General features: G+C 37.3%; 4 protein-coding genes across 4 annotated transcripts; 2 read left to right on the forward strand and 2 right to left on the reverse strand.

Moving 5' to 3' along the window:
• Positions 1-5,198: 5,198 nt before the first annotated feature.
• Positions 5,199-6,134, forward strand: LOC123461581 (olfactory receptor 6C6-like). Its single transcript, XM_045152611.1, has one exon. It carries the CDS (start codon positions 5,199-5,201, stop codon positions 6,132-6,134), a length of 936 nt encoding a protein of 311 aa, XP_045008546.1.
• Positions 6,135-34,530: 28,396 nt separating this feature from the next.
• On the forward strand, positions 34,531-35,490 carry LOC101614248 (olfactory receptor 6C6-like). Its single transcript, XM_004649938.2, has one exon. The coding sequence runs from the start codon at positions 34,531-34,533 to the stop codon at positions 35,488-35,490; it is 960 nt and encodes a 319-aa protein (XP_004649995.2).
• Positions 35,491-54,761: 19,271 nt separating this feature from the next.
• Positions 54,762-55,721, reverse strand: LOC101601373 (olfactory receptor 6C76). Its single transcript, XM_004650478.2, has one exon. The coding sequence runs from the start codon at positions 55,707-55,709 to the stop codon at positions 54,762-54,764; it is 948 nt and encodes a 315-aa protein (XP_004650535.1). The 5' UTR covers positions 55,710-55,721.
• Positions 55,722-69,718: 13,997 nt separating this feature from the next.
• On the reverse strand, positions 69,719-70,654 carry LOC101614535 (olfactory receptor 6C65). Its single transcript, XM_004649939.1, has one exon. It carries the CDS (start codon positions 70,652-70,654, stop codon positions 69,719-69,721), a length of 936 nt encoding a protein of 311 aa, XP_004649996.1.
• Between the last annotated feature and the right edge of the window lie 1,435 nt (positions 70,655-72,089).

Here is a 72,089-nt window from a genome sequence, read left to right on the forward strand (position 1 = left end):
AAAGAAGTGACTGGAGTACTGAGTAACATCTCGATCACACCTTCCAAGGTTCAGGGTCTAATGCAGAAGAGGTGGCAGAAAGAATGTAAGAGCCAAAGGAAGGGTAGGACTCCTTACAATGTGCTCCCTCCAGACATAAAATGGCCTGGATATCCATGACCTCATAGTGCCTGACACTACCTACACGAGACCATCATAAGAGGAAGAAAAGATCATGACATCAAAGTAAAAGAGAGACTGATTGAGATGGGGAGGGGATATGATGGAGAATGGAATTTCAAAGGGGAAAGTGGGGGGGGGGGAGGGAGGGTATTACCATGGAATATTTTTTATAATCATGGAAAATGTTAATATAAATTGAGAAAAAATAAAATTAAAATTAGAGCTGGAAAAAAAGAAAATATTATGAATTTCTTCTTTACATAACTACAAGGAAAGGATTTCTAGCTACTTACTCAAATTTCAAGATAGTACTTGGAAAAAAGAAAACTGACACCTCTGGCCACATAAAATGAGGTTTATTTTATTTCAGAGACACAAGGAAATGCTTGTCACATATTTTCCTGATGTAAAGTTGGCATTACATCATGCATTAAAATATTCAAACAAATAGAGAAAATGTGATAGAAAAAAATAAGCAAGAGATATGTGTAAATAAGTATATGCCTGAAACAGCCTTTTCAATTTATTAAAGGATAGTCAACCCATATATAATTAGAAAAATGGAAAATACAATGATTCTGTTGCCATTGTGATAGGTAACATTTTTAATACATAAAAATCCACCCTGCTGAGAAACAACAACTATCATGCCTTGTTCTTGGGAATTTACTAGATCCATAATGAAAAAAGTAGCAATGGCCCAAAATACCCCACAATATATATATATATATATATATATATATGGTTTAGTTTTGATTCAGTAAGTCCAAATTTAGGAATTTAATCCAAAAGTATAAGTTGATGACTTAGTATTATGATAATCATGTAATACAGGGGTGATTTTATTCAATGATATATTCTTTATAATTGTTAAATTGAAAGACAATAAGAGAATGATTAAGTAAACTGCAATATATCTTCACAAAGAAGGATTACACAGTTAAAACTGAATCTGAAATATCTCCATGAGTTGATGAGGTTTATATGACACACAATATTTGCTATACTGGTAAGAAAATAAAAAACAAAGAAAAAAGGAAATTGTGGTAAGCACATCCCTCTAGCCATCTGTTGTGCTACAATAGCCTATCTTTTTATATCATATATTCTACTTTTCATGTCCACTTACAATATTTCCCCTTTTCTCTGATTATAAACCTAGAATTATGTAAGTGTAGATAAGCCATATGGAAATCAAATATTCTAGTATTTTAGAATAAATTCTCTGCAAACATAGTTAAAGTAGCAAAAGAAGTGTGTGTGTGTGTGTGTGTGTGTGTATTTATTTCTATAAAAAAACACTTCTGCATGATATCCCTTAGGAAATGATGTTTTTAGATATTAGTTACCCTGAGAATTCTCTGTTCTTGTTAGATTTTCCTTTAAAAAATAAGGACATAAGTCCTCCATGGTCTCACTAGATGGTTAAATTTTATGTTGCATTGTATGTGACATTAACCAAATTTTAAAAGCTTGAGATAAGTGAATTATAGTAAATTGGAAAATGGAGAAAAAATTTATGGTTTTATAAAAACATGTAATGAATCAGTTTAAAATAATATTTCCAGGAGAACATGTAAACCAATTATATGTTTTTGGGTACAGAAGGTTGCAAAGAGAGAAGAATGGATCATTGGAGCCCATACATCACCAGGAGGATGAGTTAAGTTGAACTGCAGAGGGTTTCCCCACATCTATGCATATAACTTGGCTAGAAAGTTGCTAAACTATCAAAGGGTTAGTGTTATTATTTCTTTTAAATTTGTTTGCAACAGTTAAATCTTAGTAGTAATATATAATCATGAACTAAAACAAAAAGCCTTTTTAGTCTTTAATATTTTGTAACATTCATATTATCTAACAAAACCCAATGTAATTGCATTTTTTGCCTCATATTCTTTTGTTTTGGCTTTTATTCTGAGTACATATTTATTTTTTGAAAGTGTATTTTCTGTGTACCTGGTCAGTGTGATTGTTGATGTAGGACAAATCAAAGACCTGATGGGGTGAACTTCTATTGTACAATAGTCTACATATATCAGTGTTATGTAAATGCAAACATTTAATAAGATAATGATTTATAGTCATCTAACGTGCTAAACCAATGCACGCCAGGAAGTGAGGTACTGTTCTAATAATTTGGTAAATTTATCATATATAAAGGAGTGAGAGAAATCTGATTATTATTTTGGATCAAAACATGAGTGAGTTATTGCTATTCTTTGTTATGCAGCCCTGTCTGCCTAGAATATTGTCTTTGTCTTCTTTTAGAACCATCTGATAGGACCTTCTGTCAGTTATTACACATAATATTAGAAGATTTCTCATTTTTAATTAGATTCCTGTTATTTATATTTTCATCTTTTCTGCCTTTAAATAATTGTTTGGGTTCTAGAGGTTGAAACTATTTCTGTGAATATCCTCATTGCAGATGACATTATCTTACATAGTGTCCATTTAAAAATTGTTTCACTATTTAATTGTGATGACAAAACACACAAGAATTTTCTCTAGGCTATTCAATAATATTTTTCACAAGAAGAGGTTATAAATTGGCTTCTATTAAAAACCTGGGAGAAAACCTATAACAATATTCATATTGCTTTGTGACTTCCAAAAACAGTCTCTCATTTTGATTCAATTAATAAAATGTAAGCCTGAATACATTTTTGTTGTTGTTGTTTGAGGTATGGCTTCACTCTAGCCCAGGATGACCTGCATTCTCAGGGTGGCCTCAAATTCACGGTGATCCTCTTACCTCTCCCTCCAGAGTGCTGGAATTAAAGATATGTGCCACCACATATACAGCTCCTGCATACATTTTTATATTTAAAGTCAAAATATTACTATATATATATATATATATATATATATATATTAATAAAAATTATGTTGCCTACATAATTTGTGAGAAATAAGGAATTTTTACATATATAATTACTAACTTCTCTGATATTTTGATAGTGATATTTATATATTAAATTTTATTGAAACATCAGTTTCATCATTTATCATGAATCTGAAATTTATCACATATGTTATTTTTTTCTTATACTGTGGAACAGGCTGCTTTAAAAGATATTCATGTTCTTACCATGTATGAAATAAGCAATGAGATTTAATAATAGAAGCATGCTCTATATTTAAAGTTCATTCCTATTGTTTTATTTATGTACTTGCTCATATATATTTGATCATCAGTGTTCCACAATATCAATTATCCTAATTGAGAAAAGTATGTCATCTACCATTGGGCTTTTGTAACTTTATTTAACTGTAACTTCACCTACTTATGCCCTATTCTAAAGGATTATATATTTATCTTCCTTCTCAAATATTTTTCATACCACTCTACTAGAGTCTATATGTTTTTAAATCATAAATATTAAATATGTCTTCTGATGTATACCATAATTTAAAAATAATTCATATTGAGATTTCCTTGAAAGGAAATAATGTATAGCCAAAATGTCATCAGAGTGAGACTGAAAATCTTCGCAAGAAAATAAAATAAAATTACTCCCTATGTGTTATTCTGAAATATTTGAAAAATCAGTGTCATTAACAATATAAGAAATTGTGACCTGAGAGTGCAGCTCTGAAGCCTATCTCTTGGTTATAGTGCACCATAAGAAAAAAAAAAAAAAACCTCAGCTCGTGACTATTTGGAGATTTATTCATTGAATAAAACAGAACAGGTGAATACATTAATCTAATTGACTAAGATTGACTTTGGTTTGTAGGTGTATGTGTTTTAAATGGCCAATGTAGGTTGTAGTAAATGTTTAATTTGGTTCTATTTTTTTTTGAATCATAATGTCATTTTTATTTGAATTTTCTTGATGAATAAGGATGTTGAACACTTTAAAAAATATTTGTTTGCCAATATTTGTATTTTTCCTTTTAATGTATAATTTTATTATTGACAACTTCTATACTTACAGACATTAAAACATGATACTTCCCTCCTTTCCCTCACTTTCCCCTTCATAGCTCCACTCTCCATTATATTCCAGCCTTCTCTCCATTAATCTCTCTTTTGATTTTGTTATTTTTAAAATATCTAAAACTCAACAACAAATGATGGGCTCTCTGAACTGTAGCACTTTTTGCTGTAATAAACTACATTGCCCATCTTTTAGGTGTTTCCTAAATTGTCACATAAAAATAAATTCACACAGACATGGGATGATAATATTAGAATATTAAAAATAAAACTGTTTAGGAAAACATTGTTAAAAAATATTTTATTGTAATAAAGTAAGAAGTTTCATATCTGTATATGAAAAATGACTTTTCTAAAGCAACATAAGCTGTATTTATCAGTTACATTTTTACTAACTGATAATTTTCTCCAATTCAGAACTGATTTGAAGCATCAATTAGAAATCATGTAAGAGGAGCAATGTGTAATGCAGCAGGTGTAACTGATAACCTGCCTTCTACTCTTTTGTTATCTTCTTGCCTTAGTTTATTTTTTCTAAACACCATTTCACTTTTGTTTTACCACACTGACTATAGTAGATGCTTATTTTCCAAGAACATGTGTATAGTTTGTTCTCTATAATTAATTATTCCTACCAGGAATTTCCCTATTCTGTTACATGAATAGTTATGTTGCTAGTTACCTTGGCCACCGGAATAAACTGAGTCAATCAAGTGACAAATAACAAGATACTGGTGAAATTAAAAATATTAAACTCTTAAACAGTCTATCTTAGCTAATTATTTTAAATACTGGCCACAGATAAATGCTAATGAAAATGTGCCACTATATTTCAAAAACCTGACATTCCTCCTGCATTTGGCAAATAAGCTGGACTCAACTGGGAACTAGAGAAGAATCTGAGTTCTGACAAACCTACTCTGAAAAAGACACTAGGATCAATCAGATGGACTCTGAGCTTATTATCAAAAATACCTGCACATTGGATACACTGGAATATATGGAATATTTGATAGGTAAAAAGAAAGAAAAGGGTCTTCCTTTTGTGTAATATTGTTTTATTCTATAGGTTTCATAAAACAAAGGAGAAATGAAGAATCACTCAGAGGAGATAGAGTTCATTTTGCTGGGACTGACAGATGACCCTCAGCTACAAATTGTGATCTTCCTCTTTCTGCTTGTGAATTACATCTTGAGCCTGACAGGGAACTTAGTCATCATCATCCTCACACTGCTAGATCCCCGCCTCAAGACTCCAATGTATTTCTTCCTCAGAAATTTCTCTTTCTTAGAAATTTCATTCACAACAGTCAGCATCCCACGGTTCCTGATAAGCATTCTTACTGGGGACAAGACAATTTCCTACAGTAATTGTATCACTCAATTATTCTTTCATATTCTATTTGGAGCCACAGAGTTTTACCTCCTGGCTGCCATGTCCTATGACCGCTATGTGGCCATCTGCAAACCCCTGCACTACCCAGTCATCATGAACAGCAGGGTGTGCTACCAACTTGTCCTCAGCTCCTGGATAACTGGATTCATAGTCATCTTCCTTCCTCTGTTTTTGATACTCAAGCTGGAGTTCTGTGCTGCCAAAAAAATAGAGCACTTCCTGTGTGATTTGTCTCCTGTCCTACAAATCGCTTGCACAGACACACACTTAATAGAATGGTTGGCTTTTCTCTTAGCTGTGATGACACTTGCCATCACGTTGTTCTTAGTGATCCTCTCCTATGCTTTCATCATCAAAACCATCCTAAAATTCCATTCTGCTCAGCAGCAAACTAAGGCCTTTTCCACCTGCTCCTCACACATGGTTGTTGTCTCTATCACTTATGGGAGCTGCATCTTCATGTACATGAGAACATCAGCAAAACAATCGATGACTCTAACTAAAGGTGTAGCTATGCTGAATACTTCTGTGGCCCCGGTACTAAACCCTTTCATTTACAGCCTCAGGAACCAGCAGGTAAAAGAAGCTTTCAGGCATATGCTTCACAGATGTTCATTTCCAAACAATTAGATAGGATTCAGACATAAATAATATGTTGCTGAAACAGGAATGAGAAAATTGAACATAACTGTCATTTCTCTCAGTTGTGATCTCTATTATTTCTGTCCTTGAGTATTTAAATCACAAGGGTTTGCCAGATCTTTTTAGAACTGAAATATTTCTTTAAGATATCATCATAATTGCTGGGAAAATGATTTTAAAAATCCAGAATATTAAATTATATCTTTAATTAAAATTCTCTTCCAACAATTCTTCTATATTGAATTAAATGAATGACATATATATGTGTATATATATATATATATATATGTATATATATATATATATATATATACATTTTATTTTTACTCATAAATTTTTCAGAGACATAAAACATGGTAATTATTATAAAGAATAATCTGGATTGCAATAGAAAACTATCAAATTTAGTATTGAAAAAATGTCATGTTCTAAGAGAATGTATAACTTATGGTGAAATCTGAAAATTGAATAAGGAAAATAAAAGTTCAATGCTACTGTGATTAGAAGTGTGACCTATCCAAGGGAACTGAGATTCTACTTGAAGATGATCCTCTATACAGCTATAGTAATGGATTATATGTCATTTGCAGTAAAATTAATTCAACCTTAAGCTTTGCTGCTAATAATTTCTACTGCTCTACATTTTATGATTGCTAAAAATCATAGTACCTCAAGCCAAAATTCCATATATTTTTAACTTGTACTTGGTTTTAAGAAATTTCTGTATATTTAGTATAATTCTTAAATTAGAATTTCACATTATTTCACTTTATTCCATTTTGCCTAATCAATTATGTTTATTTTTCATGCAATATCATATTATCATTTTGCCCAATGCATTGGACAAGTATGCACTGCAGTGTTTTCATAGTGAACTATTAGTTTTGTCTCTTCCAGTCACTCATGTCATCACTTCATCCCTGTCTCATTGTCTTCAGTCCTCATTAAGTCAGTGTTGCTCCTTATGGAAGTTCACCTGCCAGGACTAATACAACTTGTCTGTCTTCTCTTGTTCAATGGTTTTTGGAGTCATCCTTGCTAATCCAGCACCTAGAGTGAAGTTATTAAGCAGCAAGTCTACTATGCTGTTGCCATAGCCAACTTGCTTTCCCTTATTTCAATATTTTAGTCATTTTATTTCCTAAGGAATCAGTCCACAAAAAATGAATCATTTTCTTTGATCAGGTTGAAGAGTGAATGCATTGAAAGGCCCATTACTGGAAGCCTCTATCCTTTCCCTATGGCCTTATGGAAAAAATAACAATGCACCTGCAGGAAAAAAAGTCAGAAGCATTTATACCCCTATATCTTGATGATTCTATTCATCCCTTCTCATTCTCCTAGGAGATAAAGTTATGAAAATTTCTTTAGTGGGGGGACATATTCTGTCACTCCTTTTAGGAGCCATTGCAACTGAAAATTACAATTCATTATACTCTGTTTTTCAGACAGCAGGCCACAACATTCCGCTTCACTTTGAATAGCAGAGGAAGCAAAAATCTGAGAGTTGCTGGTAGATCATTTATTTACAAAACTAATATTCTTTCTGTCATCTTTCTAGCTTTTGATTCTTTATTCATTTTCCCCACCTGTACACATAGAGTAAATTATTACATACTAGGATGTACATGTGAAAAACCATTCACTTTTAGTTTCATGATTTTGGATCACCCACTAAATATAATTCTTTCTAGTTATACACATTTTCATGAAATTTTCCTAATATTACTTTTTCCTTTAAAGCTGAGAAACTTTTCACTGTGTATATGAGCTATAGTTTTATTATTAATTCTATTTCTACAAAGTCTTCTGAGTGGAAAACTGTAAATTAGAAACACAAATAGAAGTAAACTTGGAAATGGACCCCCAGATTTTCTTCTGCTTTTTATGCACAACTAAGAAGGTCATATTTGGACTGGAGGGATGTTTTAGCAGTTCCGGCATTTGTGTGCAAAACTAAAGGACCCATGTATGATTCCTCAGGACCCACATAAGCCAGATGAACAAGGTGGCTCATGTGTCTGGAGTTCGTTTGCAGTGGCTGAATACCCTGGCGTGCCCATTCTCTCCCTTTCCCTCCCTCCCTCTTTCTCATAAACACATTAAAATAAAACAAATTCTTTCCTTTAAATAAAGAAAATAAAAGAAGGTCATATTTGATGTTCACCTGGAAATCATCCACTTCAATGCAGATTCTTGGAAAACAATCAGAGCCCTGGTTAGAAATAGGGCAGATCATTTCTTATGTCACTGATTTAACTCACAGAGTGATATCAGTGTGGGAGACAAATTAGGACAATTATGATGCAGTGCCTATCATCTTGTTCAACTCGCCCATGTTTTATAGGACAATTTGAAATTCCTAGCAATTACATAAGCTTAAATCCATGGCATCCACTGTGTGATTGAATATCCCTCTGAGATTCTGGGTCAAAAGCACAGTTCCAACAGGCATAGTCTATAATTCCTACAGAAAGATGTAGGAAAAAAGAGCATCAAAGACAGGTCAGTATGTTACCATTTAAGGAATCGTGTTTTTGCTAAACTAAACCATATCTACAACTGAAGATCTATTTAGGTCCCATGTAGAATCTGATCCCTACAAGACACTCCTCTGTGACAAATTTGTTTCACTCAGTAAATCACTGACCTTGAAAATAAAACTGTTCATATATTCTTGTGTTCTTTCATCATCATTACCTCCTAAAACAGAGTTCTTTGAACATTCATTTCTTGAAGATGGCAAAATACCAGACCTGTTCCTGGAAAGCAGACATATTTTCATTGATTACAGAGTTAAGCCTATACATAATGGTAATACAACAAATATATTTGGATATTAAATAATATTGGCAATTCTGAATATTTAGAGGGTCTCATGTTTGGGTTGCTTTGTTTTTCATTGTTTTGAACTTGCTTTACTTTCTTTACATAAGTCCAGTCAGACAACAATAATACATTAACCATAGCAACTAACGATTCTTTGTCTAGTTTACTTATTGAGGTAATATCTATACTACATTCACAGTACTATTTACTAAAGCTGAATAGGGTTTTATATTCTGATCAAAATAGTTGATAAATTTTGTATTTAGAATTAGAGTGATGCTAACTTCTTAAAAAGAGTTTGGAAGTTTTCTCTGTATAGCTAATACATTTTCAAACATTTACATATTTCTGTTATGCATATGGCCACCTTTGTTCTTACCAGATTTCAGTGATTTGGAATACTCTGCTACACAAGTCATCTTTCCCAACCTCATGTTGTATCCTGGGTTAGTTCCTGAGTCCTCACCCAAACAAATACTTTATGTCCTTATGTATCTAGTGGTGATACCACTAACTGATGTCAATTAAATGGTTAGCATATTTAAAAAACATATATTCCACTGAACTAGAAAATTTAGAAGAAATGGACAAATTTTATGACACATGAATCTACCAAAGTTAAACTAGTGGAGCTAAGTAGTTTAGATAGAGCCATAACAAATAATATGATTGAATTGCTATTTAAAAATCTTCCAGGCAAAAAAGAAATTCTAGGCCCAGACATGCTCACTATAGAATTCTACCAGATATTTATATAACATCTGAAGTTGATTCTTCTCAAGTTATTTCATAAAATTAAAAAGGAGGGAATTATCCCTAAGTTATTCAGTTAATACAGGATGAAACTAATAGCAAAGTCAGAGACTCAACAAATATAACTATCAACCAATACTGATCTGCAAATCATATTCAAGAAAATATTAAAAATAGTAGCCACTTCAATCAAGTATGTTTTATTTCAGGGATGCATATTGTGGTTTGAAATATGGAAATCAACAAATGTAATACATCATATAAATAGGACCATCTTCATAGATATAGCAAAAGGTCTTTGACACAGTGAATGCCTTCATGACAAAAATTTTGGAGAGACTAAGAATGGAGTCTGGTGGTTTGAATGTGAAATGTCCCCAGTAGCATCATGTATTTGTGATTAAGCCCCATAAGATGGCTTTTGGAAGGTGGAGTCTTTCTACAGGTGTGTCACTAGGAGTGTGTCTGGGGGTATTATAGCCCCTTTACAAGAAAGAGCCAGCTCACTCTCATGTTGCTTCCTAACAGCTACTATGGTAAGATGTGAAGCTCCGGCTCTGCTCTATCATCTCATGATGACATTTTTCCTGGAGACTAAGATGAAATAAACCCTTTCCTTCCATATGCTGCTTTGAGCTAGATATTTTGTCCCAGCAACAAAAGGTAAATGCAGCCAGGCATGGTGGCATAAACCCTTAATCCCAGCACTGAGGAAGCAGTGGTAGAAAGATTGCTGTGAGTTTAAGGCCACACTCAGACTACACAGTGAATTCCAGGTAAGCTTGGGCTACAGCATGACCATACCTTAAAAAAAAAAAAAGTATGTCATATGTGAACATGGGGAATGAGTAGGCCAGATCTCCCTGTCTCCCTTCCCCATCCTAGTTCCCTGGTCCTGGTAGGCTCCCCTGCTGCTGACTTGGGGCTTCCTGGACCCTGAAAGCTTGCTGCTGAATCAGGTCTCTTGTTCTACCTACCTGATTGAAGGGTCTCTGGGTCCCCAATTCTTGGATTCAATGCTCTGGAGTGTATGCACTCCCTGTTCCTTCTTGTGGTGGTTTGATTCAGGTGTCCCCCAAAAATTAGGTGTTCTGAATGCTAGGTTCCCACCTGATAGAGAATTGGGAATTAAAACCTCCTGAAGGCAGTGTATTGTTGGGGACGGGCTTATGGGTATTATAGCCAGTTTCCCTTTGCCAGTATTTGGCACACTCTTCTATTCCTATTGTCCACCTGATGTTGGCCAGGGGGTGATGTCCACCTTCTGCTCATGCTATAGTTTTTCCCTGCCATCATGGAGCTTCCCCTTGAGTGTAAACCAAAATAAACCTTTCCCCTGCCCCCAAATCTGCTCTTGGTCAGGTGATTTCTGCCAGCAATGGGAACCTGATTGTAACAACTCCCCTGCCTCCAAGTCCTCTGGTCCCAGTCAGTTCCTGTGCTGAAGGATTGGGGCTGCCTGAACCCGGAGAGATTGTTTTGGAAGCAGGCCCTTCCTGATTGAATTGCCCATGGGTCCCCAACTTCCAGATCCTGTACTCTGGAGGATGTGCATGCATAGGAGTAGGTCAGAGCTCCTGGTTGGTTCCCAATCTCCCAGTACCCTGGTCCCAGTACCCCTACCTTTTGCTCTGGTTTTCTGATTAACTGGTGGTGTGTGCTGAATAGTATGTAAAAGTAGAGTGAGTAAGCCAGAGTCCCCAATTCCCCACCTCCCAGTTCCCCAGGTACCTTTCATGTACTTGCAATCTCCACAGTCTGTGAATCCACAGTTATTACCCCCATCATACATCAATCTGGTTCACATTTAAAACAGAACACCCTTTAAAGATCCAAACAAGGACAAATACTTGCATCCCCTTCAACAGAATAAAACGTTTCCTCAAGATGGGTAGACCACAATACAAAAAATAAAATAATAGTAATAAAGTCAGAAAACTGAGAGATCTTCACCAAGAATGCTTCATCTCACAACAGTGAAATCACAGAAAAACCAACAGAAATTCATTCTCAAAATGAAAACACAACAACTAATGTGACCCTGATCAAAAGAATTTCTGCACTGGATGCAAACTATCAAAAGGCCAACAATTATATCAATGAAATTGAGCATTATCTTCTCAGAGTACTCAGCTTTTGACAGTAGGCTAAACTTAATTGAAGAAAATGTTAGTAACCAAAAAAGAGATATGAATGAATTGAAGATGAGTCAACAAATGGAAGATCTCAATAACCAATTAATTAAATTAATTAAGTTTAATGAGGAGTTGATCAAATGCAAGAATGAATTCCAGGAAACATCAAGAAAATCAGAACATGGACTGAAATTATACCTCAAAAAAGGAATGGACACAGGGCATAAAACACAGAAGAAAACAAAAATTGAATAGAGCTTTTAAAAAACTCTCTAGAACCCCTCACTAACAGAGTCACTCATGTTGAAGGCAGAACCTCTAACCTGGAAGGCAAAACAGAAGAAATTGATTGAGAAGCCAAAAACTTCACTATGTTCAAAACAATCATGTGAGCAGAATATGAGGGAACTGTGGGATACCCTAAAATGATCAAACATCTGGACCATGGGTATACCAGAAAGAGAGGAAATTCAGGCCATAGGCATAAAGAACATATTAAACAAAATTATTGAAGAAAAATTTCCTAATCTGAAAGAAAGACCCTTCCAGATCAAAGAAGGCCATAGAATGCCAACCAGACAGGCCCAAAGAAGAAGCACATCACAGTTAAAACTCTTAACAATGAAAACAAAGACAGACTGTGCTAAAAGCAACAAGAAAGAAGCAGCTCACTACATACAAAGACAATCTCATCAGAATTACCTCAGATTTCTTAGTGGAAGCTCTGAAACCCAGAAGGGCCTAGAATGGGTAATGTCAAAATTTAAAAGGCTATGGCTTCCAACCCAAGCTACTGTACCCAGTGAAAGTACCCCCCATAATAGATAGTGAAAGGAAAACTTTCCATGAAATAAGTCAACTCTATGATTATGTGACCACAAAGTCAAACCTAAAGAAAATATTTCAGGGAATACTGTACATAGAAGAGTCAACCAACCAATCTCAAGAGCCAACAAGAAGAGGATCACAATAACCAAAACTAGACCAGACTCAAGAAAGTACAAAACACAAAAAGCACCAAATTCCATAAAGCACCCATCATGACAGGGATTAAATCAAGCCTCACACTTGTAACCTTAAATACTAATGGTCTTAACTCACCCATCAAAAGACACAGGTTAAGGGGATGGATCAAAAATTTGGATCCTTCTATCTTCTGTATTCAACAAACCCACCTGACCACTAAAGACAGACATGTCCTCAGAGTGAAAGAATGGAAAATGATATTACAAGCAAATGAATTAAGAAACAAGCAGGTGTTGTTATAATAATATCTGATGAAATAGACTTCAAACTAAAAATAATCAAAAAGGACAAAGAAGGCCATTTCTTAATCATCAAGGGAATGATCCAACATTAAAAATATCACCATCATAAACCTGTATGTTCCAAACACAGGTGTACAACGTTTATAAAATAAAACTTACTTGGCAACAAAACAGAAATAAATACCAACACCATCACAGTCAGAGACTTTAATACTCCACTATCATCAGTAGTCAGATCATCCAAGCAGAAAATCAACAGGGAAATAATAGAGCTCAACAACACCATAGATCAACTAGAACTAATGGACATCTACCATATATTAGGTCATAAATCATGCCTCCATACATTTAGGAAAAATGAAGTAACCTCATGTATCATATCAGATCACAATGCTTTAAAACTATAAGTTAATAACAAGAGATACAACTGGAACTCCACCAGCTCCTGGAGACTAAACAACACACTTTTAAACAATGAATGGGTTGTGGAAGAAAACCAAAACTATATTGTAAAATTCCTAAAATTGAATGATAATAAAAACACAACTTACCAAAACTTATGGGACAATGAAGGCAGTCTTAAGGAGAAAATTCATAGCTCTAAATGCCTTCATAGCAAAGACAGAGAGATTCCAAATTCATTACTTAATCATGCACCTAAGGGCATTGGTAAAATAATAAGAATCCAACCCTAATAGCTCCAGATGGAAAGAAATAATCAAGACCAGAGCAGAAATTAATAAATTGGAAACTAATAAAACAATTAAAAATTATGAAATGAAGAACTGGATTTTTGAAAAACCAAGATTGATCAACCCCTGAACAATTTGACCAAGCAAAAAAAAAAAAGAGAGAGAAGTATCAAATTAACATAAGCAGAAATGAAAAAGGAGAGGTCACAGTCACAGCATACATCAATGCAATTGGAAGAGCTAGTCATACATCCAAACCCTCTAGTCCACAAAATTGGATAATTTGGAAGAAATGAGGAATTCCTAGAAACATTACACCTGCCAAAACTAAAATCAGAGCAGATTAATCTTGTAAACAAACCTATCACATCAATCAGAAACCTCTCTAAAAAAGCAAAGTTCAGGACCGGATGGCTTCTAAGCCAAATACTATCAAGCCTTCATTGAAGAACTAATGCCTTTTTTTTTTTCAAAATGTTTTACAAGGGAATCCTCCAAAATTCCTTTTATGAAGCTAGCATCACCCTAATACCAAAACCAGACAGAGATGCAACAAGAACAAAAAAAAAAACTATAGGCTGATATCCTCAATGAACTTAGATGCAAAGATCCTGAATAAAATCCTTGCAAACCAAATTAAAGAACACATGAAAAGCATTACCCACCTTGATCAAGTAGACTTCATCCCAGGGATTCAGGACTGGTTCAATGTATGGAACTAAGTCAATGTAATACACCATATAAGAACCACATGATAATATCAATTGATGCAGAAAAGGGCTTTGACAAAATACAATACCACTTCATGATCAAAACACAGGAAAGAATAGGCATGGAGGGTTTATATCCCAACACAATAAAGGCTATATAAGCCTTTTTATATAAAGCCCAGAAAATATTTAATGGTGAACTACTAAAGAGTTCCCATTGAGATAAGGAACAAGACAGGGGTGCACATTCTCACCACTGCTCTTCAACATAGTACTAGAAGTACTAGCCCAAGCAATAAGAAATGAGAAAGAAATAAGAAGGGATTCAAATTGGAAGGGAAAAAGTCAAGTTAGGCCTATATGCAGATGACATGATCCTATACTTAAATGACCTGAAAGTCATCATATCAAAACTTCTAATATAAGACCTGAAACTCTTCTCTTACTGAAAGAAACATTAGGAGGAAATCTCCATGATATAGAAGTGGAGAAAGACTTCCTGAACAAAACCCCAGAAGCCCAGGAAATTAAACAATTACTCAACCCATGGGATCTCATGAAGCTTAAAAGATTTTGCACAGACAAATATACCATAAACAGAGCTAAGAGATTCTCCACTGACTGTGAAAAGATATTCATCAGCTATACTACTGACAGAAGCCTAATATCTAGAAACTACAAAGAACTCAAAGATCTAAACAATAAAAAATCAAACAGCCCACTTCAAAAGTACAGCAGAGAACTGAATAAGGAGTTCTCAGAGGAAGAAATACAAATGGCTAACACACATTTGAGAAAATGTTCAACATCCCTAATCATTAGGTAAATGCAAATTTAAACAACCATGACATTCCACCTTACTCCAGTAAGGATGGTGATCATTAAAAAAATTGAACAGTGACAATTTTGGTGAGTATGTGGGGAAAGAGGAACACTTTGTGGGAATGTAAACTTATACAACCACTATGGAAATCAATACAGAGATTCCTGAAAAGGATGAACATAGAGCTATCAACAGACTGTCATTCCATTACTGGGCATTTATCCTTAATGCTCTATGCATCAATACAGAGATAGTTGCTCAACCATGTTTTTAGTGGCTCAATGCATTATAACTAAACCTGGAATTAACCCAGATGCCCATAATTGGATGAATGTGGTACATTTACACAATGGAATTCTACTCAGAGTAAGAGAATATGATACAATGAAATTTGTAGAAAAACGGACAGACTTAGAACAGACCATACTCTATGGATTCACACAATCACAGAAAGAGAAAGATTCATGGTCTTGCTTATCTGCAGTTCCTAATCTGTACCTGCTCAGCTCAAGATGCTGGCATACCTGATTGGCAACTCAAGGCCTAGACAACAGAGATGGGGGGTTTGGGGGAGGGGAATGGAAAGGGGAAGTGAAGGAGATAAACAAACAGGAAACTAAATCCAAAATGAACTGATACCATAGAAACATTTATCCTTTGAGATAGCCTAAAAGATACAACCCTCAAAAGGAGTAACAGGAGCACCTGAAAAGTAGGACTCTGGTGAGGGTGGGATGAAGTCTAAGCTTAAAACAAAATATTTTCTGTCTCTAGCTTGTGACTCCAGTACCCACATTGAACTGAGGCAAAAGGTAAGACCCTATTGCTGAAGATACCATATGCAACCAACACAGAGCATGGAGAGACCAGGCTGGAATTCAGAAGAAAGCCAGTCCCCAGACAGCCTGTTTAGTGATGGAAAGCACTAAATGAGCTGCTGAGGGAAAGTGGCCATCAATGGTCAAAGTTAATCAGAAGCACACACCCTTACAGGATGTGAAAGCCAGTGAAATAGTGGCACACAACCTTGGTGGGTAACCAATAGCTTTCTGATTAGCTAAGAGATATGCTCAGTGTAAAGGAACTCATATCTGGAATTAGGAATCCTATGGAGACAAAGATTATGCTCTCCAGTGTCTAGCTCTCATTGGTCTTTGGTAAAAGTGGGGTTACCACAGCAAATTCTCCCTAACTTAATAATGCTTAACCTATTTACACTATACTGACTTCACTCTCTGTTGGAGAATCTGTTCTTTTTCAGAACACCTTTCAGCCAAGCTATAGATGAAACCACAGAGGAATTGGGGAGATAAGCATGAGTGCTGCTTCCATGCTGAACCTGATCATCAGCAACAGGGTGCAGGAGACAGACAATGAGGATACTGAACACCTACCAAAGCAGAGATCCAGAGGCTCCTAAGAGTTTCTCCCCCACCCCAACAGTTCAGAAAATTTTGCAGAAGAGGGGGCAGAAAGATTGTAAGACCGATAGGTTGAGACATCATACCCAAAGGCATTCCTTTCCCCTAAAATTGATTGACTGCTGCTTCCCACAACATAAAATCTACAACCTCATAAGGAATACCTACAACCTCACTGAGGAGGTCCCACAATGGAATGGGGGGGCAGGGATGAGGGGAAAGAGGGTACTAACACATGTATCCATATTAAATATGTTGTTAATAATTAATAATAATAATAATAAAAGCTAAAATGAGAAAAAAAAAACAAAGAAAAGGTAATTGCATCAGGAGAGAAATGAAGTTTTCCTGCTACGATCCTGAGTATATGGGGTTTAGTCTTTTGGAACTGATTTTTAGGAAGGACCTTGAAAGATTCAGAACATTTTACTAGAGATACATTGTAATGCTATAAGCAGAACTTGACAGGATATTCTAGTGAGAGCTGTAAAAAGATAATAAAAATAGAAGTGTGGAAAGCATAGTATTAGGAGGTTTCAGAGGGGAAAAGGACTTTGCCAGAAAATGAGCTGGAAGTTACATTCTACTTGTGTCCTGAGAACTTGAACCAAGTAGAATTTAAAAGCAATGAACTGATGTGCTTGACTGAGGACAAACATGGAACACAAAGATTTAAAGTATGGCATTGTAAGAAATAAAATCTAGTTGAAAATCTTGGGTCTTGGTTTTTGGAGACTACATTTCAACCACAATTATATAAGAAATCACCACCTTTGAGTTGGACTAGTTGTTCTGCATTGAAACAATAGGGGAACTGCTGACACTTGAAATGAGAGGGCCTGAAGGAAAAAATGCTGAAGAAATTTCTTACTCTTCAAAATCAGCTCTCGTCCCTGATGAATCACCAAGTTGGTAGCCCAGCTAGTTTTGGGAGTATCAGAAATGCAGGGAATAGGCTGCAACCATGGAGATTGGCAAGGCAGAGTTGTAGCCCTTGCATGAGGCTCTGAAACATCATGTCACAGAGCTATGAAAACGAACTGTGGGTTGCAGTTGAAGCCCCATGAAAGCTTTTCAATCTGGCTTGGGTTGATCTGACTGAAAATCAGGCAGTCAAAAACTAACACAACCAAGTGCCAGTTGCCTTTTTACATAACAATGAAAATCATACTGAGAAATTAATTAGGGAAACAGTCCCATTCATAATTACTGTTCAAAAAATTAAATATCTCATGATATGCCTACTCAAGGAAGTGAAATACTTTTACAATGACAATTTTTCTAAAAAAATCATTTTCCTTTTCTGCTAAATAGGACAACATTGTGTTCATGTACCATATATTCATTGACCATTCATCACAATGGATATCTAGGAAGATTTCATTTCCTACTCTTTGCAAATAGAGCAGTAACAAATATGGTTGACCAAGTATCTCTATAGTAATGTATTGAGTCTTCAGGGTATACAACCAGAAGTGGAATAGTTGGGTCTGAAGGACTCAGGAACCAGATGGATGCCATGACAGGCTTCATAATCACCAGTAGGTCTAAGTTTCTGTTTCCTGGCATGGTTTAAGTAAGAGTTACTGGGAAAAAAAAAAAAAAAAAACCACAAACTGCTAATGCCATACATTCCTATGGTCATAAGATAAGTTGATTATAGTGCTACTTAAGTTCCTCAAACACATATAGCCAACCACAATAAAGGTTACCTAATCTACCTGGCATTCCCTTAGCCTCTGCCCACTAATTTTTCCCTCCAATACCCTAAGCCAATCAGGAGAGTACAAGTGCAGTTACTGTTTAAAACAACCAATCATGCAACCATCCCCTACTTCTATGTTCAAAGCCCTATGAAAACCCTGTTCTGCTGCCACTTGGGACTCTTGTATGGATCCACTGAGCTGGTGAAGTCAAGAGTCCGAGCTTAAGCCCAAAATAAAGCTCTTTGCCTTTGCATACGTGTCTGGTGCTCCTTGGTGGTCACTGGGGGTGCCAAGAACTGGGCATAACAGGTCATCTGGGTCAAACTACTCTGAATTTACATTTAATTGATGGCTAAGGATGTCAAAAATAATGTTTCTTTATACTTTGTATTTTTGGGGGTTTTTGTTTGTTTGTTTGTTTTTCAATATAGGATCTCACTGTAGCCCAGGTTGACCTGGAATCTCAAGATGGCCTGGAACTCATGGTTATCCTCTTACCTCTGCCTCCTTGGTCCTGTTTTAAGCACTCTCTTCTCACTTCCATGAACTATTTTTAATTGAGTTTCTTCCTTTTTTTTCAGCACTTTTATTTTTGAGTTTGGGTGTATCATATGTATGAATTGTCTGTTAGATGTATATTTGGCAAAAATCTCCCATTCTGTAGGTTATCTTTGAACTTGGTTAATGATTTCCTTAACTGTGATATATCTTTTTATTTTCATGAAACTGCATTTGTTTATTTTTTTGTCTTATTCTCTGGGCTACTAGTGTCTTATTAAGATAGTATTCCATATATTTAATTATATGACAGATAATTGGGAGTGGAATGGCCTAAGTGAGGTCAGGGGAAGAAATTGAGTAAAAGAAAGGTGGGATAAAGGTTAAACAAAATTAAAGAAGCTATGTGTAAGCCATATTTAAACCTGCTGTTTCAGATAATGGCACACCCAAAAGCCATAGACTGCTACTAGAAAAATTTCAGTGACAGGGATGGGATACCTTCCAGTGAATTGTTGGATAAGGACTACCCTGATGCCCTCAAAACATTATAGGACATTGCCAAGGCTTTTTGTTTCCCACTAGAAATAGATGTTATGACCCTATTGGTGAAGACTCCATATGTTTTGGCTGCAAAGTCGCTGAGAAATCAACTTCTCTGTAGACCATACACAAGACATAAAAGGGAAAAGAGAAGGGAGAGAGATACACAAAACTAATTATGGTATAAATAAGCACTATAGGAACATACTTATTCACTAACTATTCAAAAGATAAAATTTTCTTTAAGGAAACAGATACCTTGGGGGGAGGGGAACAGCAAAAGGAAACAAAACAAAACAAAAAAACCTTCAAAGATGGATGGGGTGGCTCACACATTTAATCCCAGCACTTGAGAGGCAATGGTAAAATGATTATCAGTAAGTATGAGGACGGCCTGGGATGATAGAGTGAGATCCTACCTGGAAAACAACAACAAAAGCATTCTAAATTGTGGGTTCCTATGTTCTTCTCTGAGGCTAGCCACAGTCCCCCAAAGATGCCCAGGCAACCCGGGTGGGTGAGTGCATGAAAGTAAGAGACTTTCAGGAGGAGTTTTGGTGAACATCTCTGTCAGTTTATTGTCAGTGAAATGGGTTTATAAGCATCTGAGTGTGGGAGGAGAACCCTAAGGGGATGGAGTATCAAGTTCATTTCTGATGCCTCATTAGCCTATGGGGACATAGCAGTAGGCAATGGCAGAGTGGGTCAGGTGGTCTAGGATCTCAGGGAATGGGCTGTGTGTGAAGGCTGATAAGGAGTTTCCTAGGCAACTGGCCAAAGGTTACAGGGCTATGGGCAGAGCCTAAGTTCAAGAGTGTTGAGCTTGGAGAGGGAGTGGCTTCCTATAGCCCGGGGGCTCTTTAACCCTGCCTGGAAGCTTAGGCCACTCTCCTGAAGGCTCCATCCTGTACTTGGCAGTGCCCCAAAACTCCCCCTTTGTTTTTATAATGGAGCAGTCTCATCCTGAATGAGTTTTTTTTTTTTTTAATATATAATTTACCATAGATCCAGATAGAGTTAGGTGGTATACAAGGACCTGATTAATAGCAGCCTTTGCAATTTTAGTTATTTGTTATTTGAGAAATTTGATGAAATAGGGGCCTACAAACAATAGGGTTACTATAGTAAGAAAGGGGCTAAGGAGAAGCCAAGTAACTAAAGGGTTAGAGAACCAGATAGTTGGGTCTTCAGGCTTGTAGCAGGCCAGCAGCTTAACATTTGATTCCTTAACAAAGAAAACAATATTCTTGTCCCAAGACCATACATGTCCCCCAAGTTCAGCAGTAATGAAATCTAAGGCTAGACCATTTTGAAGTACCATACCTGCGAGAAAGTTCAGTTGTCTCTGGAGAGATCAGAGGCTGTTGGTCACCAGAAGCACCCAGAGACAGTGCCATGCCAAGGTCCACCAGCAGAGGGCCGAAGATCTCTCACAGTTGGTGCTGGCAGAGTTTGTAGATTCTTTTTTTTTTTTTTTTTTTTTTTTTTGGTAGAGATATACCTGTGAAGCAATCAAGACTGGAGAACAATTAAATGGGAGATGAAATATTTATGTATGGGGTGGTTACTCCTTTTGCACCAGAGAAGAGCCAGTGTCTTGACACAATTGGTCCTGATTATGGAAACATTGAGCAGGCATTCAGATCTGGTTGACTTAGCACTGGACAGGCAGAGAGACATAACTTGACCGGCATCAAAGAGGGCGAGGCCTGTCCTTTGCAGAGCCAGAGACTCAGAGCACACATGGAAAAACAGTTCTTTGGAACTGGGCAAGAGATAAGAAAATTTTTCTTGTCCTTTTTTTTTACCTTCAGGGGTCCAGTTACCCTAATTCTATCCCCCTTTATTTCTCCCTCTCATGAGAAGACACTCTAATTGCTTTTAGGGGAAAAGGGACAAAGACATCAGATCGCTTACTATTTCCTGCTGAATGGGACATGAAGTTGTGGCAGTTAGAGAGTCTCTCCCACAGAGGGGAAATAATCTAGTGGACCCCAGAGTGTAGGAAGATAGTCTTAGAAGACAACATTGGGGAGAAAGAATAAAAGTAAGGAGTTAATGAGAAGTGAGCAAACTGTTACTTTTTGAGGTTGAGGGAATCCAGGTAGACAGGCTTGGATTGTCTCAGGACCATCTGAGGATGAGCAGGCTGAGATTTTCTTCCAGAAAATGGCACAATAGTATTAGACATAGCTTGTAAAACAGATGGGAGATAATAGCAGAGTTATCAGACACATATACACAACATTTAACCTTGATAATAGAGAGCCATTGGGTGTCATTAAAGGCTGTAGAAATATATTTTCTTGGTCTCAGAACTTACTTATATATTCAAGATTTGAAAATAACCCTTTTGATATCTACAGTTTTTTATTATTATTATAGAATTAGAACTATGGGGAAAAGATGTCTTAATGTTTGTTTGTTTCCCCTCTTGGAAAGCTCTTCTTATATTACTTAATAGACCATTCATATATTTAAGATATTTTTTAATTTTTATTTTTTTATTAACAACTTCCATGATTATAAACAATATCCCATGGTAATGCCCTCCCTCCCCTCACTTTCCCCTTTGAAACTCCACTCTCCATCATATCCCCTCCTCCTCTCAATCAGTCTCTCTTTTATTTTGATGTCATCATCTTTTCCTCCTATTATGATGGTTTTGTGTAGGTAGTGTCAGCCACTTTGAGGTCGTGGATATCCAGGCCATTTTGTGTCTGGAGAGGCACGTTGTAAGGAGTCCTACCCTTCCTTTGGCTCTTAAATTCTTTCTCCCACCTCTTCTGCAATGGACCCTGAGCCTTGGAAGGTGTGATAGAGATATTGCAGTGCTGAGAAATCCTCTATCATTTCTTCCCAGCACCATGATGCCTTCTGAATCATCCCAAGGTCACTGCCATCTGAAAAAAGAAGCTTCTCCATCAAAAAATGAGAGTAGCATTAATATATAAGTATGAAAATTAAGAGAAGTGCTTACTGGGCAGTTTGATGAGCATGGTATATACATTTAGCCAGAGAGAAGCAGACATTACACCCCCTAGGGCTCATGACTACCCCTGTTTTACGTTTTCAGTATCAGGGATATATTCCCTCCCATGGAGCAGGCCTCCAGTCCAATTAGAGGGCAGTTGGTTTCCACCATGACAGATGTGCCACTATTGCAGTGGTTGGCTCATTTGGCCTGGCTGACCAAATATAAGTCTTGCAATGTCCACTGGTGAGTATCTTCACTGGTGATTTGTCTCTCTCCCATTGAACTGCATGCAGAATGGCTTCTTTCAGCTTTTTGTGAGCTGGTCTAAATGGAGTGAGGGGAAATTTCCTGCACTTTTCATTTCCTAGCCAGATAAGCTATGCGGGTCCACGTGTCTGGGCCACATGGATGTTCAGAAATCCAGGGGGCAACCTGGAGGACTTCCCAAAGGAGCTGGCCTCCCTCTGGGAGAGCTTAACTCCCTTAACTTTCAGAAGAGCCTATAATCTACAAATCTGTGATTCCTTTTGCTGGGAGACAATATTAAAGTAAAAGAGGAAAAAGAAAAATAGCTTCCATCCGATGGAGGAAAGAGAAATAGAGGGTTTTTGCCAACACCCAATGGCCTGTCAGGGTCCAGGCAGAGGACAGCTGGCCTTCAAAGAGTAGCCTGGGCCAAGAGACTTCAGTTTTAAGATCGTCATGTGTGGTCCCTTGCCATGGCATGAATCAAAAATAAAGGTGGAAAAAGAGAAACCTGCCAGCCCTCAAAAAAGTGGAGGCCAGGCCACATAGGCTGATGTCTCCTAGTCCCTCTGGGAGAGCACTCACCTACCCTGTCTGTCTCATAGGGTCCCTGTTCAGGTGCCGGCTGTGGGTTCCTGGGTTCTTGCTCTGGAGCTGGCTGCGGTCCCCCGAAGATGCCCAGGCAACCAAGGTGGGTGAGCACCTGAAAGTAAGACTTTCAGGAGGAGTATCAGTGAACACCTCTCTCAGTTTATTATCAGTGAAATGGGTTTATAAACATCTGAGGGTGGGGGGAGGACTCTAAGGGGATTGGACATATCAGGTTCATTTCTTATGCCTAATTTGTTTATGGGAACATTCGTTCTAACACTAAGCAATGGCAGAGTGGGTCAGGTGATCTAGGATCTCTGGGGGATGGGCTGTGTGAAGTCTGATGAGTTTCCTAGGCAACTGGCTAAAAGTTACAGAGCTATGGGCAGAGCCTAAATTCAGGTGTGCTGGGCTTAGAGAGGGAGTGGCCTCCTGTAGTCCAGGGGTCCTTAGCCATGCTGGGAAGCTCAGGTCCTTCACCTGAAGGCTCCAGCCTGTGCCTGGAAGTACCTAACACTAAATGTATATGATTGTGTCTTTTGATTATTACTCTTCTCCCATTTGGATACAGCACCTTCTCTTCTTTTTTCCCAGCTTATAAGGTTCCTTTAAAAGGAAATAAAACGCATGGCTATTCATCTTTTATTGTTACATAGCTTAATTATGGAAGAAAATATTTACACTAGTTGTTAGGATTCTAAATATTGTATTTTCCCCCTCCAGTGTGGTCCTTCAGCATCCATCAATGCTTTTTAAACATGTTGGGGAATATTGGGCATACTATGACTCACTAAAATGACAAGAGGAACATAAAGTCCAGTGCTTAGCACTGAATGAGTCATCTTTATCACAGCCACCACACCCACCAGTGCTCAGGAAACATTGCATAGGAAGTGGCAGAAGTAATATGAAAGCTGCTCTCACTGCTAACAAGAGAAGCTTATCTGTAGAGATAGATGGGTGGGAGACACTGAGGACACTCAAAAGTTATCAAAACTGAAAATGAAAGCCTTTTGAGAGCACAACAGTAAAGGGGGTATCTATCATTTCCTGAAAAACTCAGGGAATGTTGTGGAAGAGCGGGTAAAAAAAAAAAAATACAAGACCCACAGTGTGGGAAGGAGTGTATTGGAGCAATTTTCTTTGGATATAAACTAATCCATTCATGACCTCACAATTACATCATAACCCCCACATGACCTTCACAACATTAAACTCAGCAACATTTTGACATTAAGGAAGAAGGCAAACAAAACAGCAAAACAGAAGGCCTACTTGGGAAGACAAGAGCACTCCTTGGAATAAGGTTGGGGGAGGGAAGGAAAAGGAAGTAATGAAAGGAGATTTTGACAAAATTAAGTACATTTATGTATTAAAAAATTCAAGATTAAAAAAATGAAAAAATGACAGATCAAATAGATCCTTCTCTTTCTCCATGCATAAGAATTAAGTCCAAATGGATCAAAGACCTTAACATCAGACCTGAAACTCTGAAGCTTCTAGAGGAAAAAGTAAGGGAGGGCCTTCAACATATTGGTCTTGGCAAAGACTTTCTGAATATAACCCCAATTACTCTGGCACTAAGGCCACAATTTAACTGCTAGGACCTCATGAAATTAGAAAGCTTTTGTACTGCAAAGGACACTGTGGATAGAGCAAAAAGACAACCTACAGAATGGGAGAAAATCTTTGACAGCTGTACATCTAATAGAGGATTCATATCTAGGATATACAAAGAACTCAAAAAATTAAACAATAAGAAATCAAACAACCCAACTAAAAAATGGGCTATGGAACTAAATAAAGAGTTCTCAAAAGAAGAAATACAATGGCATATCTAAAAAATGTTCTACATACCTAGACATCAGGAAAATGCAAATTAAAACTATGTTGAGATTTCATCTCGCTCCTGTCAGATTGACTACCATCATGAAAACAAATGACATAAATGCTTGTGATGATGTGGAAAAAGAAGAACCTTTCTACACTGTTGGAGGGAAAGCAATCTGGTCCAGCCACTGTGGAAATCAGTGTGGAGGCTCCTGAGACAGCTAAAAATAGATCTACCATATGATCCAGCTATAGCACTCCTAGGCATATAGTCTAAGGACCCATCTCATTACCTTAGAGATACTTACTCAACCATGTTCATTGCCACTCTATTCACAATAGCTAGGAAATTGAACCAGCCTAGATGTCCCTCAATTGATGTGTGGATAATGAAGATGTGGCACATTTACACAATGGAATTCTACACAGTGGTAAAGAAAAATGAAGTTATGAAATTTGCAGGAAAATTGATGGATCTGGAAATGATTATACTAAGTGTTGTAACCCAGGCCCAGAAAGCCAAACATTACATGTTCTTTCTCATGTGTAGATCCTAGATATAGATAATTGGACTTCTGTGTGAGTAGGAAGAAAGTAGCAGAGGCTCGTAAGCTAGAAAGGGGATATAAAGAGGATAGAAGGGAAGGGAGAGGGGGGACTTAATAGGAGTACTGTATATATGTAAGTAGAAGAATAGATTAATGGGGGTGAAAAGCCTTAGTGAGGTCAAGGGAAGAGACTGAGTAAAGGAAAGGTGGAGGAAGGCTAATCAAAATCTAAGAGGATATAAATAAATCATATGGAAGCCTACTTTTATGGACAATGGAATACACAGGAGCCATAGATTGTTAGTATAAACATTTCAGTGCCGGAAATGGGATAGCTTCCAGTGAGTTGTTGGCCAGGAAGGTCCCTGATGCTCCCAAAACATTACAGGCCATGGCCAAGGCCCTTAGTTTCCCACCAGGAAGAGATGGTAAGACCCTATTGCTAAAGATTGCACATACTTTGGGCTGTAAGATCACTGAGAAATTCTGTTGGAACTGAGCTGATAACCTCCTCCATGTAGACCAGCTGTTAGAAATCTGGAAAAAGCCACACTGCATGCAGCTCAATGGGAGAGAGAGAAATCACCAGTGAAGATACTCCACAGTGGACACTGCAAGCCTTCTATTTGGCCAAACAGGCCAAATGAGCCAACCACTGCCATAGTGGCATGTCTTTTGGGGGGGAAACCAATTGCTCTCTAATTTGACTGGAGGCCTGCTCCATGGGAGAAAATATAATCCTGGTACTTAAAATCTACAACAGGGGTAGTCACGAGCCCTAGGGCTGTAAAGTCTGCTGCTGTCTGGCTAAATGTATATACCATGCTCATCAAACTGCCCAGTAAACACTTTTCTTAATGTTCATGCCCATATATTAATGTTTGCTTTTTCATTGGAGAACTTTCTCTCCTCAGATGGCGGTGACCTTGGGATGACTCAGAATGCATCACATGCTGAGAAGTGATAGATAGAATTACCATGGGATATTGTTTACAATCATGGAAGTTGTTAATTATAAAAAAGAATTTTAAAAACCTGTGATCTTGGAGGATGAGGAGATATGTTTATAACTTTTGTCTTTAAGAATAGCATAAAGGCATCTTCCAAAAGTAAACTTCCTAGGAACATCCTCTAAATTGCCCAAGACTCTTAACTTTATCTGATTTCTGTGTCTTACATCCTCCACCAGAACATTCTCTCTGAATAATAGAGTCAAAAGGTTTCACATCAGCCTGACTCCCCATTCATCCACAACAAAATACCTCAAACATCCTCTCAACCTTATACTCAAACTGGCAATAGTGCATAACTAATTGCCTGAAAAGGGGGATTCTATCAACTTCATACCAAATGATCATGAAAAATATTTCCTTTATGCATTTGATAATGACAATGATGAAAGTTCCTAGAAAAAAAATTCCTATGGGTACCAGTACATCTAATACTAGATCTCCAATTTTATAGCTATGTAAATCTAATCTATTTTATTTCATGCTTTAACTATCTCAATATACACATTTACCTCCTGTGGTGGTTTGATTCAGGTGTCCCGCATAAACTTGGATGCTCTGAAGGCTAGATTCCCAGCTGATGGAGATTTGGAAATTAACACCTCCTGGAGGGAGTGTATTTGGGATGGGCTTATGGGTGTTATAGCCAGCCTCCCCTTGCCAGTGTTTGGCATACTCTCCTATTGCTATTGTCCACCTGATGTTGGCCAGGGGATGATGTTTACCCTTTGCTCATGCCATCATTTTCCCTGCCATCATGGAGCTTCCCACTTGAGCCTGTAAGCCAAAATAAACCTCTTTTTCCTCACAAGCTGCTCTGGGTTGGGTGATTTCTGCGAGTAACATGAAACTGACTGCAAAGGTACAGTGATACCAAGGAGTGGGATTGCTGCTATATACCTGATTGTGTGGCTTTGGCCTTTTGGACCTGATTTTCAAGAGGAATGTTGAAGGATTTGAAACCTTGGCCTAAGAGATGCCTTGCATTGCTGAAAGTACAGCTTGATTCTGGTCAGACTTAAAAGACCTGAATGCAGTAAGAACTATGGACTGTGACATTTGGCCTATGAGGGTGAGAAAGAGCTGTGCTTGAACAGGGCTAGCCACCTGTGTGAGAAGCTTGCTCTTATGCCCGTGTCCTGAGAGGTTGTGCAGGGTTGCTTTGCATAGAAAAGAACTGGTGTGAGCAGAGGGATATGGCACAGAAAAAAATGAAATCTTTGGGCCTAAACTTCTGCCCATTCACCTGCAACTTGTTTGAGAGATTACAACCATTGAGATTGGGCCAGCTGACCTGCACTGGGGCAACATGAAGAATGTAGACTCTTTTGGAGGGGCCTGAGTGCTCAAGGAGTGTCCTGTTCTTCAAAGTCTTTATTCCCCCCTGGATCAACAAATTGGCACCTACCTGGTATTGTGGAGTATGAGAAATGCAGCAAAGAGAAGGTCATTGAGTTTGCAACACGGTCTTGTGTTTTGGAAATGGCCATGGGCAGTGTGAAGCAGGTTTGCTGGAGTATGCATGGAGACCCCATGGGGCCATGAGGATGAACTCTGGATTGTAGTAGAGAACCAGAGGGACCATGAGATGGCTGCTAAGGGAAGCTGCCGGCCCCAATGAAGTTTCCTAGGACTGTGAGTAGCCTAGCTAGAGGGGTGGAAGTGGAATGCCAGAGTCTTATTGCTGGTTAGAATTATCAGACTTGGAGATTTGTCACCGAGTTTTTGGACTCGAAGCTACAGAGTTTGATGTTTTCCCTGGTTGCTTTAAATCTTGTATTGGCTGAATATTTCTTTGCTATGCCCAATGCCACCTTTTGCAGTGTGAATGTTTATTCTGTGCCATTATGGGGTTTGGGGGACTTTGTGGTATTATGGCTCATACATAAACATGAACATCATTGGAATTGATAACAACTATGGGGACTTTTAAAGTTGGACTGAATGCACTGTATTTTACATCATGTATGGATATCATTTTATGGGAGCAAGGGACATAATGTGGTGGTTTGATTCAGATGTCCCCCATAAAGTTAGTTGTTCTGAAGGCTAGATTCCTAGCTAATGAAGATTTGGGAAAAAATGCCTCCTGGAGGGAGTGTATTGTTGGGGGCAGGCTGATGGGTGTTATAGCTGATTTCCCCTTGCCAGTGTTTGGCACACTCCCCTGCTGCTACTGTCCATCATATGTTGGCCAGAGGGTGGTGTCCACCCTCTGCTCATGCCATCATTTTCCCTGCCATCATGGAGCTTCCCCCTCGAGCCTATAAGCTGACATAAACCTCTTTTTTTCCCACAGGCTGTTCTTAGTTGGATAATTTCTACCAGCAATACCAACCTGAATGCAACACCTCCCTATTGTTATCCTCTCTCAGGGTACGTACACACACACACACATACACACACACAGGCTCTTTGGGAGGCATATAACTCAGGATGTTATATGCATGCTAGGCAAACACTAATACTAAATTATAACCAGTTCCTTATTGCCTCTTTAAGTACACATTACCCAGACATTTTAATATTTTTATATTATATAAATGCATGATACCTTTAATGTATGTCACTTTATTTGGTGATACATAATGCTTTGCTCTGGAGTGTGGCAACAGAAATAACACAGTGAGGTCTGGAGGGATGGCTTAGCAGTTAAGGCATTTGCTTGCAAAGCCAAAGGACCCAGGTTTGATTCTCCAGGACCCATGTTAGCCAGATGCACAAGGAGGAGCATGCATCTAGAGTTTGTTTGCAGTGGCTAGAGGCACTGGCATGCCCATTCTCTCTCTTTTTCTCTTCCTCTCTCTCTCTCTCCCTCTTTCTCTGTCAAATAAAATGAAATATTTTTAAAAAAGAAATAACACAATGAGGGCAAAACACAACATACTGAAATGAGCTCAGGATAGGACTAAAGCAAATTCTTTTAAAAGAAAAATGTCAGAAGACTAGTAGTCTGCTTCCCAAGATCTACATATGCAGGCTGTTACAGCCACATGCCATGCACACCAAACTTTATTCTGACCTGGCACCAGAATTTGGCAGCACAGCCCAAGTAGTACTGGTTTTGGAAGAAATTAAAGGACAAGATTATTGAAGTCAGAGAGTATTTCCTCATGGCTCCAGAAAGCCACTGAGCTAAGCAATGTGAGGCATATTCAAAGTGCCTGCCAGGATGCCTGGTGAGGCCATTGCACAAGGCTGTGAAGGTGAACAGTAAGTTGCAATGGGCACTTCAGGATATTAGAGACAGCAGGAGCCCAGGACATCTGCCCCTCTACTACAATTTTCCCTGAGCCTCAAGGGCATATTATATATCTCCTTTAGTGTTGATCTGTCTGCAGCCTCTAATTTTCTGCTTTGAAGAATTTTGAGTCTCCTCATTATCTACAGCCATCTCCCTGGAGGAAGTTCTGAGGTTATCAATGAGAGAAGCACTTATGTTAAATTGTCACTTCCTCTGTAATGTCTCCTAGTCCCTGAAGATTTGCTAAATATGATTCATCTTGTGTGTTTTCTTTTCTTGTTATACTTATAGATCTTGAGTCTCCCTGGTATGTGCTGCCATCTATGAAAAACAGATTCTCTTAATAAAAGTGATACTAGCATAGATCAAAGGGATTAAGCATAGTCATTTAAAAGCTTCTGATGGACATACCCTCTCTTCTTAGCCAAAGAGCAGTGGGATCTTCCCTCTAGAGTCCATGACCTTCCTAGCCGTATTTTTTGGACTTGATTCTCAGTACCAGGTATCAATGCTCTCCTGCTGAGCCGGCCTCATAGCCAATGTGAGTGCAGTTGTGTGCCACTATTGCCTAAGTGTGGACATCATTCTCAGCTGCTTGATTTTGTAGCTTGAAGGACCTCCTCCTTTTCATGCTGTTGGTGACCAATATACTCCAGCAGCTTGCATAGCACCTTCCAGCCCTATAAGGTCTAGCCAGCAGGGAAATGGCTTCCTTATCAGTTTCAGCATTATCTCTCAATGTCCTGTAACCACAGCTTCTGGTGGCTTCTGCAATAGGGTCTTACCATTTAGATCTAGTTGGCAACCAATTGCCTTGGCAATGCCTGCTTTGTTTGTAGGGACTCATGGTCCTCCTTGACCAACAGCTCACTGTGGGAGGTCACCCAGTTCTAGCATTAGGATTTCTCTGTCCCCTGTAGGATGCTTCTGCCTGAACTATTACCGCCCCACTTATTAAGTGTTATATCTTTTAATTCGATAACCAGGAAGAACGTGTATATGGTACTGATTCATGTTTTCATTAGTTTTGTGTATTCTCTCCCTCCCACACTTGCTTACCCTAGGCTCCCCCAAATCCTTCTACTTCTCTACTTACCTGTACCAAGTACTCCTCTTTCATCCCTCCTTGTTTCTCCTATCTCCTAATCTTATTCTAGTTTCTTGCCAGTACTACTAATGATAACTACAACTGATAAATCAAAGTGTTTCATAGTGGGAACTGCTCATAAGACAGATCATGCTATGTTTGTCTTTCAGAGCATATGTAACCTTGCTTAGTATAAAATTTTCCAATCTAGCCATGAAATTTTCGTGATTTCATTTTCCTTATTGGTGAGTAGAATTCCATTTTGTATATGTACCACGTCTTCATTATCTTTTATCTTTTCATCAGTTGGTTGGCATCTATGCTAATTCCAGTTCCTAGCTATTGTGAATAGAGCAACCACAAACATGTGAAAGATAGTGTGTGATACATAAAATCCCTCTCTGTTGAGAAACAGATACTCAAATGTCTTGTTTTTGGGAACTGACTGAACCATACAGTGAAAAAAAATAGTTATAGCCCCCCAAATAAGGGTTTACTATTGATTCAGCAAGTTCAGCTTTAGGAACTTAACCTAAAGGTTTAACATGATAATCTTCAACATTATTAAAATTATGTTGTGTGAAATTACAAATATGTGCTTATATTCATTGATATGTTCTCTCTAATTGTTAAATTGAAACACTGTATGGACTGACCTATAAGAGAGTAAATAAATAAACTGTGATATAGCTTCACAAGGAAGGATGACACAGCTCAAACCAAAGTTGAAATGTCTCCATGAATTGAGTGTGGCATACTTGACATGCAATATTTGCTATACTGTTAAGCCAATAAATTAATGAACTTCTTGTAGTATAAAGCATTCCTTTAGTAATTGATTAGTCTACAGTGACATTCCTTTTTTCATTATATATCCTCACTTTTTATATCCACTTAAAATGTTCTTCTCCCATCTCTTATTCTAAGCCTAGAATTCCATAATTAGTTTCAAAAGATAGATGTGTCATAGGAAATCAAATATTATAGCAAGTTAGGATGAATTCTCTGTAAACATGCTTAAAAGAAGCAAAAGAAATGTGTGTGTAGAGGCATGTTTGTTTCTGTTAGAAGCACTTCTGTATGATGTAATTGCCAATCCCGTGGGAATTACTGTTCTTGGATCACAATCAGCTAGAGAATTCTTGTTCTTGTTAGATTCCCCTTTAAGACATAAATCCTGGTCCATAATATGGTTAATGTTTACTTGCATTGCATGTCATTTAACAAGGTTTATAATACTGGAGATAAGTGTATTGTAGTAAACTAGAGAAGGAAAAGAAATCTGATTGACTTTCATAAAAACTTGCAATGGGTTAGTGTGAAATAATATATTTAAGAAACGTGTAAATCAATCATATGTTGTAGGGAAGGATGAAGTGAACAAGGAGAAGAATGGACCATCTCTGTTCACCAGGAGGATGACTTAAGTGGTGAAGTGCAGACATATTTCCAACTCTGTGCATATAAGATATTTTAAAGGTGGCAAAGCTATCAAAGGGTTAGTGCTGTTACTGCTTTTAAAATTTGTCTTGTAATGTGAAATATTAGCCACAGAGGTACCCATAGACTAAAACCAAAGTACATTCTAAACTTTAATACATTTGACATTTATAATACCCAACAAAACTGAATTTAGCTGCATCCATTCACTTGCTTTATGTTATTATTTTATTCTGAGATATGTTTTGATTTGGGGGGTAGAGGTTTCGAGGTAGGGTCTCACAGTGGTCCAGGCTGACCTGGAATTAACCATGTACTCTCAGAATGGCCTCAAACTCATGCCAATCCTCCTACCTCTGCCTTTCAAGTGCTGATTTCTTCTTTGATGAGTTTTGAGTGACCATAGTATATGTAGCCATCTCACGAGAGCTGGTTGTCTGGCGAACAGTGCAAGCAGTATCATGCGTGTTTATTGTCACTGGGTAGATTTATACAAATATGAATATTTTCTAAGATAATGCTTCACAACTATGTGGTGTGTGTGTGTGTGTGTGTGTGTGTGTGTGTGTGTGTTAGAAGTTGAACTGTGGTGCATTGGGTGGCCTGTGCATGTGTATGTGTAGATGTTCTTACAATGAGCATGTGGAGGGCAGAAAAAACTTTGGATGCTCTTTTCTTGCTCATTGTTGTATTTGAGAAAGGGCCTCTTCTCAACCTGGAGCTTCCCCTTTATTCAGTATCCAAAAGGATTCTCCTATCTTCCTCCTCTTCCTGACACACATTGCTCAGATGACAGATATGCATCCCAACTTTTTATGTGGCATCTGAGGAGTTGAATTTGTGTGGTACCAGGTCTTCCCAACCTTTAAGCTTAAACAGAAAGTGCCCTCATTGCTGAGACATCTCTGTATGCCCGAAGAACCTTTTTTATATATAAACTCGGTTGCCTCGTGTATGATATATTTAGATTATTAATAATCATAATTTTTACAAACATAATTCTCAGAAAACAAGAATTATTTTTATTAATAATTCACTAGTATGTCTGACATTTGTCATTATTATGTATACACTCAAAGTTTATTAGAGTATCAGTTCCATAACCTATTGTGAGTTTGCAATTTATCACATATACTTATTAAAATCACTACACCATGGTGCCTTACAATGTGTTCACATTCATATTACAAAATTTAGGAAATGAGCAATGAGGTATGTATTAGTAATGGAAGTATGCTACATATTTAAGGTTTTTACCTTATTATTCATATATTAACTTGTATTTTTTTAATTTTTATTCATTTATTTAATTAGTTAGTTATTTGCAAACAGAGAATGAGGGAGAGGGAATGAGAATGAATAGACACACCAGCACCTACAGGTACTACAAATAACCTCTAGATACAGGTCCTACCTTGGGCATCTGGCTCTGAGGATTCTAGGGAATTGAACCTTGATCACTAGGCTTTGCAGACAAAGACCTTAGCTGCCAAGCCATCTCCCCATCCTACTTTGATTATTTTGATATCTTATGTTTCATATTATCTATTGCTCTAATTTATAAAAGTGTATCATTTATTATTGATCTTCCATAAATGTTTCTTTTTCTCTTTTGCTATCTCATATCTTATACATATTATTAAGTTTTTAGTTATACTTATCACTAAGAATAAATGTCAGTCACTTGAATGACAAATAAGATACTGGTGAAAGTAAAAATATTCAACATTTGAACAAGCAAATTTAATAAAGCATTTGAAAGAATAAATACTAAGCAAATTGAGATTGCATTTCATATAACTGGTATGCCTCATAACTGAGAAGGAAAACTAACTCTGTACAAGATAAGAAGCTAAGTTCTTACAAATATACTATGAAAAGGAGTATATAACTAGTCAGGTGAACTTTGAGATTACCTTTAAAAATTATACACTTGATAAATGTAAAATATGGAACACTGAATAGCTGAAAGAAAGAAACATATTTTTCTTTTTCTCTTTTTTCCCCTTCAGGTTTGGTAGGACAAAGGCGAAATGAAGAACAACTCAGCAGAAATAGAGTTCATTTTGCTGGGACTGACAGATGATCCTCAACTACAAATTGTGATCTTCCTGTTTCTACTTTCTAACTACATCTTCAGCCTGATGGGAAACTTAGTCATTATATTCCTCACACTGCTGGATCCCAGACTCAAGACACCAATGTACTTCTTCCTCCAAAATTTCTCCTTCTTAGAAATTTCATTCACAACAGTGAGTATCCCACGGTTCCTGACAAGCATTCTCACTGGTGACAAAACAATTTCCTACAATAATTGTCTTGCTCAATTATTCTTCCATATTCTATTTGGAGCTACAGAGTTTTACCTCCTGGCTGCCATGTCCTATGACCGCTATGTGGCCATCTGCAAACCCCTGCACTATCCAGTCATCATGAACAGCAGGGTGTGCTACCAACTTGCGCTCAGCTCCTGGGTAATTGGATTCTTAGTCATCTTCCCCCCTTTGCTCTTGGGACTCAGGCTGGAGTTCTGTGCTTCCAAAGCAATAGATCACTTCCTGTGTGATTCTTCTCCTGTCCTACAGATCTCTTGCACAGACACACGCTTCATAGAATGGATGGCTTTTCTCTTAGCTGTGATGACACTTGCCATCACGTTGTTCTTAGTGATCCTCTCCTATGCTTTCATCATCAAAACCATCCTAAAATTCCCTTCTGCTCAGCAGCGAACTAAGGCCTTTTCCACCTGCTCCTCACACATGGTTGTTGTCTCTATCACTTATGGAAGCTGCATCTTCATGTATATGAGAACATCAGCAAGGGACAGGGTGAGTCTCAACAAAGGTGTGTCTGTGCTTAACACTTCTGTGGCCCCTGTTCTAAACCCTTTCATCTACACCCTAAGGAACCAGCAGGTAAAAGAAGCATTCAGGTATATGACTCACAGATGTCATTCTTTTCCAACAAATGTGCAAAGATTTAGACATAAATAACATGCTGCTGGAACAGCAATGAGAAAATTGAATACAATAATCATTTCTCTTAGTTGTATTCTGTGTCATTTCTCTCTCTCTGAGTATTTAAACCACCTCAGGTTTGCTAAGTTTCTCTATAATCATATCTGCTCTGCTTTCTAATGTGTCTTCATAATTGCTAAGAAAAATCTATTTCTGAAATACATAATATCAAATTATAAACATCAAAATCAAAAGATTTTGTTCTTAATGCTTAATACATATAAATCTTTCTACATATGTTGTTGCTTTGCCTTGTAAAATTTGGTATAAATTGCAAGGAACATGCTAATTATTATGTAGGATAATGGGATTGTCAAAGGAAGCTAGAAAATTGATATCTGAAAATGATAGCCACTGTACAGTACAGTTATACTAACTGATTTCATGTCATTTGCAGTAAAATATATGTGACTGACAACTTTTGCACCACCTTATGCCCTTCCCATTCTTTTCATTTCTGAAGATTCATTTAAAAGGAACACACAGTTTGAGCAGTATATCTACCATCTCATGTTCAACATGCTTTGAGTTCTCCCTTGCTATTAATGTATCTCAACTGATTTTATTTAGTAGCAAGTCTACTGTACTTTTTTCTTAGCCAACTTTAAGATTTGGTCAATATCAATATTATTAATATTAACATTAATAATATTAGCCAATTTTAATATTTTGGTCATTTTATTCTTTGAGGAATCAATCCACAAGAATTAGTCATTTGCTGTGATCAGTGAGTACATTTAAAGGCTATTTCTCTAAAGCCTCTATCCTTCAAATATGTATTGTAGGAAAAATAAAAGTAAAACTGCTTGCTAAATAGAAATTAGTCAGGAATAGTTATCCCATTATATCCTGAGGATTCTACTTCTCAGTTCTCATTCTTCCAGCAGAGAAACATTTGAAATTTTCACTAGTGAATCATCAGAAACCTGTAGAGGACACATTTCATATTCATTTCAGCTAAAAATCATAGCCCTTTTGCTCTGTGTGCACTTTTTCATGACGCCCTCTCTGGCATTCAGCTACCTTTATAGAGCAGAAAGAGCCAAGTCCAAGTCCAACAGTGGCTGGTAGAACTTTACAAAGCTAATACTGTCCTAGTCACCTCCCTTTTTTTATGCCTTACCTGTGTTTGCCCTCACCTGTAATATTAATACAAGCTGTGATCTCAGAGTGAGCAATACATGCATTTTTTAGTTTGTGTCACCTCAACAAATATAATTCATTCCAGATCTATCTGATTTTCAGCAAATTCCATTTGTCTTTACTGGTAACAGTCAATTGTATGTATATACTACAGTTTTGTTACTTATTCAATTGATATAAAATCATGTCCTTGACAAGTTGTAAATTTCAATCATAAGGAGAAGGAAATTCTGGAAGATTCAGGTTTTCTTGTGCTTTTCTTGCACACCTAGGAAGATGCTATTTGATATTGATAGTCAGTGTTCATTCCTATGCAGATTCTTGTAAAACAGCCAAAGCTCTGAAAGAGATATAGCAAGTTGTTGCTCCTAGGACTGGTTGAACTCACAGAGTGATGTCAGTGCTGGGGGCAGATTGGGGCAATTAAGATGCACTTTCCATTGTCTTGACAAACTTGTCCACATTGTATAGAACCATTTTAAATTCTTGGCCATTGTATGTGCTTGAATTCATGAAAGCCAAATGACTTCAGGCTCCTTCAGTACCCAGGGTAGAAAGCAGGGTTCCAACATGTACAGTCTATTATTATTCCTATAGAAAGAAGTGGGACAAAGAACAGCAAATATAGGCCAGGATGTTACTATTGAAGGTCTTTAACTTTTCCATGATAAGGCACATCTGAAGATCCACTGTGTATCATGTGGGAGAAAATATCTACCTCATGCTCTTCTAGGACATCACAGAACTCCACACACAGAGCTCTGAGACAGACATTTCTTTTTTAAAAAAAAAATATTTTGTTTATTTATTTGAGAGAGAGAATATGTATGCCAGGGCCTTTATCCTGTATAAATCAACTCCAGGCACATGTGCTACTTTGTGAATCTGGTTTACATGGGTGTTGGGAGAATCAAATCTGGGTCCTTTGGCTTTACTAGCAGGAGCCTTAATGGCTCAGCCATCTGTTGTAGTCAGGTTCACATTTCTGGTAGAAATAACCCAACCAAGAGCAGTTTATGGGTAAAAGAGGTTTATTTTGGCTTACAGGCTCAAGGAAAAATCCATGATGGAAGGGGGAAAGGATGGCATGAGGAGAAGGTGGATGGACATCACCCCCTGGCCCACATAAGGTGGACAACAGGAACAGGAGAGTGTGCCAAACACTGCCAAGGGATAACTGGCTATAAAACCCATAAGCCCACCCCCAACAATACACTGCCTCCCAAATCTCCATCTGCTGGGAACCTAGCATTTAAAACAGCTGAGTTTATGGGGAACACCTGAATCAAACCACCACATTCCACCCCTGGCCCCATAAACTGATAACCATACATGATGTAAAATACAATGCATCTATCCCACTTTAAAAGTCCCCATAGTTTTTATCAATTCCAATGGTGTCCATGCATCCCCATAGTCCAAGATCTTTTAACTGAGCCATAATACCAAAAAAAACCTCAAAAAACCGATAAAGGCACAGAATAAACATTCACACTGCAAAAGATGGCATTGAGCACCACAAAGAAATACACAAGCAACACATTATTTAAACAGGGCAAACACCAAACTCTGTAGCTTCAAATCCAACAGTCACAAATTGATTGAAATCTAACCAGTGACAAATCTCCAAGTCTGATAATTGTAACCAGCAAGAAGTCTCTGGGGTTCCAAATCTGCCACTCTAGCTAGGCTACTTACACTCCTGGAAAACTTCATCCAGGGCGGGCAGCTGTCCTCAGCAGCCATATCCTGGTCTCAGAATCTCCACTGGGTCTCCACTGTAATTCATGGTTCATCCTCATGGCTTCATTGGTTCTCCATGCAGGCATCCAGCAAACCTGTTTCACATGGCCCATAACCATTTCCAAAACACAAGACTGTGTTACAAACTCAATGACTCAGGTGCAGTTTTAATGTGTAGTTTTTAGGAGTCCTGGCAAATATAATCTAAATATATATCTCAGCCATGGAGGGGGTTTGGTTCTGTCAGCACAGCTTTTGGGATGCTGAGGCAGGGAGATCCCAATCTTGAGACCAACCCTGGATGCACAGCAAAGTACTGATCCTACCTACAATAACGCACATCTCAACTTTTTTTTTCACATTTTTTTAATTTAATTTATTAGTTTTCTCTTCAGTAAATACAGGCAGTTTGGTACCATTATTTAGGCTCATCTGTGATCTACCCCTTCCCATTAGACCCTCCTTGTTAATGAAAATGGGTCGTGCATTGTGGAGTTAGCCCCCAGTTATTGGTATGATAAATGTCTCTGCAAATCATGACCCAACATGTGACTCTGACATTCTTTCTGCCCCCTCTTCCGCAAAATTTCCCTGAGCCATGTTGGGTTCATTTTTGGTCTGCTTCAGTGCTAAGGTGTTGGGGGCCTCTGAGGCTCTGGCTCTCTGATTTGGTAGGAGTTGATTTTTCTCTGCGTTGATCTCCTTCCCCTTTGTGCTGGTATCCGGTTCACAGGAAAACATCACCCTTGCTTATTTCACCAGTTGGCCTTAGTTTCAGTTGGGCCCCTTTTGAGGTATCTCTTAGGATCTGCATCTATCTGGAAAAGAGAAGCAGATTCTCCAATGGAGAGTAAGTTAGCACCCAGAAAATTGAGATAAGACTTACTTTTTTTGATAGACAGTATGGTAGGTTTAGGCCCTCTTATACCCCGTGATTGATGGTAGCTTGATATTGTAGAGTGGGCTTGTGTTTGGGTATGGTTCTGACTTGTTTCCCAGCTCCAGCTATGGGTCTAGTACCACTGAGTTGATCAGTTAGCCAAATCAAGAGCAATTGATTCCTCACCATGGCTGTGTACCACTATTGCACTTGTGTGGGCATCACATCCGGTTATTTGTTGCTAATTAGGTTAAACAATGTGTTGCTTGGACAGATCTTGGTCATTTCCCCCAGTCGCCTATGTAGCGCCTTCTGGCACTAGACACGCTGACTGTCTGGGGACTGACTCTCTCCTGGCTTCCAGCCATGTCATTCCATTTTACGCATCAGCTGTGTATGGAGTCTTCAGCAATAGGGTCTTACCACTGGCCTTTGGTGGGTCATCAAGTACTCTGACAGAGTCTATCATTGTTTTGGGAAACCTTGTAGGTTTCTCTGATCAAAAGCTCATTGTGGATGGTAGGCCCAAGCTGGAAGTGGGGGTTACAGGTCAGTGTCCACTAAGAAATTGAGGAAAAAGATAACTAATATACAAGAGTTAGAGAGGAGAGAGATAGAGGGGAGAAGGGGAGAGGGAGGGAGGGAAGATGTAGGAGATTTAGGTCAGTTTTGATCCTACCCTCTCCAGTGTCTTGTGGTTCAGGTGTTTCCTGTAATCAGAGGGTGGAAAACAGTAATCCGGACACAAACAGCAATGGTACCATGAAATTCTACTTCCTAAAAGACAGACCAAATGGCTCAACCTTCACATCTCAACTTTTTAAAGATTTTATTTATTTATTGCCATTTCAGTACCTCTAGCCACAACAAAGGAACTCCAAATGCATGTACTACCTTGTGCAGTCAGCCTTATGTAGGTACTGGGGAATAAAACCCCAAATCAAACATTTGCCTTTGCCAGCAAGCACCTTAAGTGCTTAACTGCTAAAGTGTCTCTCCAGCCCTCAACTTTTAGTTTATTTATTTATTTTGTAACTCATCTGTTCTTACTTACAAGTTCTTGATTCTGTGTCTTGGCAGGTTTGTGCCTTATCTCCCTGTCCAATGAGACTTGAGTGTCAGGTTCTCCTTCCTATTCCAGGGCCATCTGGCCATCATGTAGGTCCAGCCCTGCAGGGGAAGCACTAAAGAACACATTGCAATTACACATTCCTGCTCATGGGTAGTCCCCATTTTGTCCTTGCCTTGGAAAGCTGCCCCAGATGCAGCATATGAGAGTAAGAAAGATGATCTTCCCAGGTTTCTAACACTTGTCTAGGATTGGCCCCAGAAGTTAACTATTCCTGATTGACTTTTTACCCCTGGGGAACACGGCAGGACAATACCCTTCTCTGCAAATGTGGAGGGGTTTTCCCTCCTCTTCTGCTAGGTATGGTTGGGTTTAGGACTTGAGTGACTTTCATCACACTTGTTTAAATCAGAAACACCTGTAAAACCTTGCAGTGAGACATTTATCTTGGTTTGTCTTTTCTATCATTAAATTTCTTCCTCAATGTCAGGTCCCAGAGTGGTGGAATTTCCCAGTAGTCCAGACAACATTATCTCCCTTTATCCCCCTTTTCTGTGGCCTTGAGTTTTGCCAATTTTAAGTTCTATCAGATAGTGCCTCATTACTGGAGAGTGTGTTAGGAGGCATCTGTGTGTGGGTGATCTCTGACCTTGAAGCTTCTTTTCTGGCTCTAGTTAAACAAGTGTTTGTTTGCTTGTTTGTTTTTCCCAGGAAGATTTTTCTCTGGGCTATAGGGCAAGTCCTTGATTGTGGCATTTTTATAACTTTTAAGAGTAGGATAATCTTCATTTTTCCCTGTCTATAATCTTACTTTCAGTGTTTCCTCTGAGGGGCATTCAACATTAAAAGCTGGCCTTCCTAATTTACAGAGGCCTTTATTTTTGTCATGTCATCTTAGTATTATAATCTGCTGAATATTCCCTTCTGAAGTATGGTGTATTTTTGACTATGTAGTCTAGGACAGTAGGCTTGGTGGAGGATTGCCCACAAAATGAATTTCCCACCCTGTTAATTCTGCAGAACATATACAAAGGCAAAGCCATTCTGCAGCCCTGGGGCTGCGAGCCACATGCAGACTTATACACACATTCATATCAAGTGCACTTTTCAGACACCAGATGGCCATCTCCCTCTCACACATTCATGCACACATTCATTCAGAGTTTAAACAACTTTTCTTATTTAATCCCATTCATACCCCTGATTGAGTTTGAGACCAAACACCGTCAGTCACCCTGACACCTGACTGAAAGAGAGCCATCAACATGCAGCAGTATGGAGGCTCAGGGATTCTTGGTGGGGATCAGTCCTCACTGGCTCCTCCAGACCTGACTACTCACAGTCCCAATTTCCAGTTTCCCCAGGGAATTCTTACCTGGTGATGTTTGTCTCAGCCTCCTTTCCTTCCACTCAGGAACTCTGGTCCAGGGCTTCACAGTGTCCTTGGGGTACCTGGAAGGGGACCCTGTAATAATGTAAGGGGTGCATTCTTCCAAGTTCCAGGGGCATTTGGCAGGCTGGGAGGCCCAGGAGCAGCAGTCCTTCCTGACCAACTAGGGTCGTGGCAAAGGAGAAGCTTGCTGGGGTCTCCAGAGATGTTGTAGAAACTCTCTGGAAAGATCACTCCAAAGTCAGTATGAGGGAAAGTTGAGAAGTTTATTACCCAGGCGCCAAAAAGCTTGAGGTAGCCTCCAAAGAAGCTTTGGACCCACGCTGAAATTTTGTTTCCATTTTATAGTTTTCATAGCCAAGGGGAGGGAAAGTGAACAAACAAGATGTGTCAATTTGCATATCAATCATTTCTGTAGTCAGGCCACCCTAACGATGAACTCCATTTTATTCTGTTTTAGCCTAAACTATCTTTGCTTCTTATCCCTTTGGGCCCTTTCTGGACAGTTCCTTCTTTGGGATTTTTCTATCTGCTGACAAAGAAAAGTTTAGCTCCTCAGCAATTCACTCTTACAGTAACTCAGTGAATCAATTCAACTTTTAGCTTCTTTTCTACCACAATATTACCATGGGAGCTGAAGCCTGATTAGGAGGCTGCATCTTGACCAGAAGTCCTAAACTAAGCTTTTACCAACTCAGGTTTTTTTTTGGTTTTTTTTTTGTTTTTTTTGTTTATTTGACAGCAACAGACAGAAAGAGTAAGAGGCAGATAGAGAGACAGAGAGAGACTGGGCGCACCAGGGCCTCCAGCCACTGCAAATGAACCCCAGATGCCCCTTGTACATCTGGCTAACGTGGGTCCTGAGGAATCGAGCCTTGAACCAGGGTCCTTAGGCTTCACAGGCAAGCGCTTAACCGCTAAGCCATCTCTCCAGCCCCCAACTCAGTTTTCATTATAGTTACTTTCTTGCTATTTTGTAGCTCACTAATTTATTTTTGTAACGTTTCATTTATTTATTTATTTATTTATTTATTTATTTATTTATTTATTTATTTATTTATTTATTTATGAGAAAGAGAAAGAAAGAGAGAATATAGGCCTCCTACCACTACTAATAAACTGCAGACAGCTTTGTGTATTTGGCTTTACATGGGTGATAAGGAATTGAACTCAAACCAGCAGATTTTGCAAGCAAGTGCCTTTGACAATTGACCATCTCCCAACCCTAATTTATTCATTTATACTTCACTACTTCAGAAATTTCTTACACAACCTCTCAAATTCTTACTTCATATTCACAATGATGTGCAAATGATGCATTTATGAGGTAAAGCTTTAAAAATAATTGACTTTCATCCATCTTGTTTCTAAAATTGTATTTTACCACAAATATATATTTTTATTTTTCTCAGAAAAATCAGAGATTTGACTCTTTCATTGATTTTTCTTCAAAAAGTGCTTTAAAATATTTTTATTTATTTATTTGACAAAGAAAGAGAAAGAGAGAGAGAGAATGGGCGCACCAGGGCCTCCAGCCTCTGCAAATGAACTCCAGATGCCTGCGCTCCCTTGTGCATCTGGCTAACGTGGGTCCTGAAGAATCAAACCTGGGTCCTTTGGCTTTTCAGGCAAATGCCTTGACCACTAAGCCATCCCTCCAGCCCAATAATAAGTGTTTTAAAATATGAAGATAATTTTACAATATAGTTATTTTTAATACACAATGTACAGACTATAATAGTTGTAGTTTTAAATCAACTGAATTAGCTACTTTTATATCAAGTATGAAGTTGATGGAAATTCAATACAGACTTGCAAAGTTTTAATAAGAAAACATTTAATTTGCAAATGGTGTAGTTGAATTTATATTTAAAAAGTCAAGTGAGCACTAACCAACTTAATCCTTCTCATAAATGTAGGACCATTATGTTACTAAAAAATAAAATCTAACAACTTCAATTCAATATTATCAGTTTATTCATAGTTTCTCTTGAGTTGAGATGATGTAAATGCAATTTTCTATAATTATTCAGTTTTCTTTCATTGCATCTTTAAAGTAAACTTGAAGAATTTACTCATATTTGCATATTTTTACAAGTGAGAACTTAAAACAAATCCTATTCTTACCAAATGCTCTAATTTGGAAGTAAAAAGTATGTTGAGCTGAAAAATTCCTATTTTTATAAATTGTGTAATTTGTTTAATAGTAAAAAATAATATGTTACTGATATGCATATGTACTCTCTGGAGATCAGTAATTAGACATTCCCTGCCATGCCTGTCACACTTGCCTCTGCTGGTTACGAAGCAGATGTAGACACGATTTGCTTATATGCTTCATTCAGCCTTTACAAATGAGGTTAAAACCACACTGCCTCCTAAGAGAGATGAACAAATGAGGCAAGGAATTTAATTTCTCCAAGACCATAAAAGTTCTAAGAGATCACTCATTTATTTTAAACCCTTGGGACCCATATCTCTCCTTATTACATTATATTGTTTTTGTTTGTAATGTTTTGATTAACTTTAAAAGCTCATTCTTAAAAGTACAAAAGGCCTCTTTATACTTTAACCTCGAAGTGGATCATCTCTTATCTCAGGAGCTATTAATTAATCTTCTTGTCAGACTTATAAATGGATTAGAATAGCATTCAATTCAATAACTCCTAATAGACTTCATCCTTTCCTTACCATGCCCTTATTTGTGATTCATGCTGTTTTCTTCATTGCCACAGTATATTCTAAAACTGAGCAATCACAAGCTGAAATATTATCAGAATGCCATTGCCCAATCTAAGTCAGCACAGAGTTCTAACACCAATGTCTCCTTCAGTGAATAGTTACTTCTCAGATGAATGAGTGACTGCTGGAGACATAGGCTCAGAAAGATTCTAATTCATTGTACTGGCACAAATACCATATAATAAAATTAATAATATAATATAAATTGATTATTTGTGAATCCAACAAGGTGTTAAAATTGAATTTATTAATTGAACAAATTTATAATTAACTAGAATTTTGAACTGGAAAGTTTAAAAAGTGAGTTCTCATAATAGACCTTGCTCTGTTTCTCTTTGTCTGTCTTTCTTTCTCAAAATGGATACAATAAATAAATAAAGTTGCATAATATTATCATGCCCAAGGTTATCCTCTGGCCTCCACATGAATGCACACACACATGCATACACACCTGCACACACACAAACTTTCACACATATGCTTACAGAAAATAAATGATTATTTTCCTTTCAATTGAATTATGCATTATTTGTGTGATATTATTTTACTATTCAAACAAAATGAATATTAAAATTGCATCAAAATTACAATATGACTTAATACATGAGAACTGATTGTATAGACTTTTTATAAAATATATCAGAGGTGTTCATGGAGGATGAAGAGTGAGTAGGCCAGATCCCCATTCCCCCAGGATCCTTCCAGTTTCCTGATCCCAGTAGGTCCTGCTGTGGCTGATTTGGGGCTGCTTGGGCCCTGTGAGCTTGCTGAAGAAGCAGACCCCTTGCTCTGCTGTCTTGACAGAAGTACCCCAGGTCCCCAATTTCTGGATACCCTGTGCCACAGGGTGTGTGTACCAGGCAAGGAGTGAGTAGGCCAGGTCCTTGTTCCCTAGCTCCGCCCAGTTTCATGGCCCCTGTAGGTCCCCCTGTACCTGCCTAGGGGAGGCCTGGTCCCTGTCTGGGGGCTGTGGAAATAAGCCTGTTACCCTGGCATTCTGACTGGCCCCTCGGTACTGACATTCCTATTACCCTGAGTCAGAGGGTGCATGGGCCACTGTAAGAGCAGGCCTCATGCTTAGGGCTCTCCAGCTTCTTGATTCCTGGTTCCCCAACATGTGATTACCATGAACTGAAGAGTACATACAAGTGGAGTGAGTAGGACAGATTTCCCAGTTCCCCAGGTACCTTTCATGTACCTGCAATCTCCACAATCTGTGCATCTGTCGTTATAACCCCATCATACACCAGTATACCAATCTGGTTCACATCTTAAACTGAACAGCCTTTGAAGATCCTACAAGGACAAAAAGTTACTTCTTCCTCAATAGAATAAAGTGTCTCCCCAGGATGGGAATACCACAATGCAAAAAAGCCAACAAAAGTCAGAAATCTGAGAGATTTCCACTAAGGATGCCTGGTCTGACCATGGAAGCTTTCAACGAAATCACTGAAACTTCCACAGAAATTCAATTCCAAAATGAAAACACAACAACCAATGAGAACCCGATCAAAAGAATTGCTGAACTGGAAGCACACCATCAAAAAACTAACAATTATATCAATGAAATTGAACAGAATCCTCTCTTAGAGCATTCAGCTTTTGACAGTAGTCTTGAAGAAAACATTAGAACCCTCAGAAGAGATATGAATGAACTGAAAGTGAGCCAAGGTATGGAAAATCTCAAAAACCAATTGATTAAGCTTAATAAAGACTTGATCAAATATAAGAATGAATTCCTAAGAGCATCAAGAAAATCAAAACTCTAACTGAAATCATATCTCAAAACAGAATGCAAAATAACACAGCAGAAAACAACAATCACATAGAACTTATTAAAAAAATAACTCCATAGAACCCCTTGCTAACATAGTTTATCATGTAGAAGACAGCACCTCTGACCTGGAAGACAAGACAAGAAATTGATTGGGAGATCGAATATTTTGCTAAGTTCAAAAACTAAAGTGAAGAATATGAGGGAGCTGTGGGGTACCCTTAAACAACCAAACATCCAGATCATGGGTGTACCAGAATTAGAGGACTACAGACCAGAGGCATAGAGAACATATTCAGCATAACTAGTGAAGAAAATTTTCCCAATCTCCAAAAGAGAGGCCCATACTGATACAGGAAGCCGACAGAACACCAGACAGAACCAAAGAAGAAACTCCCCATGGCACATCATAGTTAAAACTCATAACAATGAAAATAATGTGAGAGGGTTAAAAGCAGCAAGCGAGAAACAATTCAATACATACAAAGGAAATCCTGTCAGAATTACCTCAGATTTCTCAATGGAAACCTTGAAAGCAAAAAGGGCCTTGAATGGAACACTTCAAAGTCTAAGAACTTATGGCTTCCAACCCAAGCTACTCTACCCAGCAAAAGTATCCCTCATAATATATGGTAAAAGAAAAAAATTTCCATGATAAAAGTCAACTCTAAGATTGTAGGAACACAAAGCCAAACCTACAGAGAATAATATTTCAGGGAATACTCCACACAGGAGAGTCAAACAACCAAACTCAACAGCCAAACAAGAAGACCACAATAACCAAAAATAGACCAGGCTCAAAAATGAACAAGATACAAGGAAGCAACAAAACCCATAAAGCACCTCATCAGAGCAGTGGTTAATTTGAACCTCACAGTAATAAACTTAAATATTAATGGTCTTAGCCATCAAATGACATATGGTAACAGGGTAGAACAAAACAATGGACCCTTCTGTCTGTTTTCATCAAGAGACCCACCAAACCACTAAAGATACACACTTCCTCAGGCTGAAAAAATGAAAAATGATATTCCAAGCAAATGGAAATTAGAAACAAGCAGGCATTACTATATTAATATCTGATAAAATAGACTTCAAACCAAAGGTAATCAAAAAGGACAAAGAAGGCCAGTTCTTAGTCATCAAGAGAATGATCCACCATGATAACATCACAACCATAAATCAGTATGCACCAAATACAGGTATACCACAGCTTATAAAACAAAAACATACTTGAAAACAAAGCATAAATAAACACCAACACCATCTTAGTTGGAGACTTCAATACTCCACTGTCATCAATAGACAGGTCATCCAAACAGAAAATCAACAGGGAACTAATAAAGCTCAACAACATCAACTAGACCTAATAGATGTCTACAAAACTTTATACTCCAACTCTACAAAATACACATTCTTCTCAGCAGCCTATGAAACCTTCTCCAAAATTGACCATATATTAGGTCATAAAGTGTGCCTCCATAAAGATAGGAAAATTGAAGTAACTCCCTGCATCATGTCATATCACAGTGCTTTAAAGCTAGAAATGAACAAGAGACACATCAAGGACTCCATCACTCCTAGAAACTAAACAACACACTTTTAAACAATGAATGAGTCATGGAAGAAAGCAAAAAAGAAATAGTAAGATTCCTACAATTTAATGATAATGAAAACAAAACCTGCCAAAAGTTATGGAACACAATGAAGGCAGTCCTAAGAGAAAAATTCATAGCCCTAAATCCCTCCATTACAAAGACAGAGAGATCCCAAATTAATAACCTGACTTTCTACCTAAAGGCACTAAAAACAAGAAGAATCTAACCCAAAGACCTCCAGATGAAAATAAATAATCAAGATTAGAGCAGAAATTAACAAATAGGAAACTCAGAAAACAATTTACAAAAATCAATGAAATGAAGAGCTGGTTCTTTGAAAAAATAAACAAGATTGACAAACCCCTGTCTACTTTGATCAAGCAAAAAAAGAGAAGTCTCAAATTTACCAGCCAGAGATGTGTAAAGGAAAGAGAACTATAGGTCTATAACCCTAATAAACTTAGATGAAAAGATCCTGAACAAGATTTTTGCAAAACAAATTCAACATCAAAAAATTATCCACCTTGATAAAGTAGGCTTCATTCCAGGATGCAGGAGTGGTTTAACTTATGGAAATAGGTAAGCATAATACACCACATAAGTAAACTCAACCATAAGAACAACATGATCATCTCAATTGATGCAGAGAAAGCCTTTGGCAAAATACAACACCACTTCATGAACAAAACACCAGAAAGAATATGCATGGGGGGCTTATATCCCAACACAATAAAGGCTATATATAAAACACCCAAAGCCCAAACCATACTTAATAAGAAAAAACTCGGGGAGTTCCCACTGAAATCTGGAACAAGACAAAGTTGTCTACTCTACATAGTACTAGAAGTACTAGCCCAAGCAATAAGACAGGAGAAGGAAATAAAAGGGATTCAAATTGGAAAGGAAGAAGTCATTAGCCCTATTTGCAGATGACATGATCCTGTACATAACTGGCCCGAAAGTCTCCATCTCAAAACTTCTAAAGGTAATTAATTCCTTCAGTAGAGTGGTGGGATACAAAATCAATGCACAATAGTAGCCTTTTTATATTCAAAGGACAAATATATAGAGAAGGAAATCAGTTAGGCTGTCCCATTTTCAATAGCAACAACAAAAATTAAATAACTTGGAATAAACTAACCAAGGATATAAAAGACCTATATAATGAAAACATTAAAAAAAAAAACTGAAGAAATAAGTTGAGGAAGACTGAAAAGGTGGAATTACCTCCCATGTTCCTGGACTGGAAAGGTAGATTTAATATTGTGAAAATAGCAATTATACAAAATGCAGTATACATAATGCAGTACTAATAAAAAATACCAGCATTTCTGGGTATAGTAGTGAATGCATTTAATCCTAGCACTCAAGAGACAGAGGTAGGAGGATCTCTGTGAGTTTGAGGCCATCCTGAGACTCCATAGTGAATTCCAGGTCAGTATGAGCTAGAGTAAAACCCCACCTTGAAAAACAAAACCAAAAAAAACAAACAAAATGCCAGCATTATTCTCCACAGATAGAAAAAAAATTATCTCAAAATTCATATGGAATTGCAGTAGGCTTATGATATCCAAACATATCCTCAGGAAAATAAAAACACCTCTGGAGATATCACCATTCCCAATATAAAGCTGTATTACAAAGCCATAGTAACAAAAACAACATGGTACTGTCGTAAGAATAGAAACATAGACCAATGGAACAGAATTGAAGACTCAGCCCTTAGGTCAAGTGACCCCTCCCCAAATAAACTCACTGGTTCACTGAGCTGTATTGGTATAATATTACTTTGTTCTGCCATCTGAGCCCTATTTTAGAGGAAGGTGTGTGTCTGCTTCTCCCCTGTAGAAACATTTCCAATATGACATAAATGCAGTTTTATTTCCTCAATGCATGGACATTGTATGCTATGAAAACATCCTGTAAGGTTTCATTGTGGGAATAGACTCAATGGCTAAGGATTTATCTCTGTGACACATCATATTTTGCACAGTGAAGTAACATTGTCAAATATCACAGAGAACTTACTCTTTCCATAAAGCCTTGACATTTCATTCCAGGACAAGTCTAGCTTTTCTCCTTTAAATCTCAGTAAAAGTAAATGACTGTTCTACTGGTAGATTATGATAGCAAATATGCTTTGTGATTCTGTCTGCTTGAATAATATTTCAGCCCAAAATCCATGATGTGTAAAAGCCCAAGCTTGTTCTAGGACAGACCATAGACAACTGCATATAGAAAAAAATTGAACCCTGAATGAGATTCAACTATCAGACCCATGAGTAGTGAGGTAGAGGGGGCTTAACAGGATCCAACAATGAGGCTTCAAGCCTTCCATGTCACAAACACATGGCCATCTTCTACTTACTATAGTTACAGAAGAAATATAACCTCAAAAAAGGAATATCAACATGAAAAGCAAAACTTCAAATTAAATCCTGCACATTCATTTTGCTCAGAACATTAGAACTTACTGAGTAATTTAAATATCTTTTCTTCTTATAACTTTGAAAATATTCCCACAAATGAGCTGCAACATCATTTTTCTTTACTTCTTTGCAACTAATTTTTGTTATTTTGTTCAAAACTGAAGTCCTCCCATGGGCACACCAGCACCTACAGTCACTACAAATGCATTTCCTTAAAGCTCAAAATCAAGGCAAATATTTCCACTCTCACATCTGGAAATGATAGAGCAATGATAAGAAAACAAATAAAAAGCATCCAGTAAGAAAATAAGTAAAATTATCTTTTTAGATGATGTAATTTTATATGTAGAAAGCATTAATGCATATAATACAACAGACACACACATACACACACAAAAAAAAATCTAGAAGTGATAAAGTGAGTAAAGTTGAAAAGTACAAAAAAAAAACTGAAAATCAGGTCCAACCTGAACCTGGTGGCACTGGCCTGTAATCCCAGGTACATAGGAAGCCAAGATAGGAATCAAGTACAATCTGTGCTTCTTAGTGAAACCCTGTTTCAAAGTGAGGGTTTGGGAATATCAATCTATGTGAAAGTGCTTTCTTACCCAGTGTAAGACCCTAGGCTAAATCCTCAGCATTGTAAAAGTAAACAAGCAGCACTTCTACATAGTAACAAAAAGCTCAATTATAAACAACCTACAGTAAAATGAAAAAGAATAAATTATTTTAAAATAAACTTATTTAAAGACATGAATGGCATCTACATTGAAAGCTATAAAACCTAATAAAAAGATAAATAAAAGAAGAATCCCATGTTATGGGCTAAAAGATAAGATTGTTAAGTTGTGCATTTTACATAAAGTGATATACAGATTCGGTGCAAAAATCATTTTAACTGAAATAGAAAAAAATAGATGAGAATGCCAAAATATCTCCAAGTAACCAAATCAATCTTAAAAAGAACAAATCTATAGGAATCATACTTTCTGGTTTTAAAATATGTTCAAAAGATTCAGTAATTAAAACTGTGTGACTGAACAGAGCAGCAAGGTCATGAATAAGCTCATACATGCCCAGACAATTAATTGATCTTCATTGACAGAATATCAAAGGTTGACAAATGGAAAGGAATTGTTTCAATCATTGATAGAATTGTGAAAACTGGATGGAAAAGAATAAATATTTGTCTTATACTATATAGAGAAATAAATTCAATTGTATTAAAGACTTACATTCCCTGAAACAGTATTTCTACAACTAAATATATGGGATAGTTTCATGACATGAAGCTTCTTGTCAAAGTTTTCTTTGCTATGACACTAAAATCTCCATGGGAGGGAATACATCCCTGATACTGAAAACTTAAAACAGGGGTAGTCATGAGCCCTAGGGGTGTAACGTCTGCTGCTGTCTGGCTAAATTTATATACTATGCTTATCAACTACCCAGTAACCACTTCTTTTAACGTTCATACCCTTATATTAATGCTACTCTCACTTTTGATAAAGAATCTTCTCTTCAGATGGCAGTGACCTTGGGATGACTCAAAAGGTATCATGGTGCTGGAAAGAAGTGACTGGAGTGCTCAGTACTGTAATATCTCTATCACAACTTCCAAGGCTCAGGGTCTAATGCGGAAGAGGTGGCAGAAAGAATGTAAGAGCCAAAGAAAGGGTAGGACTCCTTACAACGTGCTCCCTCCAGACACAAAATGGCCTGGATATCCATGACCTCATAGTGCCTGACACTACCTACACAAGACCATCATAATAGGAAGTGAAGATCATGACATCAAAATAAAAGAGGGACTGATTGAGAGGGTGAGGGGATACGATGGAGAGTAGAGTTTCAAAGGGGAAAGTGGGGGAGGGAGGGTATTACCATGGGATATTTTTTATAATCATGGAAGTTGTTAATTAAAATTTGAAAAGACAGAACAAAACAGCCACAGTGAGATATACATATGTTAAAACTAAAAAACTTAAGGTAACAAGTGTTAGCTAAAGAAAAACCAGGAACAGCTTACACTGTTGGTAAGAATCATGAATGTTCCTCAAAACATTAAAAACAGAGCTTCAAGAAACTACATTCATGGATATGTATTCAAAAGAACTCATACCAAAATCTTCATTATGTTATACCATTATTCATAATAGTCAAGGTAAGAAAAATCCCTAATATCCACCTGTATGCTAGTGAGAAAAGCAAGTACGTAATTCATATTCATAAAGTAGGATATTATGCAGCAGAAAGTAATAAGGAAATATTGCCACGTGCAGTAACATAGATGAGCATGGAAGACACTACACATACTCAATACACCAGTTATAGAATTCCTTATGTGTGAGGTACTCAGACATTCAAATTCAACAACAGGGCGGAATGATGATTTCTAGTAGGGAGCTGCTAACTGATGGTGTGAAGTTTCAGCTATGAAAGGTGAACAAGTTCTAGAGATCTAGTGGACAACATTGTGTTTATCATTGACAGTTGTCTGTTGTGCATTTAAAATTTTAGAAAAGTTTAGATTTGTTATAAATGTTATTATCAAATAAAAAAAAGAAATGGGGTTGGAGAGATTGCTCAGCAGTTAAGGTGCTTGTCTGCAATATGTAACAACTTGGGTTCGATTCCCCAGTTCCCACATAAAACCACATGCACAAAGTGGCACTTGCATTTGGGGTTTATTTGCAGTGGCTAGAAGCCCTGGTACACCCAATTCATTCTATCTCTCTTCCTTTCTCTCTTTTTAGCTCTCTCTCCTGGGAAATAATAAATAAATTTTTAAAAAATAAGATACATTTTTTTAAAGAGATGGCAGGAAGAAACTCTTGTTTATTACGTTAATGGTGGTGATATTTTCAGTGATGTAGACACATGTCAAAACATGAAATTATATATATTAAATGTGTACAGTATCTTATATAGTAATTATACCTTATGGAAGCTGTTAAATTAAATTTTTCTTTTTTTGTTTAAATTAATTTTTTTAATTTAAAAATTAGGGGAAGGCTGGAGAGATGGCTTAGCAGATAAAGCATTTGTCTGAAAAGCCAGAGGACCCTGGTTTGATTCCCCAGGACCCACGTAAGCCAGATGCACATGGGGGTGCATGCATCTGGATTTAATTTGCAGTAGCTGGAGGCTCTGGTGCACCCATTCTCTCCCTGTCTGTCTGTCTGTCTGTCTGTCTCTCTCTCTCTCTCTCCATCTTTCTCTCTCTCAAGTAAATAAATAAAATATAAAATATGTTTTAAAAATGAGGGTATTAGAGTCTGTAGAGAGGTTACTACTTGTCAAGTGACAGGATATTTTCATAGAGTAAAGAAATAACAGAAACAAATTATTATATTAAAATTAGGAGGCAACAGAAGCATATGTACATAATCAGTAATATAAATCATGGTTATACATGTAGCTAGTCTTCTTTCTAGCTTCTTAGCTAAGCAGAAATTCCTTACATCCTGCATGTTTTACTTATATTTTCAATCTATTAGTCTTTTATTCTTCTAAGCTTGCTTGTCTTTTATTTGTGATATCTATTTGATAACTAATATCATTTCACGTAGCATAATCAATAGAACTTACCAAAATTAACCACTGACATGAATATAAAATAATGTAATTAGAGAGAGCATTGTACAGATGTAGACTGGTAAATCACTGTCTTCAGAAAAGCAAGCCTGCCCAGAATGCCATTCTCAAGACAAACACTTCATCTAAGTATAAATGTTTTATAAAAATGTACTAGATCTACATTCATTAAGTTGTTTCTAAAGTCATAGTTCAATTTTCTTACTTAAGCACCCATTAATAATAATAAACACAACAAATTAGGGACAATAACTTGCAAAATTAATTATTTCTCACTGATTTGGTATCATTATCACAAGCATCATTTTATTTTGAAATTCTGCATAGGTGATAAGTACATTATAAATTAAATTTTGTATCTCATATAAAAATTAACCCCATCTTTTTGACTTTTAAGTTTTAATTTACTGTTTGTTTGTAAACTAGTTATTCCTACATCTCATGTCTAAGTTTCCCCTATGCATCATTTAAAAATGATAACAACCATAGGTAGGGTGTACTCAATTGCATATACCACCAAAAGAAAAAGAAATGGTATACATATGCACAAAGCACTAATACATGCATGAATCAAGTTAACTCAACAACTCAATGTCTTATTCTGTTCAAAATATATGTACTCATTGATAGATAGATAGATAGATAGATAGATAGATAGATAGATAGATATCATGAAGACAAGGGTAATATACAAAACTACTATCTTAGTCCTATTTTTGTATCATATAAAAATGAATTAAATTATTCCATGATGATTAAGTCCATGAATTCATGAAAAACAGCATGAATAGATGCCAAAGATGTAATAAAAATAAAACCAAAAAGAACCGAAATAGGGAAATGTTTTACCGGTCAAATTTGTGTGTATGTTTTAGTTCTGAATTATGCTGAGGTCAACATTCTTGAGGCAAATATTTTTCTCACGGCATCATTGAATGCTTGTTTCACCTGCTGGTTCCTCAAAGTGTAAATGAATGGGTTCAGCATAGGAGCAACAGATGTGTTGAGGATAGCCACCCCTTTTGTCAAAGCAACCCCTTCCTTTGCTGATGGCTTCACATACATGAAGATGCAGCTTCCATAGGACATAGAGACCACAATCATATGTGAGGAACAGGTGGAGAAGGCCTTTTTCCTTTGTTTGGTTGAGGGGATTTTCAGGATTGTTCTGAGAATGTAGGAGTAGGAGAGAATTATTAGCACCAATGTAGCCACATTGGTGAGCAAAGCTAGAATAAAGCTCATGAGCTCTAATGTGCTTGTGTCTGAGCAGGAGATCTGCAGCAGAGGGGCAGAGTCGCAGGTAAAGTGGTCAATGATATTGGAGTCACAGAATTCTAGCTCTAAGCCCATGGCTAATGGAGGAAAAATTACCAAGAAACCTGCCAACCAAGAGCTGACAATCAGTTGGTAACAGATCTTGTTACTGATGATGGTTGTATAGTGTAGTGGCTTACAAATAGCCACATAGCGATCATAGGACATAGAAGCTAAAAGGAAAAACTCTGTTGAGCCAAGGAAAATAAAGAAAAATACCTGAGCAACACATGCATTATAGGAAATAGATTTGTCCCCAGTTAGAATGCTGTACAAAAATCTGGGGTTACACACAGAAGTAAATGAAATTTCTAAGATGGAGAAATTCCTGAGAAAGAAATACATGGGAGTCTTTAGGTGGCAATCCAGCAAAGTAAGTGTGATGATAGTCAGATTTCCAGTAATGCTCAGCACATAGGTGAGGAATAGAAAACAGGAAATCACAACCTGGAGTTCTGGGTCATCTGTTAGACCAAGAAGGATGAACTCTGTCACTAATGTTCTATTTCTCATTACTGCTGGTTTGCTTATAGCAGGTCTGACAAAGTGAACATAGGAAAAAAAAAAAAAACATTAGTAAGAAGAGAAACAAACATCCGCATACATTTTAAAGCATTATGCTTTTCATATACAATATTTTCCATGAATTAAAATTCTTACTCATCATGAAAATCAGTGACCAACTTAATTCCTAGAAAAATATTCTAAATATTTTTGAGAAATATCAATACAAATTCTGTTAATATCTTTACAGTGTATTTGCTTGACAAAAATAAAAATAGTGAATAAGAAACTATAATTATATCTTTTAAAGGAGTGCTATACAGAAACAGTAGCCCATTTTTTTATTCACCATAAATTTTATTTTCACACATCACTGGAGATTTAACTCTCCAATATTCATCCCTGATTAATAAAACAAAGAAAATCTTCCCACTAACTTTCACTTATTGTGATTTGCAAATACTTAATATACAACAATTAAATACAAAACACACAAACATTTTAATGTTATTTAGGACTACCTCACACAACTGCCAGTAACATGTACCAGGTCATTCTAAATGATAGATGTATAAATATTAAAGAATTATATCACATTCCCCACATTTACTGACTATAAATTATCATTTAACATATTTAAATTTATCAAATTAGCTGAAAACTATATGGAATATATGAAGTTATATATATGAAATAGAAAGTGATATAAAAAGAACTGCATGAGAAGAAAATGAAAGCTGAATACATTGCATGAAAGTGAGTTGAAAATACTCACCTACTATCAAAATATTGATGGATAAAGTTAAATCTAGAACATGCAAGTTAGTTAGGTCATAATTCATGATGTGGGTCAGTCACGCATGGAGAAACAAATGTACACTCTCTCACAAAGTCTTTGATATGTAATCTCAAAACACCCAAAGAAGAATTTTCATCTTGACTTTCCTCACATCGTCCAGAATCCTGACATACTCTACCCACAATTTTGACAATGTATTTTTAGATGAAAGTTTTGCTCTATAAAAGAAGACATCTTTACAATTAGTTGGATTAGTCTAATACCTCCCAAAGGACTATTTCTACAAATTTTCCCTAGGAAGAAAGAAAAATAGCATTTTAATATGTTTACTACACATAATTTTAAAATATTCTTCAAGGAAAGGAAACTCAAAATGACTTATGGGATAAATAATAATAAGGCACTAATGAATCTATGTAGAAGATCCCTTACAGCAATTATATTTAATTTGTTTTTACCTGATACATGTCTCAGGAGAAGACAGAGAATTTTATTCATCAAAGTATGTTAGCTAGGCATTTGTGAAGGTGAGAGGTCTAGAAAAACTAAATCATTAGCTTCTGACATTGATTTTCATAGGATACATATATTATCCTTAAGGCAAGCAGGGAAAATCAGTTTAAAAGATGAAAGGAAAAACAGAGCAGAGATGTGTATGTATGTGTATTCATGTGTGTGTGTGTCAGGTACACATGCATGTGGAGAGCAGAGGGGCAATCTCAGGTGCTGCCCATAGGGATTCTGTCCATCTCCTTTGAGACAGTGTTTCTCATTTGCCTGGAGCATACCAATCAGGCTTTACTGATACTCCTGTCTCCACCTCCTCACCACTGGAATTACATGTTTATACCATTGTTTTCACCATTTTATATGAGTACTGAGAATCAAATTCGGGTTCTCATGCTTGCAAAGAGCATACTCAATCTACCTAGCTATCTTCTTAGACCAATACAGAGATCTGTTAAGAAAATGTACCAGGTTGAGCAATTTATGAAATGTTTAAAACACGTCACCGCTAGGCTCTCCTGTTGTAGCTAAAACTTACAGAAGAAATGTTGCTTCTTTCATTAATTTGGCTAAGTGATTCATATTCACCCAAGCAATGCAAACTTCACCTGTTTATTATTCCCAAGCTGATCAACCTAAAATACTATGTGACTCCTAGCAGAAATAAGAAGGACTAGGGCAGCGATGATACATAAAATATAGTGACTGAAAGTTTCTCAAATTTAATGTAGAACCTAAATCACAAACCTATGAAGCTAAACAAATTCTAACAAGGACGAACTACAGGAAACCACATCTAGGCACTTAAGAAGCAAAGTGTTGAAAGTCAAATCCAAAGAGGGAATCTTGAGAGCAGTGGAGAAAGAGGTGACCCAGAACATGTAAGGGGGCCTCTGCAAATCCATTACCTGACCTCTATCATAAACCAGGAAGAGGATGAGTTCCCTCTTCACACTCTTGTTTTGCAGATAGTCATTCTAACTAGTATGAAGTGTAAAAAGTGATATGCCATTACACTTTCTAATTGCATTTCCTTAATTATTACTGACATTGAGGAACCTTTCGTGTCTATTTTCCATTTGCATATTGTATTTGGAAAATTATATATTCAGGCTATATGTCTATTGAAAAATGTTATGACTTCCGGTTAAGATGGCGGCGTAGGTACCACGCCAAAGCAGCCTAGGGGGGAAAAGACCAAAAAAACTCAGCAAAATACATGCTTTTACTAAAAAGTGAGGTGTATAGGAAATTGAGGTGTCAGCGGAGAAGTAGAAGAGTTATAGAGCATCCAGAGCCCGCACAGGCGGGGAAAGCGGCTCCAGCGGCTCAGGCAGCTCGGACAAATGCCGCAGCCGCGGCGCAGCAGAAAGCCGCCAGTCTCTCGGCTCAACCACAGGAAAAGCCAGGTGCGGGATTTTCCCCTCACACCGCGCTCTCCGCAACTCGGAAACGTGAGGGGAGAGCGGCAGCGAGCAGCGGAGGAGCAGACAGCGAGGTAGAAGAACACGTGGAGCAGCGAGACAACCAGAGCAGCCGCGACTCCCTCCCCTCCCCCACCGCCTGAGCCCAGCTCCAGAAAACACAGCAGCGGCCCAGGACCCGACCACGCCAACTTGGGCTGACAGCGGGACCCAAGCAGGAGCAAAGTTCGGCAGCAACTTCAGCGGCTCCAGCACCGGTACCAGCGGCCCCAGCAGCAGCGGACCCAGGAGCGGCAGCGGCGGCAGATCCCGCAGCAGTGGCTTCGGGGGGAGCAGCGGCGGTGGTCACGGCAGCGGCAGCTTCAGCAGCGGTGGTGGCTCCGGTGGTGGCAGCTATGGGAGCAGCAGAGGCAGCAGCAGCGGCTCAGTTTGCCCCGTAGGAAAAGCAAGTGCCCAGCTCCAGAAATCAGAACAGCAGTCCGACAACCCAGGCAGCAACTTGACTGAGACCAAAATCACCCAAGGTAACTGGGATTGCACCAGGGAAGGGTCTCACTTGGTCACAAGCTGACTTGGATCCCTCAACAGACCAGAAATCTAAACCTCTTTGTTGATAGAAGATCTGGTCATTATAATAACTACTCTTGCATACATACTCGGGGCTGTTTTTGATTGAATGTGTACAGTGTTTAGTTAAATTTTAGAATCTACCTGTATTTTATTCCACTCAGCCTGCTTGAATACTCCTATAGCAGGAAATCTCAACCCCTAAGAACATCTTTGTAGATAGTCTGAGAGTCTTAAGAGCCATACCTAATACCTTAAGGTCCTACCCTGAAAATATATTACATCAAATCAATTGATACAGCTAAGAATACACAGCTAGCTAGAAAATCCAAGCATTAACTTAATCCAAGATGCAAAAATATATACATTATAACACAAGAAACACTAAAAAGCAAGATGATATAAATCCACCTAAAAGTATTAATGCATCAGAAATGTCCTCCAGAGAGAAAGAGTTAGAGGAAATGCCTGAGAAAGAGTTCAAAAGAATAATTATAAATATGTTCAAAGAGGTCAAAGAACACATGAAAACAATCAAGGAAGAAATCAAAGAGGAAATCAAAGGAATCAAAGAAGAGGCAGGACACCAATTTAATGAAATAAAGAAGGCAATACAAGACATAAATAGGGAAATAGAAATAATAAAGAAAAACCAGTCAGAATTACTAGCAATGAAGAACACAGTTAATGAAATAAAAAACTCTGTAGAAAATCTCACCAGTAGGATGGATGAGGGAGAGGACAGAATATCTAAGCTAGAAGACCAGGTGGCAGACCTAATGCAGTCCAACAAAGAGAAAGACAAACTTATAGAAAAGTATGAGTGGGAATTTCAAGATATTCGGGACACTATGAAAAGATCCAATATAAGAATTCAGGGCATAGTAGAAGGAGAAGAACTCCACTCCAGAGGCATAGTAGGCATCTTCAACAAAATCATAGAGGAAAATTTCCCCCAAATTGGGAAAGAGGTGCCAATACAGATACAGGAAGCCTTTAGAACCCCAGCCAGACAAAACCCAGAAAGAACCTCCCCTCGCCATATTATAATCAAACTTCCAAACACACAAACCAAAGAAAAATTATTGAAAGCAGTTAGAGAGAAAAATCCAGTTACCTACAAAAGCAAGCCCATCAGGATTACAGCAGATTATTCAACACAAACTTTTAAAGCCAGAAGGGCTTGGAGTGATATATTCCAAGTTCTGAAAGATAACAACTGTCAACCAAGGTTACTTTATCCTGCAAAGTTATCCATTCAAATAGATGGAGAAATAAAGACATTCCATGACAAAAGCAGGTTAAAGGAGTATTTGAAGACAAAACCAGCTCTACAGAAAATACTTGATAGAATCCTCCATGCTGAACAAAAGGAAAAGCACACATATAAGGAACCTAGAAAAAACAAGCTATACTCAAATACCAGTTAACAGAAGAGAGCACAGATAGAACCAGTAACACACACACACACACACAAAAATGGCAAACATAAATACACACCTTTCAATAATATCTCTTAATATCAAAGGTCTCAATGCCCCAACAAAAAGACATAGATTTGCAGACTGGGTTAAAAAGCAGGATCCTACAATTTGTTGTCTCCAAGAAACTCACCTTTCTACAAAGGATAGACATTATCTTAGGGTGAAAGGTTGGAAGATGGTGTTTCAAGCAAATGGGCCTAGAAAACAAGCAGGGGTTGCTATCCTAATATCAGACAGGGTAGACTTTAGTCCGACGTTAGTCAAGAAAGATAAGGAAGGTCACTTTATATTGATTAAGGGCACACTCCAACAGGAGGACATTACAATCCTAAACATATATGCACCTAACATGGGGGCTCCCAAATTCATCAAACAAACACTATTAGAACTAAGGTCACAGATAACACCAAACACAGTGGTGGTGGGTGACTTTAACACCCCACTCTCATCAATTGACAGGTCATCCAGGGAAAGAATAAACAGAGAGGCATCTGGACTAAATGAGGTCATAGAAGGAATGGACCTAACAGATATATACAGGACATTTCATCCAAAGGCTGCAGAATATACATTCTTTTCAGCAGCACATGGAACATTCTCTAAAATAGACCATATATTAGGACATAAAGCAAATCTTAACAAATTCAGGAAAATTGAAATAATTCCTTGCATTCTATCTGCCCACAATGGAATTAAACTACAAATCAGTAGCAAGAAAGGCTATAGAGCATACACAAAATCATGGAAACTAAACAATACACTACTAAATGATGAGTGGGTCAATGAAGAAATCAAAAAGGAAATCAAAAAATTTATAGAGTCAAATGATAATGAGAACACAACATACCAAAATCTCTGGGACACAATGAAGGCAGTTCTAAGAGGTAAATTTATAGCCTTAAGTGCCTATATTAAGAAATTAGAAAGGTCACAAGTAAACGACCTAATGCTTTGCCTTAAAGCCTTGGAAAAAGAAGAACAAGGCAAACCAAAAATTAGTAGATGGGAAGAAATAATAAAGATTAGGGCAGAAATTAATGAAATAGAAACAAAAAGAACAATCCAAAGAATTAATGAAACAAAGAGTTGGTTCTTTGAAAGGATAAACAAGATTGATAAACCCTTAGCAAATCTGACCAAAAGAAAGAGAGAAGAGACACAAATTAATAAAATCAGAGATGAACAAGGCAACATCACAACAGATTCCAGAGAAATTCAAAAAATCATAGGGACATACTACAAAAGCATATACTCCACAAAGTATGAAAATCTGAAAGAAATGGATGATTTCCTTGATCTATATGACCTACCTAAATTAAATCAAAATGAGATTAATCACTTAAATAGACCTATAACAAACATGGAGATCCGAACAGTTATCAATAATCTCCCAACTAAAAAAAGCCCAGGCCCGGATGGATTCACTGCTGAATTTTACCAGACTTTTAAGGAAGAGCTAACACCATTGCTTCTTAAGCTTTTCCAGGAAATAGAAAAGGAAGGAATTCTACCAAACTCCTTCTATGAGGCCAGCATCACCCTGATACCAAAACCAGGCAAAGATAGAACAAAAAAAGAAAATTACAGACCAATCTCCCTCATGAACATAGATGCAAAAATTCTCAACAAAATATTGGCAAACAGAATACAAGAGTATATCAAAAAGATCATTCACCCTGACCAAGTAGGCTTTATCCCAGAGATGCAGGGATGGTTCAACATATGCAAATCTATAAATGTAATACATTACATAAACGGGTTGAAGGACAAAAATCACATGATCATCTCATTAGATGCAGAGAAAGCATTTGACAAAATCCAACATCCCTTCATGATAAAAGTCCTACAGAGACTGGGAATAGAAGGAACATATCTCAATATAATAAAGGCTATTTATGACAAGCCTACAGCCAACATATTACTAAATGGGGAAAAACTGGAAGCTTTTCCACTAAAATCAGGAACAAAACAAGGGTGTCCACTGTCCCCACTTTTATTTAATATAGTTTTGGAAGTCTTAGCCATAGCAATAAGGCAAGAGACACACATAAAAGGGATACAAACTGGAAAGGAAGAAATCAAGTTATCATTATTTGCAGATGACATGATTCTATACATAAAGGACCCTAGAGACTCTACTAGCAAGCTGTTAGAGCTGATCAAAACCTACAGCAATGTAGCAGGATACAAAATAAATACACAGAAATCAGTAGCCTTCATATATGCTAACAACAAACACACAGAGGATGAAATCAGAGAATCACTCCCATTCACAATTGCATCAAAAAAAATAAAATACCTTGGAATAAACCTAACCAAGGAAGTAAAGAATCTATACAATGAGAACTTTAAAACACTCAAGCGAGAAATTGCAGAAGACACTAGAAAGTGGAGAAACATCCCTTGTTCCTGGATTGGAAGAATCAATATCGTGAAAATGGTAATCTTACCTAAAGCAATCTACACATTTAATGCAATCCCTATCAAAATTCCAAAGGCTTTCTTCATGGAAATAGAAATAACAATCCAAAAATTCATTTGGAATCACAAAAAACCTCGAATATCTAAAATAATACTGAGCAACAAAAAAGAGGCTGGTGGTATCACCATACCTGATTTTAACCTATACTACAGAGCCATAGTAACAAAAACAGCATGGTACTGGCACAAAAACAGACATGTAGATCAGTGGAACAGAATAGAGGACCCAGATGTAAGCCCAAGTAGCTATAGCCACCTGATATTCGATAAAAATGCCAAAAATACTCATTGGAGAAGAGACAGCCTCTTCAGCAAATGGTGTTTTGAAAACTGGATAAATATCTGCAGAAGGATGAAAATAGATTCTTCTCTCTCGCCATGCACAAGAATTAAGTTCAAATGGATTAAAGACCTTAACATCAGACCGGAAACTTTGAAACTGCTAGAGGAAAAAGTAGGGGAAACCCTTCAACATATTGGTCTTGGCAAAGACTTTCTGAGTACAACCCCAATTGCTCAGGCAATAAAACCACAGATTAACCACTGGGACCTAATGAAATTACAAAGATTTTGCACCACAAAGGACACAGTGAAAAAAGCAAAGAGGCAACCTACAGAATGGGAAAAAATCTTCGCCAGCTATATATCTGATAGAGGATTAATATCTAGGATATACAAAGAACTCAAAAAGTTAAATAATAAGGAATCAAACAAGCCAATCAAAAAATGGGCTATGGAGCTAAATAGAGAGTTCTCAAAGGAAGAAATACGAATGGCATATAAGCATCTAAAAAAATGTTCTACGTCACTAGTCATCAGGGAAATGCAGATTAAAACTACATTGAGATTCCATCTCACTCTTGTCAGATTGGCCACTATCATGAAAACAAATGATCATAAATGTTGGCGGGGATGTGGAAAAAAAGGAACACTTCTGCACTGCTGGTGGGAATGCAATCTGGTCCAGCCATTGTGGAAAACAGTGTGGAGGTTCCTAAAGCAGCTAGAGATTGATCTACCATATGGCCCAGCTATAGCACTCCTAGGCATATATTCAAAGGACTCATCTCATTTCCTTAGAAGTACGTGCTCAACAATGTTTATTGCTGCTCAATTCATAATAGCTGGGAAATGGAACCAGCCTAGATGTCCCTCAACAGATGAGTGGATAATGAAGATGTGGCACATTCATACAATGGAGTTCTTCTACTCAGCGGTAAAGAAAAATGAAGTTATGAAATTTGCAGAAAAGTGGATGGACCTGGAAAGGATTATACTAAGTGAGGTAACCCAGGCCCAGAAAGCCAAGCGCCACATGTTCTCTCTCATATGTGGATCCTAGCTACAGATGACTGGGCTTCTGCGTGAGAATGAAAATACTTAGTAGCAGAGGCCAGTAAGGTAAAAAGGAGACATAAAGGGTAGAGAAAGGAAGGGAGGAGGATACTTAATAGGTTGATATTGTATATATGTAATTACAATGATTGTAATGGGGAGGTAATATGATGGAGAATGGAATTTCAAATGGGAAAGTGTGGGGGCGGAGAGGGATGGAATTACCATGGGATATATTTTAGAATCATGGAAAATGTTAATAAAAATCAAAAAGAAAAAAAAAAAGATTTATGCAGTTTCCAAATCAAGACAGCTTTCTGTCAAAGCACTTGGTTACCTATCTGAGGCAAAACCAAGGCCCTATTGCTGAAGACACCATAAGTTGCTGACACAGAGCACAGAGAGACCTGGCTAGAATTCAGAAGAAAGCCAGTCCCCAGAGAGTTAGCCGTCTAGTGCTATAAAGTGCTACATGAGCTACTGGGAAAAAATGGCCAACAACAGTCTGAGCAACCAGAGGTCTAAGCTACTCAGAAGCAATCACCATGACAGTGCAATAGTGGAACACAGTCCCAGTGGGTAACCAATAGCTTTCTGACTGGTTAAGAGATTGCTCAGTATAATGGAATTGGGAACCAGATCACAATACTATGGAGACAAAGATTATGTTGTCCAGTGTCAAGCTCTCACTAGTCTTTGGCTAAAAGAGGAGCTGCATGCATCAAATTCTCCATAAATTAATGATACGTATCCCATTTTAACTATGCTGACTTCACTTTCTGTTGGAGAATCTGTTCTTTTTTAGAAGGTAATGAGACCAGAGAAGATAAACTACCCCTTGCACTTTAGCCAAGCCACAGCTGAATCCACAGAGGAATTGGGTAGATGAACAAGAGTATTGCTTCCATGCTATTCCTGATAATCAGTGCCAGGTGTAGGAGACAGACCCTTAGGATACTCAATTCCTTCCAAAGCAGAGATCCAGAGGCTCCTAAGAGCACATTACTGAAGTAGACTTAAAACACACCCACTATGGCTCATAGAATTTTGTGGAAGAAGGAGCAGAAAGATTTTAAGAACCACAGGCTGAGACATCATTCCCAGAGGTATCCCCCCACCAAATAACTGACTACTGACCTCACAATACATAAACCACAACCCCATGGAGAATACCTGCAACCCCACGAGGAGCATCCCCAATGGATTGGGGATAGGGACAAGGGAAAAGAGTGTACCAACACATGATGTATCCATACGAAATATCTTGTTAATAATAATAATAATAATAGTAAACACTAAAAAAGGAAAATACCATTGGAATTTTGATATGGATTCCATAGGCTCTAATTCTCTTGGGTAGTATGAATATTTTAAAATGATTAGTACATCTAATCTAAGATCATAAGCATCTTTACATTAGTGTGTAGTTTCAGTTTCTTTATTGAATATTCTGTCATTTTCATAGATTTGTAAGTTTATCTGAGAATTATTCATTGAAAACTGGCAGAAAAAGAACATTATATTCTATAATAACTCTGGGGGTTTTTTTGCTTCTGTTTTCTAGGTTTTAGCATTGACTATATCAAGCAAAAGTCTTTGAAATATTTACATATAATGTGAAATTTATATGAAAGATATTAATTAGCTTGACCTCCAAGCACAATTTTAATTGCTCATTTAGTATATATTTCATTGTTTGTTTTGGTTTTTGAAACAAGGTGTCATGTAGCTCTGCTAGTCTCTAATTCTCTATGTAGCTAAGAATAGCCTGAAATCTTGATCCTGATGTTTCTACCTCCCAAGTGCTGTAATTACAGGTGTGTATCACCATGGCCAGATTAATATGTAATTTCTCTATGTCTTTGATATACTTAATTGTATGGTATACTGAATTTTATGCCTGTGTGAACTACAGCATTTTTCTATTCTTCATTAATTATTCATGGAAATATTAATATGGTCTCAGATTGTTTAAATATTTTCCTCATCTTCCCTATTTAAAGGATAACATGACACATGATACCACAGATTTCCCTGGTAATCAGTGTCCATCATCATGACCTAGTGTCTTCATTATACTTTTAAACAATTACTGCTGTATAGAATTCCATTGTGTAGATATACCATATCTTAGTCATCCATTCTTCTAGTGATGGACATCTGGGTTGATTCCAGCTCTTAGCTATTATGAATTGAGCTGCTACAAACATGGTTGAGCAAATCTCTCTGGCCTGTGGTTTAAAGGTTTTAGGGTAAATGCCCAGTAAGGGAATAACTGGGTCTGTTGGTATCTCTATAGTCAGTTTTTTCAGGAGTCTCCATATTGCTTTCCAAAGTGGTTGTACCATCTTATTTATATTCCTAACAGAGGATAAGTGCTCCTAATCCTCCACATCCTCTCCAGCATTTATTTTCATTTGTTTTTTTTGATGTTTGCTATCCTTACAGGGGTAAGGTGGAATGTCACAGTTGTTTTAATTTTCATTTCCCTGATGATTAAGGATGATGAACATTTTCTTAAGAGTGTGTTTGCCATGTGTATTTATTCCTCTATGAACTGCCTGTTCAGCTCTTTCCCCCATTTTGTGAGTGGGTTGTTTGACTTTTTACTGATTAGGTTTTTGAGTTCCTTGTAGATTCTAGAGATTAGGACTCTGTCAGTTGGATAACCAGCAAAAAATTTTCCCCCATTCTGTGGGTAATCTATTGACTTTGCTTATTATATGCTTGTCTGTAAAGAAACTCTTCAGCTTCATGGTTGAGTGACTATTTAAGATCATGAGCTACTGGGATTTTGTTCAGGAAGTCTTTTCCCATTCCTATGTCATGGAAAGTTCTTCCTATATTTTCTTCCAGTAGTAGTCGAGTTTCTGGTCTTATATTGAGGTCTTTAGGATTTTATATGGGGTACATGCATATGCCTTATCAAACAATTATCAATATACTTGATACATTGCTAAGTCAATCATTTTTGCTACCATTTTATACCTTAAAAGTGTGTATATACATAGACACGTATATGTATATATATATTATTTATCTAAAGTTTAAAATGTGATATTAAAATCTCATGAATATTGTTCTACAAATGTATGCTAATTTGGTCCATTTTTCTGTCCTAAAAACTGCTTTTACATAATCATATCTAATAGTTCCATTACCCTACAATGCATAAATATAAAATTTTATTGTAATCTTTATATGAATATTATACCCTTATAAATTTTAAGTTCCAGTGTCATACTTTTATAATATTTGTGTTTCTAATATTTTTAAAGTATAGACTTAATAATCAACTTTTTTATCAGTTTTGTGTTGATTTTACCTGCCACTTTTGGTTTTCCACAAATTGCATTTTATTTTTTTTAATTTCTGTAATAATGAATTATTTCATATTTATTTTTGATATTTTCATTCCTAGTAATAAATAGTTGTATACTACTTATGCTGTTTGAAATTTTCTATACACTTTTATTTTTTGACAATTTTATACATGTATACAATGCATTTTGATGGAAGTCACCCCCATTACCCTCTCTTGATTGCTCCGACTCATTCTGATCTCAGCCTTCTTCACAACTAACCTGCTTCTCCTTCCGTGCTTCCACTTGTGTGACCCATTGAGTTTACTTAGGGTTGTTAGCTTTAACATGGATAGTAGTGTTTATTCATCCTGGGCATATATACAAAAGATTATATCCTACTACAGAGAAACCATTATATCCATGTACATTGATAGTCTATTCACAATAGCTAGGAAATGGAATCATCAATGGTTGAATGGATAATGTAATGTGATACATATACAATGGAATTTTATTCAGCTATAAGGAAAAATAAAATTTGTAGGAAAATGAATGGAAATATGAAATATCGTGTTAAGTGATATAAGCCATGTCCAGAAAGACAAACCCTATATGTCTGTCTCATGTGTGGATTTAAGCTTCAAATTTTTAGAATTATGCATTTGGGGTGAGCATCTATAGAGGCCATGGAGCAAAGTAGAGACCACGAGGTAGAGAGAAAGAGACCTAAAGGGGGAGGAGGTTGCAAAGATATATAATTTGTCTCTGAACTATCTGTATTTATTTACGCACCAGGAATTGCATTCTTAGTCACATCTGTGTTAAGTAGGTACCTATAAATATTGCATTCATTTTCAATGACTTCATCAAATCCATTTTTATGACATTCCATCTCCATTTATTTGGTATATTTGATGGTAAAATTTTATGACAGCATAAGCCAAAATATAGTCTTTGCATTTAAGCATAAAAGTAGTCATTTCTAGCAACTTTGCTGATATAATTTCACCAGAGATCAGCTTCTTCAGGTGTTCCAGCCTGTAATAATTCTTCTTTTGGCTTATCATAAGACATGGAATGTGAAAAGATATAAGCAAGTATACCTTATGGAATAGAACTGGTGAAATAGTTGCTGGTTAAGCTTCATGTAGCCCATTTTCATAGGAGATCACGAAATGGAGTCATATATGCCAGCTTTTTGAGAGGTAATGAAGCTAAAATATTATGAAAAACTGGTTCTTACATATGATTGCTGGACAGTGATGGAGGTTTTGGCGTCTGCTTTTACTTGTACTCAGTCTATGATTTTTGTTTCAAGCACAAACTATTTCAAAAATATTCTTACAGATCCAACAATAGACGACACAGAACCCCAAGTCCACCAAGAGAGCAGTATCACGTGACCCTAACTAAGTACCAGTCATCAGGAATCCCAGATGAGGATCAGCAGAAGCCTAATGTCCTTCCTCAGCCAAAACAGCAACTCCCACCCAGGAAAGATCACTCACAGTTCTCATCACTTACTGCACAATGTGTGTGTGAGTGTGTGTGTGTGTGTATGTGTGTGTGTGTGTGTGCATGAGAGAGAGTGTTTTAATTTCATTTTGTCTTTGCTGTGAATTGTAACATCATACAAGTGAAGCATGGAGACACTAAGAATTTTTATCTCCTCCGTACTAACTCAAACTACAAATAAACTGATCTATTTTCACCAATTACTATCTCCCACTTTTTCAGTAAGGCAACAAGCAATATACTCATAACTCAGGGTACTAGTTGAGAAAATTACAAAAAAAGATTTTAGGAAAATATATTTGAATGTACAACTTTTTAAAGGGAGCTTTAAAATGACTGTGAAATACTTATCTAGCTATTTAAGTTGAATTCTACTCACTACCCTTTCCATACTGTATTTTCTCCCTTATATAGGCCATTTGCCACTTACTAAAGTGCTAAGTAATTTACTTTTACTCATTATGTTGTCTGTTGGTGGGCTCTGTGAATAAAAGCAAGCTCTGTAAGAGTGGGAACCACCATGTGCTTTATTTCCTTCAGCATACCTCACCTAAAAAGATGCTTTCACCTCACTTGTGGTTTCAGCTAGAGTTCAGGAAAATTAGTGATTGTTTGATAACATTCTTTTTGTGAAATCCTTAAGAGCCTGTTTGACCTGCTGGTTCCTTAATGTATAAATAAAGGGGTTCAGCATGGGAGCCACAGAAGTGTTAAGTATAGCTACCCCTTTGTTTAGAGCCACACGCTCTTTGGCAGATGTTTTTACATACATAAACATACAGCTTCCATAAGAAATAGAAACCACAACCATATGGGAGGAACAAGTGGAAAAGGCCTTTTTCCTTTGCTGGGCAGAGGGGATCTTCAGAATTGTTCTTAGAATAAGCATGTAGGAGAGAATCACTAAGGCCAAAGTGACCATGAGTGTGAACACTGCTAAGAAAAATGCCATAAGCTCTAGGACCTTTGTGTCTGTGCAGGCAATGAGCAGCAGGGGAGAAGAGTCACAGGAGAAGTGGTCAATAATGTTGGAGTTGCAGAATTCCAGTTGGAGGCCCATAATCACTGGGGGGAAGATGATGAGGAAACCAGCTAACCAGGAGGTGATTATAAGATAATTGCAGACTTTGTTGTTCATGATAGTTGTATAATGCAGAGGTTTACAAATGGCCACGTAGCGATCATAGGACATTGCAGCCAGAAGAAAAAATTCTGTCGCCCCCAGAAGGATCATAAAAAATACTTGTGTCATGCAAGCATTATAGGAAATAATTTTATTCCCTGTAGCAATGCTAATCAGAAACCTAGGGATGCAGACTGTTGTAAATGAAATTTCTAAGAAAGAGAAATTCCTGAGGAAAAAATACATGGGAGTTTTCAAATGAACATTTGACAATGTTAATACAATGATAGTCATGTTTCCACTTACACTCAGTAAGTATGTGAGCAACATAAAGAAGAATGTGACAACTTGTAGCTCTGGATCATCTGTAATTCCCAGAAGAATAAATTCTGTAATTGATGTCCTATTTTTCATGGCTAATCTGAATTCTGATGGCTGTGGATAAAAAAGAACATTAAATTTTGATACGATTTCAAAGATGCTAGTAGTGTGTTTTTGTACTTTACATAAAGAAAGCTTTCACCAGGTGCCACCAATAAAAAGTGGCAAAAAAGCTAACCATCAGAACTGAAAGCTAAAATTGTGCTTCAGAATGGGGAAAAAAAAAAAATGTTTCCTTGTGCCTATAACATACATACATAGCAATTTCAAAATTTGTTCAGCATAAAAATAATTGATTGTTGTCATTATCAAGCTTATTTTGTGTTTTTTTTGTTTTAAATATACTCTTTATTAAAGAACAGTAATAGAAAATTCTATGTGTTCAAGCAAACCTCAGGGTAGATGCATTCTTGGCATATATAGCTTATCACATGTGTACATCAACAGCCCCATTTTGGTTTGCTTTCAATGCCAAGAGTTGAACCCAGAGTCTTACACAAAGACAGAGCACATTACTGCAGGCTATAACTTCATGTTTAGATCTTAATTTTGACACCACAGTGCCACACACAAGCTGCCTTTCACCACAGCCAGATTTTACCTTCCGTGCCTCTGCTTCTCAACATCTTACTTTCTGCTCTGGATCTCTCAGCTCCTAGAGTCTTCATGGAAGCCCTCTGCCTGCTAGAATTTTGTGTTGGGCACATAAAAAGTAGGCGGAACGTTATATTCTGGAACTTGCAGTATGCACAAACTGCTTTTGAAATTAAGAATTTCAAATTATCCAGGAAGAACATTCCCTCACAATATGCTCAGGCACTGGAAATGAGAACTGGTGACCAACTCATGTCAGCATGTCTGAGTAAAGCCATGGCTGGGTGAATGTTTTCCAGATAATGGAGATCTAACGAGAGTCTGTGCATACATGTTGTCAAGCTTATTTTGACTTACAATTTAATTTTGTTGTTGCTGTTGTTACATAGTCCATACTGGCCTCCTGCTCTCTAGCCTCCTGCCTCAGTCTATATGGGATTACAAGCATGAACAACCACACTCAGGAAACTCGGTCTGTTTGTGTTTGGTTTTGTTTCTGAAACAGGGTCTAGGTGTTGGCTTAGTAGTCCGGAACTCATTAGTAGACCAAGCTAACCACAGACTTGAAGATCATCTCTCATCCGCCTTAGTGCTAGGATTATAGTAGTACTGATCTTCAACCAGAATTCTAAATGACTCTCCATTTAAGTTTGTTTTAAGTTCATAGAAAAAAATTAAACAGAAAATACTGCAATATTGGCAAATTAATTGAAATCCATCTTCTTATCATGCAACATTAAGTCTATTGAAATAGACACAAACACAATGTCAACCTTTAATAAGATCATATATTAAAGTTTCAATATGAATTCTCAAATACTGTCAATCATATCAAATTAATTCCCATAAGACTAAATAAACTATTTCACCTTTT

Source organism: Jaculus jaculus, chromosome 6 (genome assembly GCF_020740685.1).
Source record: "Jaculus jaculus isolate mJacJac1 chromosome 6, mJacJac1.mat.Y.cur, whole genome shotgun sequence".
Taxonomy (NCBI): domain Eukaryota; kingdom Metazoa; phylum Chordata; class Mammalia; order Rodentia; family Dipodidae; genus Jaculus; species Jaculus jaculus.

What these genes read in the sequence shown, in the direction of transcription:
- LOC123461581 (XM_045152611.1), top strand. Translation starts at nt 5,199, where the DNA reads ATGAAGAATCACTCAGAGGAGATAGAGTTCATTTTGCTGGGACTGACA.
- LOC101614248 (XM_004649938.2), top strand. Translation starts at nt 34,531, where the DNA reads ATGAAGAACAACTCAGCAGAAATAGAGTTCATTTTGCTGGGACTGACA.
- LOC101601373 (XM_004650478.2), bottom strand. Translation starts at nt 55,709, where the DNA reads ATGAGAAATAGAACATTAGTGACAGAGTTCATCCTTCTTGGTCTAACA.
- LOC101614535 (XM_004649939.1), bottom strand. Translation starts at nt 70,654, where the DNA reads ATGAAAAATAGGACATCAATTACAGAATTTATTCTTCTGGGAATTACA.